Raw genomic sequence first — 72,089 nt, forward strand, 5'->3', positions numbered from 1 at the left:
TAAAGAAAGAAATTAAGGATTTTCTAGAATTCAATGAAAATGAAAACACAACATACCCAAACCTATGGGATGCAATGAAAGCAGTATTGAGAGGAAAACTCATAGCCCTAAGTGCTTTCGAAAAGAAACTGGAGAGATCTCACTTCAGCAACCTGACAGCACAGCTAAAAGCCCTAGAACAAAAGGAAGCAGATATACCCAAAAAGAGTAGACGGCAAGAAATAATCAAAATTAGGGCAGAAATAGACCAAATAGAAACAAAAAGAACCATTGAAAAAATCAACAAAACCAAGAGTTGGTTCTTTGAGAAAATCAACAAGATTGATAAACCCCTAGCCAGACTAACTAGAGGGCAAAGAGAGAGTATCCAAATTAACAAAATCAGAAAGGAAAGTGGGGACAGAACAACTGAAACTGAGGAAATTAAAGAAATCATCAGATCCTACTACAAAAACTTATACTCCACAAAATTGGAAAATCTGGAGGAAATGGATGAATTCCTAGACAGATACAAGATTCCAAAGTTAAACCAAGACCAAGTAAACCATCTAAATAACCCTATAACACCTAAAGAAATAGAAGAAGTCATCAAAAGCCTCCCAACCAAAAAAAGTCCAGGTCCAGACAGGTTCAGTGCAGAATTTTATCAGACATTTATTGAGAATATAACACCAATACTCGCCAAACTATTCCAAAAGATAGAATCAGATGGAATATTACCCAACTCATTTTTGAGGCTACGATAACCCTCGTACCTAAACCACACAAAGACCCTACAAGGAAAGAGAACTTCAGACCAATCTCATTTACGAACATTGATGCAAAAATACTCAACAAAATCCTTGCAAATCGAATCCAAGAACACATCAAAACAATCATTCATCATGACCAAGTAGGCTTCATCCCTGGGATGCAGGGATGGTTTAACATAAGGAAATCCATCAATGTAATCCACCATATAAACAAACTCAAAGACCAAAATCACATGGTCATCTCACTAGACACTGAGAAAGCATTCGACAAAATCCAATACCCCTTCATGTTAAAAGTCCTGGAAAGAACAGGAATCCAAGGCCCATACTTAAACATAATAAAAACAATATACAGCAAACCAACAGCCAACATCAAACTTAATGGCGAGAAACTTGAAGCAATCCCACTAAAATCAGGGACTCGACAAGGCTGCCCACTCTCCCCCTACCTATTCAACATAGTACTGGAAGTCCTGGCTGGAGCAATTAGACAGCAAAAGGAGATCAAGGGGATACAAATCGGAAAGGAAGAGATAAAAACATCACTCTTTGACGATGACATGATAGCTTACTTGAGTGACCCCAAAAATTCCACCAGAGAAATCCTACAGCTGATAAACAAGTTCAGCAAAGTGGCTGGATACAAAATTAATTCAAACAAATCAGTAGCCTTCCTGTACTCAAAGGACAAACATGTGGAGAAAGAAATTAGGGAAAATGTACCCTTCACAATCGTTACAAAAACTATGAAATACCTTGGTATGACTCAAACTAAGCAAGTGAAGGACCCTGTATGACAAGAACTTCAGACCTCTAAAGAAAGAAATTGAGGAGGATCTCATAAAATGGAAAGATCTCCCATGCTCATGGATTGGAAAAATCAACATGTTAAAAATGGCCATCCTACCAAATGCAATCTACAGATTCAATGCAATCCCCATCAAAATTCCAACCCAGCTCTTCATGGAATTGGAAAGATCAATGTGCAATTTCATATGGAATAACAAAAGACCTAGAATAGCTAAATCCATCCTCAACAACAAAAAAACATCTGCGGGAATCACTATCCCTGACCTCAAGCTATATTACAAGGCAATTGTGCTGAAAACTGCACGGTACTGGTACAGAAATAGGCATGTGGATCAATGGAATAGAATAGAAGATCCAGAAATGAGCCCTCATGTATATGGTCACCTGATTTTTGACAAAGGAGCAGTAAACATTCAATAGAAAAAGGAAAGCCTATTCCACAAATGGTGCTGGTCCAACTGGCACTCAGCATGCAAAAGAATGAAAATAGACCCTTTCTTATCTCCTTGTACAAAGCTCAAGTGTAAGTGGATCAAAGATCTCCACATTAAACCAGATACACTGAAACTATTAGATGAGAAAGTAGGGAAAACCTTAGAACACATAGGTACAGGAGAAAATTTCCTGAACAAAACAACAATGGCTCAAGCTCTAAGGTCAAAGATTAACAAATGTGACTTAATGAGATTGCAAAGTTTTTGTAAGGCTAAGGACATTGTCAGGAAAACAAAACGGCATCCAACAGAATGGGAAAAGATCTTTACCAACACCACATCAGATAGAGGCCTAATATCCAAGGTATACAAGGAACTCAAAAAGCTAGACATCAGAGAATCAAATAACCCTATTAAAAAGTGGGGTACAGAGCTAAACACAATGTTTTCAGTTGAGGAACACCGAATGGCCGAGAAACACCTGAGGAAGTGCTCGACATCTTTAGCCATCAGCGAAATGCAAATCAAAACAACCCTGAGATACCACATCACACCAGTCAGATTGGCCAAGATCCAAAACTCAGATGACAGCAGATTCTGGCGAGGCTGCGGAGAAAGAGGATCACTTCTCCACTGTTGGTGGGGTTGCAAGCTAATACAACCACTCTGGAAATCAGTATGGCGATACCTCAGCAAATTGGATATAGTACTACCTGAAGACCCAGCTATTCCACTTCTCGGCATATACCCAAGAGAAACTTTAATACACAACAAAGATATATGCACCACAATGTTCATAGCAGCTCTATTTATAATAGCCAGAAGCTGGAAGGAACCCAGATGTCCTTCAGAAGATGAATGGATACAAAAATTGTGGTACATATACACAATGGAATACTACTCAGCCACCAGAAACAATGACTTAACCAAATTCTTAAGAAAATGGCTGCATCTAGAGAATATCATCCTGAGTGAGATAACCCAGTCACAAAAGAACAGTCATAATATGTAGTCACTGATAGTGGGATGCTATTTCCAGAGGCTTGCACTCCCGCAGAAACAACTCACAGACTGTATGAAGTCCAAGAAATAAAGAAAACAAAAAAATATACACATATTTACAAAACCAGAAGACTTTGACTATTTCCATGTTGCATTTTGTTTTGCATGTACTTTACGCTTAATATAACTATTAGGTTTTCAATGCATACTGTCAAGCCCTTGAAAAAAATCAAGTACTGACTAAAAAAAATATATTCACATGGTTTTATGTAAAAATTATTTCAATGTCTGAAAAAACAGTACTGACAAAAATGTATAATTTTAAGCAAAAAAATATTTAAAATCTGTACATTTAGCTTTGTTTTGTAAAATAAAGTTTTTAAAAAAAAGATAAAAAAACTGACCAGAAAAAAAAAAATACTCAACAAAATCCTTGCAAACCGAATCCAAGAACACATCAAAACAATCATTCATCATGACCAAGTAGGTTTCATCCCTGGGATGCAGGGATGGTTTAACATAAGGAAATCCATCAACGTAATCCACCATATAAACAAACTCAAAGATCAAAATCACATGGTCATCTCACTAGACACTGAGAAAGCATTTGAGAAAATCTAACAGCCCTTCATGTTAAAAGTCCTGGAAAGAACAGGAATCGAATGTCCATACTTAAACATAATAAAAGCAATATACAGCAAACCAACCGCCAACATCAAACTTAATGGCAGGAAACTTGAAGCAATCCCACTAAAATCAGGGACTCCACAAGGCTGCCCACTCTCCGCCTACCTATTCAACATAGTACTGGAAGTCCTGGCTGGAGCAATTAGACAGCAAAAGGAGATCAAGGGGATACAAATCGGAAAGGAAGAGATAAAAACATCACTCTTTGACGATGACATGATAGTGTACTTGAGTGACCCCAAAAATTCCACCAGAGAACTCCTACAGCTGATAAACAAGTTCAGCAAAGTGGCTAGATACAAAATTAACTCAAACAAATCAGTAGCCTTCCTGTACTCAAAGGACAAACATGTGGAGAAAGAAATTAGGGAAAAGGTACCCTTCACAATCGTCACAAAAACTATGAAATACATTGGCGTAACTCTAACTAAGCAAGTGAAGGACCTGTATGACAAGAACTTCAGACCTCTAAAGAAAGAAATTGAGGAGGATCTCATAAAATGGAAAGATCTCCCATGCTTATGGATTGGAAAAATCAACATGTTAAAAACGGCCATTCTACCAAAAGCAATCTACAGATTCAATGCAATCCCCATCAAAATTCCAACCCAGTTCTTTATGGAAGTGGAAAGATCAATGTGCAATTTCATATGGAATAACAAAAGACCTAGAATAGCTAAATCCATCCTCAACAACAAAAAAACATCTGCGGGAATCACTATCCCTGACCTCAAGCTATATTACAAGGCAATTGTGCTGAAAACTGCATGGTACTGGTACAGAAATAGGGACGTGGATCAATGGAATAGAATAGAAGATCCAGAAATGAGCCCTCATGTATATGGTCATCTGATTATTGACAAAGGAGCAGTAAACCTTCAATGGGAAAAGGACAGCCTATTCAACAAATGGTACTGGTCCAACTGGTACTCAGCATGCAAAAGAATGAAAATAGACCCTTTCTTATCTCCTTGTACAAAGTTCTAGTGCAAGTGGATGAAAGATCTCCACATTAAACAAGATACACTGAAACTATTAGATGAGAAAATAGGGAAAACCTTAGAACACATAGGCACAGGAGAAAATTTCCTGAACAAAACACCAATGGCTCAAGCTCTAAGGTCAAAGATTAACAAATGTGACTTAATGAGATTGCAAAGTTTTTGTAAGGCTAAGGACATTGTCAGGAAAACAAAACGGCATCCAACAGAATGGGAAAAGATCTTTACCAACACCACATCAGATAGAGGCCTAATATCCAAGTTATACAAGGAACTCAAAAAGCTAGACACCAGAGAATCAAATAACCCTATTAAAAAGTGGGGTAAAGAGCTAAACAAAACGTTTTCAGTTGAGGAACACCAAATGGACGAGAAGCATCTCAGGAGTTGCTCGACATCCTTAGCCATCAGGGAAATGCAAATCAAAACAACCCTGAGATTCCATCTCACACCAGTCAGATTGGCCAAGATCCAAAACTCAGATGACAGCAGATGCTGTTGAGTCTGAGAATAAAGAGGAACACTTCTCCACTGTTGGTCGGGTTTCAAGCTAATACAACCACTCTGGAAATCAGTCTGGCGATACCTCAGCAAATTGGATATAGTACTACCTGAAGACCCAGCTATTCCACTTCTGGATATATACCCCAGAGACACTTTAATACACAACAAAGATATATGCACCACAATGTTCATAGTGGCTCTATTTATAATAGCCAGAAGCTGGAAGGAACCCAGATGTTCTTCAGAAGATTAATGGATACAAAAATTGTGGTACATATACACAATGGAATACTACTCAGCCACCAGACACAATGACTTAACCAAATTCTTAAGAAAATGGCTGCATCTAGAGAATATCATCCTGAGTGAGATAACCCAGTCACAAAAGAACAGACATAATATGCTGTCACTGATAGTGGAATGCTAACCCCAGAGGCTTGCACTCCCCCAGAAACAACTCACAGACTCTATGAAGTCCAATAAATAAAGAAAACAAAACAAAACAAAAAATTATTTACAAAAGAAGAAAACTTTAACTATTTCCATGTTACACTTTGTTTTACATGTACTTTATGCTCATTGTAACTATTACATTTTCAAGGCATACAATCAAACCTTGAAAAAAACCAAGTACTGACTAAAAAATATATTCATATAGTTTTATGTAAAAATTATGTTAAAATCTGAAAAAAATACTGACAAAAATGTATAATTTTAAGCAAAAAATATTTAAAATCTGTACATTTATCTTTGTTTTGTGAAATAAAGTTGTTAAAAGAAGAACTAGTATTCTATTGAAATCATGCTAGTTTTATTTAATCACAAAGAAATATTGTTATAGGAACAAATAAAGTAAAATGGTAAATACGTATGAAAATGCCATGCATATACAATTAAAAAACTATGTATATCTTTACAATAAAAAAAGAGAAAAATAATGCCCAAACAAATTAATGTGAAACAAGAAGAAAAAAAAAAGAAATACTTCCTGACACATAATAGTCAAAGAAAACAAATATTCAAAAAAGGAAAAAAAATACTAAAAGCAGTAAGGGAAAAAGGATATATAACATATAAAGGCAGACCAATCAGAATTACACCAGACTTTTCAACAGAGGCTATGAAAGCTAGAAGATCTTGGACAAACACCATACAGACAATAAGAGAATACAAATGCCAGCCCAGATTACTATATCCAGCAAAACTTTCAATTGCCATAGATGGAGAGACCAAGATATTCTAAGACAAACCCAATTTAATACAATATATGACCACAAATCCAGCTCTTCAAAGAAGAAAAGATGGAAAATCCAAAATAAGGAGAAAAAATAAACCCTAGAAAAAGCAAGAAAATAACTAGGCCAAACAGAGAGAGAGAGAGAGAGAGAGAGAGAGAGAGAGAGAGAGAGAGAGAGAGAGAGAGAGAGAGAGAGAGAAGTAGAAGAAGAAAGACACAAAATTAATTCTACCTTTAACAATGAAAATAACAGGAAACAACAATCACTATTCCTTAATAAAGAGACAGAAACTGTCATACTGGATGTGTAAACCAGATCCAGCATTTTGCTACATACAGGAAACTTCTCTCAGAAAGACAGGCAATACTCCAGAGTATACTTCCAAGAAAATGGGCCCAAGAAACAAGCTGGGGTAACCATTCCAATATGGAACAAAACAGATTTTCAACCAAAATTTATCCAAAAAAACAAACAAACAAAAAAACAAAAACAAAAAACAAACAAACAAACAAACAAACAAACAAACAAAACAAGGAAGGACACTTTTTACTCATCACAGAAAAAAGCTATGCAGATGAACTCTCAATGTTGAACATCTATTCTCCAAATACAAGGGCACCACATTTATAAAAGAAATCCTACTAAAGCTCAAAGCATGTATTGCACCACACACAATAATAGTGGGACACTTCAGCACCTGATTCTCATCAATGGACAGATTATGGAAGCAGAAACTGAAAAGAGACACAGCAAAACTAGCAGAGGTTATGAACCAATTGGAATTAACAGACATCTACACAACATTTCATCCTAAAACAAAAAAAAAATATATATATATATATATATACCTTCTCAGTACATCACAGTATCCTCTCCAAAACTGACAATATAGTTGGTTATGAAACAAGCCTCAACAGATATAAGAAGATTGAAACACTCCCATGAATACAATCAGATCACCATGTTTTAAGGCCTGTCTTTAATAACAACAAAGACAACAGAAACCCCACATACACCTGGAAATTGAACAATGTGCTAGTCAATGATAACATGGTCAAGGAAGAAATTAAGAAAGAAATTAAGGATTTTTTAGATTTTAATGAAAATGAAAGCACAACATACCAAAACCTATGGGATGCAATGAAAGCAGAAGAGGAAAACTCATAACTCTGAGTGCCTCCAAAAAGAAATTAGAGAGAGCATACACTAGCAGCTTGACAGCACAGCTGAAAGCTCTAGAACAAAAAGGATTAGATACACCCAAGAGGAGTAGAGAGCAGGAAATAATCAAACTCAGAGCCAAAATAAACCAAGTACAAACAAAAAGAACTATACAAAGAATCAACAAAACCAGGAGTTGGTTCTTAGAGAAAAATCAACAAGATCAATAAACCCTTAGCCAAACTAACTAGAGGGCACAGAGTATCCAAATTAACAAATTAGGAATGAGTTGGGAGACATAAAACAGAAACTGAGGAAATTCAAGAAATCATCAGATCCTACTAAAAAAGCCTATATTCAACAAAACTGGAAAATCTGGAGGAAATGCACAAATATCTAGACAGATACCAGACATCAAAGTTAAATCAGGATCAGATAAACCTTCTACACAGTCTCATAACCCCTAAAGTAATAGAAGCAGTCATCAAAAGCCTTTGAAACAACAACAACAACAACAACAACAACAAAAGCCCTTGAACAGATGGGTTTAGTGCAGAATTCGATCAGATTTTCACAGAAGCCCTAAAACCAGTACTCTCCAAACAATTCCACAAAATAGAGATAGCCCAACTTGTCCTTCGAAGCAACAATTACATGCATACCTAAACCACACAAGAACCCTAGAAACAAAGAAAACTTCAGACCAGTTTTTCTCATGAACATTGATGCAAAAATACTCAATATAATTTTTGCAAACTGAATCCAAGAACACATCAAAACGATCATTCGCCATGATTAAGCAAGCTTCCTCCTAGGGATGCAGATATGGTTTAATGTAAGGAAATCCATTAACATAAACCATTATATAAATAAACTCAAAGAAAAAAAACTCATGGTCATTTCAGTAGATGCAGAGAAAGCATTTAAAAAGATTCAATACCTCTTCATGTTAAAAGTCTTGAAAAGAACAGGAATCCAAGACCCATCCCTGAACATATTAAAAGCAATATACAACAAACCAGTAACCAAGATCAAGCTAAATGCTGCAAAACTTAAAGCAATCCTACTAAAATCAGGGACTAGACAAGGCTGTACCCTCTCCCCATACCTATTCAACATAGTACTGGAAGTCCTGGCCATAGCAATTAGACAACAAAAGGAAGACAAAGGGATACAAATTGGAAAGGAAGAAATCAAAACATCACTATTTGCCTATGACATGATAGTATACTTAAGTGACTCCAAAAATTCCACCAGGGAATTTTTATAACCGATAAACAACTTGAGCAAAGCAAATGGGTATGATAGTAACTCAAATAAATCAGTAGGCTTACTTTATTTATTTGAGTTACTATTATTTTATTATTACTTTATTCAAAGAATAAAGAGGGTAAGAAAGAAATTAAGGGAAAATTACTTTTCATAATAGTCACAAACAATATGAAATACCGTGATGTGACCATAACTCAGCAAGTGAAAGATCTGTATGACAAGAACTTTTAATCTCTGAAGAAGGAAATTGAATATCTCAGAAGATGGAAAGGCCTCCCATGTTCATGGATTGAAAGGATCTTACCAAAAGCAATCTACAGATTCAATGCAATCCCCATCAAAATTCAAACTCAAATCTTCATAGAGTTGGAAAGAGCAATTTGCAAAGTCATCTGGAATAACAAAAAAACCTAGAATAGCAAACTTATTTTCAACAACAAGAAAACTTTTGCAACAATCACTATTCCTGACCTCAAGCTACATTACAATGCAATTGTGTTAAAAAAAAAATATGGTATTGGTACAGAGATAGGCAGATCAATGTAACAGAATTGAAGACAAAGAAATGTACCCTCACACCTATGGTCACTGATCTTTGACAAAGGAGCTAACTAAAAACATTCAATGGCAAAAAGACAGTCTCTTCAAGAAACTATGCTGGTTCAACTGGCAGCCAGCATGCAAAAGAATGCAAATCATTTTTTTCCTATATTCTTGTACAAAGCTCAAGTGCAAGTGAATCAAAGATCTCAACATAAAACCAGGTACACGGATACTATTAGAAGAGAAAATGACAAAAACTTAGAACACATTGGCACAGGGGAAAGTTTCTTGAACAGAACACCAATGGCTTATGTTCTATGATCAAGAATCAATAAACGGGACCTCATAAAATTGCAAAGTTTCTGTAAGGCTAAAGACACTGTCAAGAAAACAAAATGGCGGAGTGGAGCCTGGCCTACCTGCCACAATGAGAAGACCGAACTTAAGGATAATAGGAATAGAAGAGGGAGAAGAGTATCAACTAAGAGGCACAGTAAATATCTTTAACAAAATCATAAAAGAAACCCCACTAAAGCTCAAAAAATACATTTCACCCTACACAATAATTGTGGGAGACTTTAACACCCCACTCTCACCAATGGACAGATCAGGGAAACAAACTGAACAAGGACACTGCAAAACTAGCAGAGACTTTGAACCAACTAGAATTAATAGATATATACAGAACATACTATCCCAAAGTAAAAGAATACACCTTCTTCTCACCACCCCATGGCACCTTCTCGAAAATTGACCACATAATTGGACACAGAATGAGCCTCCATCGATATAAGAAGATTGAAATACTCCCATGCATCCTCTCAGATCACCATGGTCTACGGCTGGTCTTTAACAACAACAAAGACAACAAAAAGCCCACATACACATGGAAACTAAACAATGCTCTGTTAAAGGATAGCAGGGTCAAAGAAGAAATAAAGAAAGAAATTAAGGATTTTCTAGAATTCAACGAAAATGAAAACACAACATACCCAAACCTATGGGATGCAATGAAAGCAGTATTGAGAGGAAAACTCATAGCCCTAAGTGCTTCCAAAAAGAAACTGGAGAGAGCTCACATCAGCAACCTGACAGCACAGCTAAAAGCCCTAGAACAAAAGGAAGCAGATATACCCAAAAAGAGTAGACGGCAAGAAATAATCAAAATTAGGGCAGAAATAGACCAAATAGAAACAAAAAGAACCATTGAAAAAATCAACAAAACCAAGAGTTGGTTCTTTGAGAAAATCAACAAGATTGATAAACCCCTAGCCAGACTAACTAGAGGGCAAAAAGAGAGTATCCAAATTAACAAAATCAGAAAGGAAAGTGGGGACATAACAACTGAAACTGAGGAAATTCAAGAAATCATCAGATCCTACTACAAAAATTTATACTCCACAAAATTGGAAAATCTGGAGGAAATGGATGAATTCCTAGACAGATACATGGTCCCAAAGTTAAACCAGGACCAAGTAAACCATCTAAATAACCCTATAACACCTAAAGAAATAGAAGAAGTCATCAAAAGCCTCCCAACCAAAAAAAGCCCAGGTCCAGAGGGGTTCAGTGCAGAATTTTACCAGACTTTTATTGAGGATATAACACCAATACTCGCCAAACTATTCCAAAAGATAGAATCAGATGGAATATTACCCAACTCATTTTTTGAGGCTACAATAACCCTCGTACCTAAACTACACAAAGACCCTACAAGGAAAGAGAACTTCAGACCAATCTCACTACCATTTTGTCTGTTTAATTTTGGGAAATTCTCTACAATTAAGATAATTTATTAAAAATGGCTTTTCCTAAAAAAAAAAAAAAGAAAAAAAAAGAAAAAAGAAAACAAAATGGCAACCAACAGACTGGGAAAGTATCTTTACCAACCCCGCATGTGATAGAGGTCTAATATCTAATATATTCAAAGAACTCAAGAAGTTAGACTCCAGAGAATCAAATAATCCTATTAATAAATTGACTACAAAGCTAAACAAGAATTCTCCCCTGAAGCATACCGAATGGCTGAAAAGCACCTAAAGAAATGCTCAACATTTCTAGTCATCAGAGAAATGAAAATCAAAACAATCCTCGGATTCTACCCTTCACCAGTCAGATTGGCTAAGATAAAAAACTCAGGTGACAGAAGATGCTGGCATTAATGTGGAGAAAGAGGAAGAATCCTTCACTGTAGGTCGGTTTGTAAGCTGGTACAACCACTCTAGAAATCAGTCCAGCAGTTTCTCAAAAAATTGGACATCGTACTACCTGCAAACCCAGCAATTCCACTCCTGGGCATATACTACAAAGATGTTGCAACATATAATAAAGACACCTGCTCCACCATGTTCATAGCAGCCTTATTTATATTAGCCAGATGCTGAAAATAACCCAGATGGATACAACAAAGGAATGGATACAAAAAGAGTGGTACATTTACACAATGGAGTACTACTCAGCTATTTTAAACAATGGCTTTATGAAATTCCTAGGGAAATGAAAGAAACTTGAGAATATCACCCTGAATGAGGTAACCCAGTCACAAAGAACGTACATGATATGCAGTCACTGATATTTGGATGCTAGCCCCAGAAAGCTCTGAATACCCAAGAAACAACTCACAGACCTTATGAAGATCAAAAAGAAGGAAGGCTAAAATGTGGCAGCCTCAGCCCTTCTTAGAAAAAAAAAGCAAAAAGAAAAAAACATTGTGTATACATCATACATTATTATGTAACAAATTTTGTGAGCTGTAATAATATTTTAAAACAAATAAATTAATAAAAATTTAAAAAGAGAAAGGTAGCCTAAGGAAAAACAAGAATAGGCAATGCACAGCCAAGCTAAACCTTCATGCCCAACAAACAAATGAAAAATTGTTCATTTTACCACTAGCCTAGGAAGAAAAATTGAATCCCAATGAGACCCATTTTACACTGTGATGGCAAAATAAAAAAATTATATTATAACCTCATAATAGTAGAGGCGAGATTAGTCTTGGAAGTTCCACCTGCTTACGTGAGTGTCAATTGCTACCTAAGAAGAATGTCCTTGTATCTAGTTCAGGTGACGTGTGTACAGAACGGTGGCTTTCTACTTGCTTCCATGCAGCAGATTTTAGACCAGATACATAATTATGAGAAAATCTGTAGAGTCTTCACAGCTGCATTAGATCATAAATGTTCATATATAAAATGATCAGATTGGCTGTAATTTACACAGTACTACATTTTAATAATTTAAATTAGGATGTATCTGTTAATGCAATAATGATAAAGAATGGAACATTCTGTGAGACAATTTTCATTAAGCTGAAAACATATAGAGATATGTAGAATAAATTTTAAATGCATATTTTATCACACAAATAATTTTTAAATGTAGAAAATGATAAACACTAAATTCAGTGTATAAATAAATTTTGTTGGCTGTGGATAGTCATTGGTTATGTCCACGTTTTAGTCCATCAGTCAGGCAATATGGCACATTAGGGTCTTGTTGTTCTTGCTGTTTGCAAGAACCTGAGACTTAACAGGATAATATGTAAAATTACACCATCATTCATGTTGATTTACAAGTTCAGATAGCATTTACAAACACTATTTATTAATTTATTGTCAGGTATGGACTAATGGACATATTGAATCAAATGTACTGACTCCTGTATTTCCTATTTTAGAAACAAATGATCCCACTGATGATGAACTTGAAGTTAAGACGTTCTCTTTAGAAATTAGTAGTGCCCATGCATGTAATTGGAAAACAAGGCATACAATGCTTTTCAAACAGGAATTTAAATTAGTGTTTATGGAAAATTACTTAAAGGAAGAAGCACAAAAATAAACCATGAAAAGGGTAAAAGAAGAAATGTCAGTCTTGCAGCTGAAATAGAGAACAGTGTGACTGAAGTGGCCTCAGCCTGGCCTAATCGGGGTTTAGGTGCCACAGTCTTCAGACACATACACCATCAAGAGTATGGCGTGGTGTAGTATAGGCAGCTCTAAAAAGGCTCTGAGAAAAGAAATGAGGCATATTTCTCTTAGCCTTTCATTTTACACAAACACAATCTTGTCAATCCTTTAGAGAATGTGCCAGAAGACTGAAATGTGTTAGGTATACATTATTGCTTTGATTTTAGGTTGATTTGAATATAAGGCTGAAATATTCCCAAAATAATTTTAAAAATGAGAGAACATAAATGTGGTTATTTATCAGTTTTTTAAAACAACAGAGCCAAAAATTTAAATGTGTGCTAATCCTCTTCTAAAAGGTAATTTCACACCGTGAAATAATTTACAGGATATATTGGATAATATATGGTGGGAGAACAAGAGTCAGGTGATATTTTTGACAGGCTAGAAGAACAGTTAGGATCATGAACTGCAAGTTTGGACTAGGTTTTGATATCAGCCCTGGTATTTACTCATTTTTGACTTTTAATTAATGGCTTATTCTGCATCTTATTTTTATGTGTATAACAGGAAGTAAAAATAATCCTCAGATACAGTCTTCAAAATGGTTAGATATTGATGTAATTGCCAACATCTATATATACATTAAAATATATGAGCTATTATTTTCTAAATGTATACTCAGAGAGTATACTACAGTAGTTGATAAGCAACTTAGAAAAGACTTTATCAAATAACTTTATTAATTCATAAGTTCCGTTTTATTGACTATTGTGTTGTTTTTAGTTACTGGCTATTATAATTATTTTAATTGATATTTCACTAGTTTCAACATAAAATTAATTAGTTTTCTAAAATAGTTGCCTGAAATAGATCTACATAAAAATTCCCCAACATGTCCATTAAATTAGTGGCCTTTACTAATCGTAAATGTCTACCAATGTGTGCCCTTGAATCATGGCAAGTCTTTAGCTGTCAGGACATCCTATATAGCTTGAAATTCAGTCTGTGTTATTGAAATGCTTTTCTCTTGCCTGTCAACTGGATGTACCCATGATGGGCTTCTTAGGGATATTGCACATACCACGAACCCTGCCATGTCGACTCAATTGGCACTTAGGCTTTCTCACTATTGACATATAGCACTCTTATTGTACTCTATACCTCTGTGTCAAGGCACAGTTTTTAGTAGCTATTTTTTTTTTTTTTTTGGTAAGTAAGTGATTGGTTTTAAACAGTGAACAGGACAGGGCTTTAGTGTTTCTGACAGTCCTGTCACTTTGGGTCCATACTGCCTAATAGTAGAAAATCTTACTAGAGTCTGCTGGCTTTTTATGAAGATTTCCTAAGTTATCACACTGAAAACTCATAAGAACAGACAATGTTAACTGGAGTTATCAAATAAGTGAAACCTCATTTTCAGAAGTCAAGAGGGCACAGCAACTTTTCAGCAGAATAAAATATAATAGGTATTAAATTCTCGCTTATTATAAATTTTATACTTATATTTATGATTTACTGTGTATTTTTGAATGTCTCTAATTCAGTCATACATTTATTTCCTGTTTTGTGAGATTAAAAAATTTTAGTGTGAATATTTTTGTTCTCCCTCCTAAGAAGGACTGAAGCATCTGACTACAGGAGGAAATAAAAGACAAAGTTTAAAGCAGATACTGAAGGAAAGGCCATCCAGAGACTGTCCCACCTGGGGATCCAGCCCATATACAGCCACCAAACCCAGACAATATTGCAGATACCAAGAAGTACACCTGACAGGAACCTGCTGTAGCTGTCTCTTGAGGGGTTCCTGGAGCATGACAAATCCAGAGGCGGATGCTAACAGCCTATCATTGAACTGAGAGCGGGGGTCCCGGATGGAAGAGTTAGAGAAAGGATTGATAGAGCTGATGTTGGCAACCCGACAAGAACAACAATACCAACCAGCCAGAGCTTCCAGGAACTAAACCACCATCTAAAAAGCACACATGAACAGACCCATGACTCCAGTTGCACATGTAGCAGAGGGTGGCTTTGTTGGGCATCAGTGAGAGGAGAAGCCCTTAGTCCTGCTAAGGCCAGATGCCCTAGTGTAGGGGAATGTCAGGGCAGGAAGGTGGAAAGGGGTGGGTGGGTGAACATTCTCATAGAAGCAAGATAGGGGATGAAATGGGGGGGGTATGAAGAGAAAAGTGGGAAAGGGAATAAAATCAAAATGTAAATAAAAAATATCCAATAAATTTTTTAAAAATTTCCGTATGGAAATTAGCCCATGTTAGAGAGGCATTTTCTGTGTTTTAACCATGTGTTATAATGGTGAGTCTTTGCTTTGTGGGTTGGGCATTGCTGCTTTATTCATGATCATTTGCATTCTAAGTTCTATCAAAGTCACTACTGTCCCATCGTTTCAATTCCCAGAATAATAATTTCAATTTCAATAATAATAATCAATTTCAATCTCCAGATTAAAGAATAACCTCTGAATAGTAAAACAATCTCCCCAGTCAGTTGGAAATTCTGATAATGTGTAAAGCACAACACATGACTACAAAGTTGTTCATCAAATACAAACAACCGTACATAGGAAATACCTTCAAAGTCACTTGAAACATTTACCTTAGAAGCAAATTTATTTTATCAAATGAGGAAGAATGTAAACGAAAGGGCAGCTCACAGTTGATTGTCTTTCTCTCTTACATCTTCTCTTTGATGCCTCTGAGTGGTTGGAACAGGCTCCCGTGTCACTGCTCACCTCTTGATTTGCTGCCCTACTAAGAAAATTAATTGTTGCTTTTCCATTTTCTTTGAAAATAAGTTAGTTGGGGGCTGGAGAGATGGCTCAGTGGTTAAGAGATCCTGAGTTCAATTTTCAGGACCATGTTGCTCAGAACCATAATGGGATCCTATGCTCTCTTCTGGTGTGTCTGAAGACAGAGGCAGTGTATTCACATATATAAAATAAATCTTTTTTAGAAAAAGAAAGAAAATAAGTTATTTTCTCATACAATCTATCCTGATTACAGTTCATTATCCTCAACCGTTTCAGTGTTCTGCCCACTACCTCTTCACGTCCCATCCTGACCCAGTTACTATCTCTCATTAGAAAAGAACAGATTTCTCAGAGATAACAAGATATAAAAAAATAAAACACAATAAGGTAAAATAAAAAGCATCACACCAAAGCTTGACTAGACAAGCCAAAGGAAAGAAAAGAGCCTAAGAGAAGGCAGAAGAATCAGAGACCTACAGGTTTACAGTAGGAAGTCCCTAAAAATGCTAACCCACAGGCTATAATGTGCACACAGAGAAACTGCTGCAGAGCCACGCAGGCCCTGTTGTTGCTGCTCTTTTAGTCTCTCTGAGCTCATACAAGCTTTGCTCAGTTTCTGTAAAGGGACCTGTCTCCTGGTGTTTTCCTCCTCTTCTCGTTTAAGATAGAGATAAGAGCAGTGTGTTCCAAGGTCTCCCTCCATCTCTCTCTACCCAACCCCATAAAGTCTGGCTGTGGGTATCTTTATTTTTTCCTATCTGCTGTAGGAAGCTTCTCAGATGATGGCTGAATAAGGCACTGATCTATGAGTATAGCAGAATATCGTTAGGAATCGTTTTATCACCGCTTTAAAAATTTTTTAAAGAACAGTAATATTTGTTTTTACACTAGGTCTCTGGGCTATGTTATTCTGACCTCTTCCAAATGTCAGTAGACTTCAAACTAATCATAAAAACCCTCTCTGTCTCCTTTTCTATGATTTGTCTCTCTTCTGTTCTTGCAGGCAGTAGACTGTCTTCTCTGGGTCTTGAAAAGGTACTTCCTCTGTTATTCACTGGGTTTTGTAATTAAGCAGGAAAATGCTACTTTTTCAAGTCTTGTTTCTTCAATGCAGAGAAAAAGAAAGGATCAGTAAGGTATTCACCTAACATCAACTGTACAATAAAACACTAGAATTGCCAAACACATGCTTGTCTTGGTGATATTTTCCAACCACCCTTCTATCCATTCATCCAAAAAATACTTATATGTATTTATATATATATAATATATACTTATATATTATTTTATATGCATTATATATAATAATATTATATAAATATATTATATATTTAATATATACTATTAATATATTATATATTTACATATATAGTATATAAACACAGTGTCTACTATATATAAATGTAATGTCTACTATATATTATATATAATTTATATATAACATAATATGAATATATATTAATTATTGTAATTAATATTATATATTAATAATCAACACAATATATTATATTTACATATAATATAATATATATACATACAATGTCTACTATATTTTAGACACTCTTTGTACTGTTTTCAATAAAAACTATTGCCCATAGTATTTTTAAAAACTTACTCCCCAGTTGGTGGCACTATTTGGGAAGCTCTAGGAGTTGTGGCCTTCCTGAGAGTATATATCACTAGAGGTTGGATTTAAGGTTTTAATGCTTTATGACATTTTTAGTTCAGACTTAATGGGGATCAGGGATGAGAGAGAGAGAGAGAGAGAGAGAGAGAGAGAGAGAGAGAGAGAGAGAGAGAGAGAGAGAGAGAGAGACAGAGACAGAGAGAGAGAGAGAGAGAGAGACACAGACCTTGGAATGCACAGATCCTAATGAGATATCTCCATCAAATCCTTCCCTCAGAACTGGAAGAGGAGGCAGAAAGTGTATAAATACCAGAAGAGGAGAAGGATACCAGGAGGCAAATCCCTTTAAATAAATTGAGCAAAGCTCATATCAGCTCACAGAGACTGAAGCAGCAAGAACAGGGCCTGCATGGGTCTGTACCAGTTGCACTGTATATATATTTTGGTTTTCCATTTAGTATTTTTAGGGACTCCCTAGTGTGAATCTGCAGTTCTCTGGTTCTTGATGTAATCTCTGATGTTTCTGCTCCTGGTGCCATGTCTCTCTGACATGGTATGTCTTTGAAACTATAAGCCCTATTAACTCTCCCTTTTATATCTTGTCTTGGTTATGGTGTTTTTATCATAGCAATAGAAAAGTAAGTGGTATAGAAGCTTGTACCAGAGAAGAAGCTATTGCTCTCAATAATATGACTTCTGATTTTTGGAAGAAAGTTTAGAACTTTAGAAAAGTGGTTAAAGCTTATAAACGGTGAATAAAGGGCCATATTATTAAGAACCTGGCAGACTATAATTCTGAGAGCAATTTGGTTATGAAGGCTGAGCTCAAGAGTTTTCAGAACAATATTAGCAACTGAGCTGTGTGTGTGTATGTGTGTGTGTGTGTGTGTGTCTGTGTGTCTCTGTGCGTGCATGCACATGTATATGCTGTGACTCACATACAGAAGTCAGAAGATAACCTTGTGTTTGTTCTCCTTTTATCTTTGGACAGTTACTTTTTCTCTTTTCCACACACTCCAAACTAGCTGATTCACAAAGTTCATGGTAGTCTCTTGTTGTCTTTGTTTTCTTTCAATATTTCAGTATTAGATTCCTGGATTTATAGAAATGGTTACTATTGCATCCAGAGTTTTACATTGGTTCTGGGAATATGAAATTAGATTGTCTTTTGTGCAGCAAATACTTTATCCATTGAGCAATCTCACAGCCCTTAAAGTACAAGATTTTAGGAGTCAAAGTTATGCTAATCAAGTTAATACTGTCAAGTATTGGCATAAATATAAATTACTATGGCAAGGAAGGGCAAAGGGGAGCCTGAAAGTGTATGGTCACATACATAATGAAGGCCTACTCAACACAGAAAGAGCTTTATTTTAGGATGGAGTCTTTCTAATCAGTGATGTTAAAGAAAGTGCCCATTTCTGTTTTAAAATAAGGTATTAAATGTGAAGCCTTATCCACAGGTAAGCAGGTGTCCCTGTTGAAGACGGCCTGGGGTGATTCTAACCATAGGAAAGGCACACACTTCTTGCAAACCTTCAATACAATTGGGAGATTTGGTGACAGTAAATAAATTTGTTTGTTTATTTATTTATTTATTTATTTATTTATTGAGAGAGAGAACTACCTTGGGAACTCAAGAGGAAGAAGAATATCACAGGTCAGGGGTTTGGAGAAGACTCTGCCTAGTCTCCTTATGAGAGATTACCAAATGCTGTGTAGAGGGGATGCTCAGGTGTCAGGAGCTCAGGCTGTGATGGGTAGGGCATTCAGTGACCCCACCTCTTCGTTGAAGATAATTGTGGAGACTGATAGCTCTTGAGCCCAGTGGATTGTAGTGCCTCCAGGGTGCCTCCATGGTTTATGGATTGATACTGGCAGGATCGAGAGGCATGAAGCTCAGGTCCAGCAGGACACAACTTTGCAGCCTGATCCTTCTCACAGGGTGCTTTGACTGTAGATTGAAGGCTCTTAAGATCATATACCAGCACAGATATCACTGTCATTTCCCTTTCCCTGTTATCCAAAACACTCAGGGACAAGCTTTGGCTGAGGAAGAAGCCACTCCAGGGCATAGGGACTAGAGAGATTATGATGTGAGCAAAACCTTGTGCAGCCAATAACCTGCATAATAAGGGGAGTAGCAGAGGCTCTCGGAGCACACAGAAAGGGGAGAAGCCGTCCGACAACTGCCCCTATTTTCATTTCAACAGGAGAAAACATAAACTTCAGGGACGATAATAAATTTCAACTTTAATTGCCTTCCATATTTATATTTTAATATTCAATTTATTAGATTGGCTTGTAAAGTGTTCTCTAAGGAGTTCAAGAATAGTTGTCCACAGGGTAAACAGTCTGGAAACTCAGCAGCTGCTCAGATCATGTACTTGGATATCTCAGCAGTCCTAATCTTATTCTATAGATTTAGTGTGTGGCTTCATCTTATTTTTATTTTTGATATTATAATATCAAATTATATTATATTTACCCCATTCCTTTCCCTTCTTTAAGTCCTTCAATATACCCCTCTAAACTCTACTTCAAATCTATGGTCTCTTTCTTTTACAGTTATTGCATACATATACGTATATTTATATACGTATATAGTTTTGAGTATATATAATGTTTTCTTTATGTATATTGGCAGGGTTGATCATTTGACACTGGGCAGCCAATTGGTGTACTCTTCTCTTAGGAAGTCCACTTTCCTCAGCTGCCTATAGTTCTCTGTGAATATTCTTAGAGTCAGCATTTTTAAGTTAGAAATGGAATAACAAAGAAAATGGGCTTTAATACGAGGCTGATCTCATCACCTGCAGAAACAAGAGCAATGGAAAAAGAAGAGGTGGAGTGGAAGAGGAGGAGAAGGAAGAAGGAAAGGAGGAGGAAGAAGGTAAGGTGGGGGAGTCTGACAGAAGTCAAGGCAGTCAGGCAGCATTGCTTTTGCTTTGGACGTGTTAGTACCTAGGAAAGCCACCGACTGCAGGCATAGTTTGCTGTAAAGGTGAGTCTTCCTTTTTCAGTTAACCCTCTCTGAAAATTACCTCACAATAATGCACAGATATGTCTCTTCGGTAACACCAGCTCCTGTGAGATAGTTTAACTTAGTCTCACAAAAATTTTTCATCTCTTTTACCTGTTATAGACTATTTGTGCGTTATATTTTATAATAAAATATATTCACATATGCAATTGCAATATATTTAAAATAACATTTTATCAATGAAAATTATGAGTTATACATTCTAAGGTATTTATACTGACTTAAGGGATAGTGGTTGGCTCTTTATGTTCCTATATTTAATGAGCAGAAGCTGGCTAAATGTATGGGGCTAGGTTAGGAAATGAATGCCTAGAAATTTCTAGTTATCCCTGAAAATCCCACACATTGACTTCAGGACCTCAAGAGGTCCTCCTAGGAGATTCTGTTCAAAATTAACTCTAGGATATATGGAAACATCATGTATATTGTCAAAGACAAGGAGAAAAAGTGGAGAGTCTCACTAAACCTAATTGCTTATACTTTGTGAAGGTATGGGTCAATAAATCAGTATCTACCTTCTTATACATAGCAGCCACAAGAGAAAAACATCATTTCTTCCTTTGTTTTACAGAAGTGTATCTAACAGAAATCATAAGGATTGCACAGTATTTATGACTCTAGACATGCTTTAATATAAATTTGCATATATTATTCTTCAGGTAAGGCCCAGTGCAAAATACAAATGAGGAACATATATTTAAAAGTTATTAAGTTTTTCACTTTTTCCATCCTATCCTATTCCTCCCCACAATTTAACCCTTCCTTTTTCATTATTTCCCTTTTAGCCTTTCTGCTGCATTCACCTCACAAGGCCTCTTTTCATGGCATCTTACCAATTTCCTGGCCTCTCTGGAAATTCCAAGTTCAACACATATTGGAAAATTTAAGTCTAACATCCTTGGGGTCTATGGGGAGCTAAATAATGCTAAAGACCATTTGAAAAACTCATATGGAAATAGTATTGTAGAAGCGTGTGTGTGTGTGTGTGTGTGTGTGTGTGTGTGTGTGTGTGTGTGTGTGGTGTTTCCAGGTAGCAGTGCCCCTACTACAGACTGCAGGAAAACAAATAAAAATCACAGTGCGGAGAATGGGTTCATCTTGTTGAGTTGTTGGCTAGGAAGTTCCATAAACCACAAACATCAACTATTACAATACCATTTAGTTACCCCCAACAGTTGGCAGTAAGACTCTGTTGCTAAAGACACCACACACTTAAGTCATAAAGCAGTAAGTAAGTTGGTACTGACCTGTTAGCCTTGTCTCTTCTGCCAGATGTCACAGTTCCTGAAAGTGATGTACATGCTCCCAAGGGAAAAATGTAGTCATCAATCTTACAAGTGAACCCTGAGCAAGACAATAATGATTGTTTTAGGAAGGAACACCTGCATGGACATTATGGGAACAAACAATTACTTTCTCATTAGATTTAAGTCTACTCCCTAAGAATGAACCTGTAACTGCCAACATTATCAATCCAAGAACCTGTGGGTAGAAAACCACAGTCCCAAGGGGAGAAGTACCTACTACTATTTGGAAAAATAGACATAAGATTAAACTGATTCTTCATGGCTTGTTATTATACACATAGACTAAATCACATTTCAATCCCCATCTAAGAACTAGTATTAGGTGGCTAAAAGAGGCCAAGGACATATAATCAAAATGGAAATAAGAGAATATGAAATGCTCAACCTTCAATGGAGCACCTTTTTTTTTTAAAGCCATAGGAATCACCATGGAAAAGTAAATAGAAGGAATCAAAGTCAAAGACAATGAATGACCACAATTGTGTCTTCTCAATACACCAAGGAAGTTGTATATATGAAGTCATAGTGATTGTGTCCACATGTACAAGATTTGTGCAAACTAAAGCAAGACCAAATTTCAGAATGGAGAAAGGAGGTGAGAAAAAAGCCCCACCTCTGTCAGAGAAGCGATTAGCAACTGATGGCTGCAGGGAAAGAGATTCCATTTTTTTTCCTTTTCCCCTCTTTTTTATTAGATACATTTTATATTTACATGTGAGATATTACTTCTTTACCCTGCCCTGCTCCCATCCCTCTTTCCCTCCATTTGCCTTCACAAAGGTGCACTCCCTTCTGATCCCCCTCTCCACCCCATTGCCTTGGCATTCCCCTACATTGGGAAAACATGCCTTCTGTGGAACAAAAGCCTCTTCTCACATTGATGCCAGACACTGCTGTCTTCAGCTACATACGCAGCTGGATCAATAGGTCTCTCAAAGTGCATACAAAGTTTGTGTTTAACTCCATGGGAGTTTTGGAGGATTTGGTTGGTTAATATTGTTATCTTCCCATGAAGTTGCAACCCCTTTCAGCTCCTTAGGTCATTTCTTTAGCAACCTCATTGGGATCCTGGAGTTCAGACAGATGGTTAGCTACAAGCATGCTCAGCTGTATCTATATGACTCTAGCATAGTCCCTGAGGGGCATCTCTGTCTGGTTCTTGCCAGTAAGTACTTTTTGAGATCAGCTATAGTGCTTGGATTTGGGGACAGCATATGTGGTAGATCCCCAGGTGAGGCGGCTTCTGGGTGATCTTTTCTTCAATCCCTGCTCCTCTATTTGACCTTGCATTTCCTCCCATGAGAGTTTTGTTCCTTTTTCTAAGAAGGACCGAGACATCCCCATTTTGGCCTTCCTTCTTTTTGAGCTTCATAGTGTCTGTGAATTGTTTCTTGAATATTGGGTATTAAGAACTTTCTGGGACTAGTATCTGCTTATCAGTGAGTGCATACCATGAGTGATTTTTGGGACTGGGTTACCACACTCAGGATGATAGTCTTTAGTTCCATCTATTTGCCTATGAATTTCATGAAGCCTTTGTTTCTAATAGCTGAATAGTCCTCCATTATGTAAATATACCACACTTTCTGTATCCATTTATCTGTTGATGGACATCTGGGTTCTTTCCAGCTTCTGCCTACTAGAAATAAACATTGTGGAGCATGTCCTGGTTATATATTGGAGCATGTTTTGGGTATATACCCAGGAATGGAATAGCTGGGTTTTCAGGTAGTACTATATTCAGTTTCCTGAAGAACCGCCAAATTGATTCCCAGAGTAGTTGTACCAGCTAACAAACCTACCAACAGTGGAGGAGTGTTCCTCTTTCTCCACACCCTCACCAGCATTTGCTGTCACCTGAGTTTTATATCTTAGCCATTCTAACTGGTGTGAGGTGGAATCTCACGTTTATTTTTGATTTGCATTTCCTTGATGATTCTAAATGTTGAGCATTTCTTTAGGTGCTTCTGAGCCATTCCATGTTCCTTAGCTGAGAATTCTTTGCTTAGCTCTGCACCTCATTTTAATAGGTTTATTTAATTCTCTGTAGTCTAGCATAAGCCATTTGTATTCTGTTCAGGAATCTTTCCCTGTGTCTATGTGTTCTAAAATCCTCCCCACTTTTCTCTTCGAATAGTTTCAGTGTATCTGGTTTTATGTGGAGATCTTTGATCCACTTGGACTTGAGCTTTGTACAAGGAGATAAGAAAGGATCAATTTTCATTCTTATGCATGCTGACTGCCAGTTGAACCAGTACTAATTGTTGAAGAGGCTGTCTTTTTTCCATAGAATGTTTTTAGCTCCTTTGTCAAAGACCAAGTGACTGTAGGTGTGTAGATTCATTTCTGGGTCCTCAATTCTGTTCCATTGCTCTTCCTGGCTATCTCTCTACCAATAACATACAGTATTAAATCAAAATTTCTATGTAATATAGCTTGAGATAATAATTTCAAAAGTTGAACCATCTCTGCATTCCTGGGATAAAGTCTACATGGTCATGGTGGATGATTGTTTTGTTATGTTCTTGGATTTGTTTTACAAGAATTTTATTGAGTATTTTTGCATCGATGTTTATGAGAGAAAATGTTCTGAAGTTCTCTTTCTTTGTAATGTCTTTGTGTTGTTTAAGTATAACTGTGACTTTGAAGAATGAGTTGGGTAGTGTTCCTTCTGTTTCTCTTTTGTGGAATAGTTTGGAAAGTATACTTATTAGGTCTTCTACAAAAGTGTGATAGCATTCTTCACTAAACCCATCTGGTCCTGGGAAGATTTTGATGACTGCTTCTATTTCTTTAGGTGTTTCTAGACTGTTCAGATGGTTTATCTGATTCTGAGTTGACTTTGGTATTTGGTATTTGCCTAGAAATTCATCTATTTTCTCCAGATTTTTCAGTTTTGTTGATTATAGGCTTTTTATTAGGATCTGATGATTTCTTGAAATTTTCCAGATTCTGTTTTTATGTCTGCCCTTTCATTTCTGATTTTGTTAATTTGGATACTTTCTATGTACCCTCTAGTTATTCTGGAAAAGGGTTTTTCTATCTTGCTAATTTTCTCAAAAAAATAGCTCTTGGTTTCATTCTTTGTTTGGTTCTTTTTGTCTATTTTCTTGATTTCTGCTCTGAGTTTGATTATTCACTGCCATGTCTACACGTCTTGGGTATATCTGCTCCTTTTTGTTCTAGAGCTTTTAGCTCTGCTGTCCAGCTGCTAATGTATATTCTCTCCAGTCTCTTTTTGGAGGCACTCAGAATTATGAGTTTTCCCCTCAGTACTACTTTCATTGCATCCCATGAGTCTGGGTATGTAGTAGTGTCATTTTGTTAAATTCTAAAAAATCATTGATTTTTTTCTTTATTTCTTCTTTGACCATGTTATCACTGAGCAGAGCATTGTGCAGCTTCTATGTGTATGTGGGCTTTTTATTGTGTTTGTTGTTATTAAAGACAAGCCTTAGTCCAAGGTGATATGATAGAATGAATTGGAATATTTTGATTTTCTTGTATCTGTTGAGGCCTGTTTTATGACCGACAATATGGTCAAATTTGTAGAAGGTACCATGAGGTGCCGAGAAGAACTCATATTCTTTTGGTTTTGAATGAGATATCTTGTAGATGTCTGTTAATTCCATTTGGTTCATAACCCCTGTTAGCTTCACCTTGTCTCTGTTCAGTTTCTGTCTCTATGATCTGTCTATTGATGAGAGTGGACTGTTGAAGTCTCTCACTATTATTGTGTGTGGTGTAATATATGCTTTGAACTTTAGTAGGCTTTTTCTTATAAATGTGGGTGCCCTACCCTAGTATTTGGAGCATAGATGTTCAAGCTTGAGAGTTAATCTTGACAGATTTTTCCTCTGATGAGTAAAATGTATCCTTCCTCATCTTTTTTGATAACTTTTGGTTGAAATTTGATTTTATTTGATATTAGAATAGCTACTCCAGTTTGTTTCCTGGGCCCATTTGCTTAGAAGGTTTTTTCCTAGTCTTTTACTCTGAGGTAGTATCTTTGTCTCTGAGATGAGATTTCTGTAGGCAGCAAAATGCTAGATCCTGTTTATGTATCCAGTTTGATAGTCTATGTCTTTTTATTGGGGAAATGACTCCATTGATTATAAGAGAAATTATGGAATAATGATTTTTTGTTTCCTGTTATTTTTGTTTTTAGAGGCAGAATTATGTTTGTGTGTTTTTCTTCTTTCGGTTTTCTTTTGTGATTATTTTTTTCCTTTCCCTTGGTTATAGGTTCCTTCATTGTGTTGGGTTTTTCCATTTATCATTCATGGTAGGGCTGAATTTGTGGACATATATTGTGTAAATTTGGTTTTGTCCTGGAATATCGTGGTTTCTCTATGGTGATTGAGAGTTTTGTTGGATATAGTAACTTGGCCTGGCATTTGTGTTATCTTAGGGTCTGTATGATATCTTTCCAGGATCTCCTAGCTTTCATAATCTATTTTGCAGAATCTAGTGTAATTCTGATTGGTATGACTTTATATGTTATTTGTCGTTTTTCCCTTACAGATTTTAGGATTTTTTCTTTGTTTTGAATATTCGGTGTTTTACTATTAAGTGTCTGGAAGAGTTTTTTCTGGTCCAATTTATTTAGAGTTTTGTAGGCTTCCTGTATATTCATAGTAATCATCTTCTTAAGGGTAGGGAAGTTTTTTTCTATGATTTTGTTGAAGATATTTACTGTGCCTTTTAGCTGATATTCTTTACCATCTTCTACACCTATTATCCTTAGGTTGGTTTGGTCTTCTCATTGTGTCCTGAATCTCCTGGACATTTTGGGTTAGGAGCATTTTGGTTTTTGCATCTTCTCTGACTGTTCTGTCTATGTCTCCTATGTCGTCTTTGGCCCCTGAGATCCTCTCTTTTATCTCTTGAAGTCTCTTGGTGATGCTTGTATTTGTGACTCCTGATTTTTTTTTTTTTTTTTTGTTTTTTATCTTCAGGGTTGTCTCTTTTTGTGTTATCTTTATTGTTTCTATTTCCATTTTCAATTTCTTTGTCTCTTTGTTTAAGGGAATTATGTGCTTCTCCAAGATTTTCATCATTATCATGAAGTATAATTTCAAGTCTAAGACTTGTTTTTCTGGTGTTCAAAACAAACAAAGAATACTAAAAGTAGTAAGGGGAAAAGGACAAGTAACATATAAAGGCAGACTGATCAGAATTACTCCAGATTTCACAACAGAGACCATGAAAGCTAGAAGGTCCTGGACAGACGTCATACAGACCCTAAGAGAACACAAATACCAGTATAGGTTATTACATCCAGCAAAATTCACAATTACCACAGATAAATAAACCAAGATATTCTAGGACAAAATCAAATTTACACAATATCTGTTCACAAACATAGGGATAGATAGGATAATAATAGATGGGAAACTCCAACATGAGGAGGAAAACTACACTGTAGAAAAAGCAAGAAAATAATCTTCTTGCAACAAAACAAAAAGAAGAAAAGCAAACAAACATAAGTCTACCTCTAACAACAAAAATAACAGGAAAGAACAATTTCTATTCCTTAGTATTTGTTAACATCAATGGACTCAGTTCCCCAATAAAAAGACATAGGCTATCACACTGGATACATAAACAGGACCCAACATTTTGCTGCATAAAGTAACTCATATCAGTGACAAAGACAAAAACTACCTCAGAGAAAAACTTTTCAAGCAAATAGTTCTAAAAACAAGTTGCCATAGCCATTCTAATAATGAATAAAATAAATTTTCAACCAAAAGTGATCAAAATAGATAAGGAAGGACACTGTGTGTTTTGTGAAACAGAAAGAAAGGAAACCATAAATTAGCTTATGTCTGGGTTTATCTTACCATTTGACATTTTAAAATTATTCATTATATAGAATTTAAGTAAAATATGGAGTGGCAGTGAATTTAGAGTTTAAAAAATAGCTTGAATCATCCAAAAATTAAATTATAAGTCTTTCTATGAAGAAATATTTAATTGTGGCTAGAAAATATGTAAAATATTATTATATTTGCATATTAATATTTTCCTGCCAGACCATAAAGCCATTTGATAATTGTGGAAAATATTGATTTTAATGGATATTCAACTGTGTAGTTTAAAATTTGTTAGGTATTATTTAGGAATCTCTCTCCCACATGCACAGATATATACATACTTTATTTTTCAATGATAGTGGATGAGATCTATTTCCTTTTCATTCCTAAGTTTTCTTTAAATTTCTTGCTATCTATCTATCTATCATCTATCTATCTATCTATCTATCTATCTATCTATCTATCTATCTAATCTATCTATCTCTATCTCCTGCCTTTGTCCTTTTCTCTTTTCTCTCTCATCACTTGTTCTTCCCAAATCCAAATTAAGTATGTCACAAAACTTCCTAGATTTAAATATTTTCAGCACAAAAATAAAAAGTTCTGGAGATATGTTGATTAGCTCCATTTAGCCATTTTACAATAAATATCTCAAAACTAATATCTGCAGATATTTTCAATAAGGTTTAAATTAGAAAAGAAAGCAAAGTGACAAGGGCTTCTCTAATTCTGAATTTCTAAGATTTCACACTGTATCTCTCAGTTTCGTTGATCCACTAAGAAGTTGTTAATTGCCTTTGCTTCTTCTGTCTCACTCTCTAATCTTCATCCTTCTGAAGGTGTCTCTGACTCTGTAGTACAGATCTCAGTTCTTATTTCTAAATTCTTCTTTATAAAAACCAGATGTCTTTACATTATATATATTTAAGAAAGCTTAAAATGAAAATGATACCAATTTATTAGTGGAGTGGAGAAAATCAGAGAATGGCACTACCGAGGGAAGATATTGGAAAGATGATAGATATTAAAGAAAAACTCAATGTGGTGACCTCCTGGTGAAGAGGAGGAGACCTCCAAAGGAAGGCAAAATAGTACACAGTGTTATTAAGAGACTGGGGAACGAGGAGCATAAAATGGGGAAGTGGATAGAAGAGAGTAAAAAAGAGAATAAGGGAAAGACAACTAATGCTAAAGACTTGTTTGAAAAGCTGTGTGGAACTACTTCTGTAGCAGCTTCCTAAGATACATGCAACTACGAAACCAAATTCAATGGAGGCACCATACAATGAGATAGGTAAAGCCAGAACTAAGCATCATATGATACTAACTCTTACCTCCAGTGACAGGAACAGGCTACATCTTGCTTAGTTTTGGCCAAAGGGGTTCCCAAATTTTCCCCAACATCACAGACTGTTTTCAACACTATCTATTGTTCTTCACAAAATAATGATAGTCCCACCCCCATGGCTAAGAACAGCATTTACTTATCTCATTGAGTATGAAGAAGTAGTGTTAGCACCCATCTAGAAGCTTAAGCCCTAATAACTATTGTTCATGGTGATGGAAGGTACTTTGCATGATACTAGATTAGCGTGGTCATCATCAATATAACTTAACCCCACTGCTGAAAACACCATTCTGCCTGCAGGAATTCTGAGAAAATTGTTGTATAAATATGAAAGTGTCAAACCACTTTTAGATAGACTTAAAGCCTACTCCATGAGATGGAACAAACAGCTGGCACTGATAATGTGGCTGAAGACTAGATAGGTCAAGAGCAGAGGAGAAAACCTACTACTAAAGGAACAGAGCAATAAAAGTGATCCTAATAACACACAGCTATAGTCGTAGACCAAAATAGTAGTTAACCCTCAGAGAAAGTTGTTTTGCAGTAGACAAGAATCAACAAGGTGATCTACAACTGAACAATATGCAGAGAATGACTTTGGAACACTTGGTCCTTTGTGGGATGTCTTCATGCCCCATCCCTTAAGAATCAGGGGACTATAAGTGAAAAAAGGTAGGAATATTATGAGAACCAGAAGTGGCAGATGACTTGAAGGAAACAGTATCTTCCATATACAAGAGGTCTAATGCACATATGGATTCCTAGAGATTGTAACATCACACATAAAACCCGCACAGGTTAAAGTCAGAAGTGGTCCAAGTACTGAGAGAGGTAAGTAGACTTGCAGTTACACCCATAAACAAAGAGCTACTTGCAGTTGATACCTATTGGTAAAAGGTAAGTCAGTTTTTTCCAAAGGCATCTCAATGGGCATATCAACTATACTCCAGGTAAGGTTCCATGGGCAAGAGGAGTTGGCTAATACAAAATGAGCTCCATGTTTGTGAAAACTGAAGCAGAGACCAGGAAAAATGCAAATTACTGGTTTAGTCTTCATGGCTGGCTCAGCCTGCTTTCTTATAAAACTCAGGACCAACTCTCTTAGGTTGGCACTACTCACAGTGCGTTGGTTCCTCTCATATCAGTCATTAATCAAGAAAATGCTCTTTAGACATTCCCATAGGCCACTCTTATGGAGGTAGTTCCTTAACTGATAGTCTTTCTTCCCAAATAACTCTAGCTTATGTCAGTTTGACATGAAACAAACTAACACAGATGCTGAAGTTCTGCTTGTAGTTATTTGAGTTTGTCCTTTATAAATGCTTGAGAAAAGATATGAGACAACGATGAGTATGAAAGTGGCTGAACTTAAGATGCTTATGAAAGATACAACTAGGAATATTGACCTTCCATGTAGAAAGGTGAGATCTTGTCAAAAGAAGAACTTAAGTGCAAAATGATAGCACACTGTAATAGTAGGTGTGAAGGCATCACCCTGTGACAAAAGTATCATTATTTGGAAGAAATCAGTAGGTAGAATGTGAGGCACACAGACATCTAGAGTATGAGTTGGGAATAAACTCAACAAAAGTGTTTCAAGAGAGAAAGCAAAAAATGGTGGCAGAAAAAGTAAAACCCATGTCTACTTTGAGAACAGGGATATAATGAAAGACTTTTCCTTTTATTCCCAAGAGGCAGAATTGCAAGCACAAGATTCCTGGTGAAGAGCAGGTTCCTGGTCCATCTACCAGCAGAGAAGGACTTCCATTACCATGCAAGGTGCTTTAGATCATTGCCTTGGAGACCTGTACCTATAAAAAAACAAAGTGCAAAACAAAACAAAAATGAACAACCTCCACACAATTACAATGCATGTTTCATTTCATTAGTATTCCTCATTCTTAAAGCTATTTTGTTTTCATAACAAGTCACATGAAATATGATAAAAATTTAATAGACATTTTGTTGATGAGGAAGTTGAGGTTCAGTGGGTGAAGCAGTTATACCAAAGTTACTCCACTAATTAACACTTCTGCAGCTATGATCTTTTGACTCCTATTTCAGTTTGCTATCTGAAATAAATTACTCAAGCATTTTAAATTTATGTTCACAATGCTTTTCTTCACAAAGAGAAATTTTATACAGCAAATTTATTCAGCAGACAAAGCATGCCAGGGAAGTCTCATTATTTGCATATTCTATTTAACCATCCATGGATTTATCAGTTTACTCAAGAATCCAATAAACAAGTTTGGGGTACCCTTTTTATGTGCCTGACACCATGCTATAAGGCCAGACATAGAAAATAGACAATGACGTGGCTTCTGCGTGGTCATGGCTAAGAAGTGTTTGCACACTTTTACTTGTTATACAACAATGCCAGTTCACTGCATGTCTTGACTTTTAGTACACGTAAAAAACTATTTTCACATTTAATCACTGAATTCTCACATTTCCAGTGTAAGTAGTAACATCTTCTTCAGAGAGGCTATCATTTTATTTCTTCATTTGAAAGTGCATTGTATAGGTTAATATAATGTTAGATCTTGCACATCATTAATCCAATGTTCCTGCTTTATGTCTTGGAAATTAAAGCCCAGAAAAGAGAAAAATGATGTGACAAAGCCTCAGCTAATATACAGCATTGATGTTGAACAATCTAATCTTTCTGGAAACATTTCTCGTAATCTTGAGTTTGGGGCTGAGATTGATTCTTATTTACCAGATGTTTCTAAGAAATTTATTATGGAAATTTTATGATATTTGCACTTGAGAATTAATTTTCTCTAAGTAGATGACATTGTTGGCACCGATGAAGTGTCATCACCTAAATTTTGAAATCAGGATTGGAACTGGAATTTTGTTATAGGACAAAGATGACTCTATTTGAGCCCTTATTCTTGTATCTTTATGTTTAAGAGACAAAGAAACAAGTCTTTAGGTAGCAGCATCTGTCTTCCTGAGTGAAGCTTGAGCATGAAGCTTTCCAATACTATACAAATCTTATTAATCATATCAATACTCTTTTAGTCACCATTATATTCTATGAAGAGACACCATGATCAAGGCAACTCTTATTAGATAAAGAATTTCATTGGGGGACATGCTTACAGTTCCAAAGATATATCTATTATCATTATGGTGGGGAATATCATTGCATTCAAGCAAGCTTGATGTTAGAGATATAACTGAGATCTCCATTGTAATCCACAAACAATGAGAGAGAACCTAGGCTTGGCAGGGGCTTTTGAAATCTGAAAGCCAACCCCAGTGACTCTATTCCTCCAAGGAGTCCATCCTCATTCCAACAAGGCCACACCTTCTCATCCATCTGGTCTTTTCAAATAGTGTAACTTTCTGGTGCCTACACATTCAAATATATGAGCCTATGGGACCATTCTTACTCAAATCACTACAGATACTAAATACCAATGAGAATCTGGCAGTTATATATTTTGAGGTTTACTGTGGTAATCTCAGTGTCTTAATTAAACAACAAAAGTTTATTTCGTACTGGAAAATATCTTGTATAGGTCTGGGTTTTTTCCAAGGTATAAATTTTGCCTTTTATGACCCAGAATTGTAACCATGCTCCCACAAGCTGTTCTTTTGGAAGGAACTAAATTTTAAATCAACTGAACCTAAATACAATGTTGACTGCAATGAAACATTTGGTATCTTTCTCATCCATCCATGACCATTGTGGCCTGGAACATATTCTATAGCATCTCTAGATCAGCTACTACCTTGATAATGGAGACATAATATCAACAGCAGTGTCTTCCCATATGGAAGAGCTTTCATTACTATTGCTCCCATCTCATTGGTTAAAGAAAGCCACAAAACCAAAGCCAGAACTTGAAGGAATCAACAGCATCATGTAGCATAGTTAGGGCTATTTAAAGGAGAGTGAAATGTTTTAAAGCAATAATTGATTAAAACTTCTTTTTCATATTACATGCTATAAGAAACTTAATTCAAAACACAAACACAAAATCAAAGGCACCTAGTTAGCTTATAACAAGCTAGGTTCTTGTCCTATGCTAAGCATTGTACAAAGGGTCTTTCAGATTATTTTATCTATGATAGCTTCTGCAACGGATAAAAAGTTTGGTATTATTGTTGCCATTAAAAAACCCAACACATTGAGGTTATAACTAGGTTACCAATGGGTCTTTTTGCTCATGAGGCCTCACCCCTACAAAAAGAATTACAAGAGGCCAAGGAAAACTAAGAGCAGGAGAAATAATTTTTACCTAGGTAGAGCAGGCACACCAATTAAATTGGTTGTCCATTACCAAATAGTCAGTTAGTTGTAAAAACACATACACAAGTAACATATAGACTGAGCAGGTTATAATCTGGACTATATATGTGTGTTATTATAGTTAATATATTTGTTTTTAAACATGTAAATATATGTTATTATACTTAATATATGTGATATATATATATATATATATATATATATATATATATATGTTATTATAGTTAATGAGAAAAACAGGCCATGAATTTGAAAATGAGCAAGGGTTTTTGGGAAAGCTGTGAGGGACGAAAGAGAAAGGAAAATAATTATAACCTCAAAAATTCAAATGTATAAAGCAAAATAAATATCAAAGAAAACCTTAATCCATACACAAATACAAACATAAAACACAAATTCTTAATAATTCCTATAATGTCACTTTTATAAATATAACTTGTTAGAAAATGCTGTAACAATAATAGAGAAAGAAAAAGCAAAGTAGGTTTTTACCTGAAAGTTTATCCCATTTTAAATAACCTTCTAAAATGACTAAGAATGCTCAAACTACTCTGTTCTCAGAATTTTTATAGCTTTATTGCTGTTCTTTTTTATGTTTATAAAAAATAAGTTTTTTATTGCCCTTATATATGTCTCCCATTGTTACCTTAAATTGTTATTTATATAGGAATCATGTCTCTTATCCTGTTTTCCCATCAATAATGAATGAAGCACTTGGCAACCAGAAACTATCTCACAAAATTATTGTTTTAGGAATTTCTATTGCAACTTGGAGGGAACAAACATATAGAAATATATTGTGAAGATATTAAAATGACTGATTTGACACATCTGAGATTCTCCATTTGTTTTTGTAGTACTTCCTAGAATTGTAAATGTTCTTTCACAGAATATTTTTTATCATAAATATTTAATCATAAAGCAAACACACACACACACACACACACACACACACACACACACACACACACAGGGGAGAACAACAAAGGAGTTGAGGAAATTATTAACTAAGAAATACTCACCTTGTGCTACATGGTACCTAATTTTTCAGCACAGTGGAATATGAAATCATCAGTTTGTGGTAATATTTACATTGGTGTTAGGCATGTTAGACAATCTGGCATAAATAACATGACACATTGGCATTTTTCAAATAAGATTCAGCTGTTTTAAAATTTTGTTAGAGAGTACCAAAAATACCACAAAACCCAAGTGCTTAGAATGTCTTCCAAAAAATATGAATAGAAATGACAATTTCCTTGATGGTCACAACCTAATAAAGATGCAGTATTTGAAAAATGTTGATAACCTGCTTTTCCTGTGGCAGGTCTTAAAGGGTTTCTAGTATATGCTTAATCTTGCTCTTCAGAATGCCACTTGCTTTGTGACATTTCTAAGAATGTGTTTCTACCTTAAAAGAGTTGTTTCTTCTCTCTAGTTGATGTAGACCATGAAAATCCATGTAAAGATGGAAAAAGATCCTGGAGCAGCAAGCCCCAGAGTAAGTCAGAGGTTAACAGAACCACTTACTATACCTGGTGAGAGGAATCTGTCCCAATTGCCCTCATTCCTACTACCTGCTCATCTACTAGGTTCCAGAATATCTTGACATACCCATGGTTTCTACTCTCCTCTGACCAGTGCTTCCTAGGTAAAATGAGTGTATCTTCTCTTTGGCTCATTAAGTTCTTGGATTAGTGAAACTTCACCCAATCCTAAGAATACTTTCTTCTCTAAATCCCGCAAAACTCTTGATATTGAAGAACAGTGTAATTTACATTATTATTTTATTTAATTATACCAAGGCACAGATGACTGATAAAAATTAGTACACAGTTTCCATCAATGGGAAAAAGGGGGGGTCAGTCTTAATGAACTTAGTGGCTGTATTTGCTAAAAGCACTTATACTTCACTCATATTGACAAACCTGGAATCTTCCTTCATCTTGCACTGTTGCCTTCATTCTGAGTCCTTTTGTCTGCAGTATCCTTGGAGTTCAACAATATGTGTAGTAAATGAGCATCTTTCAATAAGAGCATAATTTTCACTACTCCTGCAACAAGGATTCTTTTATCATTGACTGACTACTCCTGAGGCAATGATCAGCCAAAAATGTTGTGCTACATAAGTGTTTTTGTGGGACTCCAAAAAGAGAGGTGGTGTTGCACTAAATTTTAAAAAGTAGATTACTTATCTCTTTATTGGCCTCTTGGTCTCACTTTATCTGCATGACTGCCTTTGTCCCAGGTGTAATTACCGCCCTGCCCAGCACAAACATGACTCTAAGGCCCAATAGCTTTTCATACAGGTTTATATATTCAATTCTCAGTCCACAAACCCTCTATGCAAAATGATTACATCTGATAGACAAATATACAAACTTCCCTTCCATATAAGATAATAGACCTATAAAATCCTTAAAATATTCATAGCTACTTATCACTAATTAAGTCCTGCTGGATCCAGCTCAACCTTCTTGAGCTCCCTCTTGATTTCCTTCTCTGTCCCCCTCTTTATACCTCTCCTCAGACCTTCTCTCTCCACCTTCCCTTCCCCTGCCTTCACCAGCTCTCACCTTTATTTTACTAATTAAAATGGGAAGAAGCGTCTAATGCAGTCACCTGAGTATGTGACTAGGCAGTTCTTTTTGACGAAGTGGAATTAACATCAAAATACAAATGGCTGCAGGACAATATACAACAGTGGTGGGAGATTTTTCTGGCTCTTTTGTTTATTCTAGGGACCCTTTGCTTCAACCGAATTGTCCCATACCAGCCTTGTTGTTTGTACCTAGTCTTATTGTAACTTGTTCTGCTTTGTTGGGCTGATATCCCTGGAAGGAGTGGATCTGGGGAAGAGGGAAGGTGAGAGGGGTGCTGAGTAAAGTGGAAGGAGGAATACTGTGGTTGGGATACAAGTTATGAAAGAAGAATAAAAGAAAATTATTGATAAGCTATATATGTTTTCTGCAGTTCTCTTCTGGCTTTCCCTTATCTGGAAGCTCATGCTGGTATCTTTGAATTTGAGCTTCTGTTGGTACCCCTAGAGTTAGGCTGATATATATGAGCTCTGATTGAAGTCCTTTCTAGACTTTCATCAATAATTTTATCTTTCTGGTAGGTAAATAGACATGATGGGTTATTACCACTATAATTAAGCCCCTGGTTTGGGTTTCCAGTAATAGAGCAAAAATATTCAAGTCAAATGCAATGATAGCACTTGGATTTTCCATACTAAAATGTATTGCAAAATCCACATGTCATTCACCCAGATGGCTATCATTATGGACACAGGTCTAAGACGAGAATTGAAAGGCCAGTTTAAGCCAGCTTAAGAGTTAAAAGGGTTGGTTCAAGAATATAACAAAAAAAATCTAACATGAAATAAATTGTCTGCTTAGCAAAGGATATTGGGATAACTGGCTATCCATATGTAAAGGATAAAGTTAGAACTCCTACTTCAAATTATCTCAAAATAGATCTGGAACTTAGATCTAAAAGTTAGTAAAACTCACAAAGAAAACAGAAAAGTAGAACTTCATAATCTTGGGTTAGTCAATGCCTTTTTCTATCAGACACAAAGAATGGCAACAACAACAACAATAACAACAACAACAAAAAACACAGGGTAAATTAGACATTGAATGTCAAATTGTTCTATTGAGAAGACAATAAACACTAACCTAGAAAGGCAGCAAAGTGTGTAAAGTGTTTCTTGGAAGGCCTGAGGACCAGAGCTCAGATTTCAGAAAGTACACAAAAGCCAGTAGGCATAGCAGTTTGCCTCAACCTCATCTCTTGGGAGGGAGACAGAGGTAGGATTCCTGGAGCAGACTGGCTGGATAGACTAGACAGTCTTCAAGTCCTAATTTAGTGAGAGACTCTACCTTATCAAGAAAAGGGGAGAGAGATGGAAGAAGGCATCTGACATCAATGACCTCTGGCTTCCACATCCAATTCTGCATATACAAGCACATGCCCATACATATGTGATCATACAAGTAGACCAAACACACACACACACACACACACACACACACAGAGAGAGAGAGAGAGAGAGAGAGAGAGAGAGAGAGAGAGAGAGAGAGAGAGAGAGAATAACCTAGTTATATATAAAAAGAAACTGAATTAACAACTTACAAAGGGAGAGAAGTATTTGCAAAAACCTTTGTGCTAAAATAATAAGGATTTTCTTCTTAATTACCTTCTTTAATTCTCTTAGGAATGTGGAGCTCTGAAAGAGAAACCTTCCCAGGGGTCAAGGAGGACTAGGACCACCTACCATCTGAGCTAAATTCACCAATACCAGAGGGAAGCAAAAGGTGGAGTGATCATAAAAAAATAGGGCAGTTGGTGCTGTGATCCAGTAAATTCAGTGTCTGAGGTTTGAATTAGTTCTTCTGAATCTCAAAAAAATCTTCCTGTGAGAGCTACAGCAGTTGGTCGACTGCTCAATGAGCTTCAGCTTATAAGTGACCCCTGGCTGCTGTTGTACACACTTTACCTGTGTGATATCACTTGCCCAGGAAATTGACTGCAGCAGTTACATGTACTGGATCTTCATAGCAGCTGTGTTTATTAGAAGGGACCCTGAACAAGTGTTCACTCATGACCAAGCTTGCTCAGCCTTGGCTCTATAGATATTTGGGATGATGGGTTGTGGAGGTTGTTTTATGTTCTGCAGGTTTTAACAACAGTTGTTTCACTCCAGTTATCCAGATAGGATCAAATGTTCCTTGAGAACCTTGGTTGATTACTGTTGCTTTATCTATTGTTTCTTCTCAAGGTCAGCTAGGACAAAATCTATAGGTTTATAGGGGGTTCTAGGACTGTATATGAGGCAGGTTCTATTTATAGAGGAAAAATGAAGGTTGGAAGATCAAAGAACATAAATACAAATATCTAATTAGAAAACATTTGGAAAGTACCAAAACAGCATACAGAGCCTCTTCATAGACTCAGAAATAATGAATGATGCTTTGGGTAAGGTGGAAATGAAAGAACGTAGAAGGGAACATGAGATTTCTTTTGGACCAAGAAGGATGGATGGTGAAGGAAAGTAAAGGCATTGTTAGTTTGGAGAAATGCATGAGCTTTGGGTGGAAGAATAGGCATTAGACACAGGTAGTAGGGGACCAGATAAAGAGGGAGGTGGCAAGCCACATAGCTGATTATTTTCAGTCTCTTTTTAATTCTGTCTTGCACATCACTTGAAATTTATTCTAGGCTTTACTTAATTTCACTTAGCTTCCTAGGGTAGAAAAAAAGAAAAACTGGAAGGGACCCTTAACTCCATTTTATAAAATCAAGAAGGATCTTGGGAAGGAGCTCAGCATAAGAAGGGGATTTTCCCCTTTGAATTTCTGCCAGAGAACAGAAAGGTTTTTTTCTGCTTTAATTTTCTCTTCTTATCCCCTGATAAATTTTGAATCCTTTGTAGTAAGAGCTTACTGGTGCCTAGGAAAAAGTAATTTTAATTGGTCTTTTCCATCTGCGTTCGTTGGGATGGATGTGAATGACAGCCATACATTTAAGTCTGATATTTTAAACTGGGTAATTAAATGAATGAGGAGAAGTGCATGAAATTCTCTGGTTTTTTCTTATAAACAAATACATCTGAAGTTGTCCCAGCATAAAATGTGTAATAAAGGACTCAGAAAAATGATCAGTTTGCCTAAATGAAGGCAACGCCTCATTTTAGTTGGTGAAATCAGGCTTGGCCCTTCCAATAGGAGCCATAGGTATTGTAGCTACTGTGTAAAATTGTATGTGCTGCCAATTGTGATCTCTGCATTTCACCTGTGAGTAATATTTTTGAATGCATACTAAGTATAATGAAATATATATCTCATGCATTGTAGAAAACAAGACGGATTTTGGACAATATTTAATTTCTGTATTATAATGCTATACATAAAATAATAACATCGATTCTCAAATAAAAGTACAACATACTATATTGACTTGTATTTAGTGAGAAGAATGAGTCAGTGTAGAGTTTAAAATCACAGATGCCCAGCATAGCCGAAAATTTACCTAAGTTTCTTGATTGATTATAGTTAAAGCAGAGAGAAAGATTTACTCAAACTTGCTGAACATCAGAGCCCACATTGTAAAATGTGAGTATTTTAATATTTATCTCAAAGAACTGTCACTAGGACAAGTTGATCTTATTCAACCAAAGCACTCAAGTGAATATAGTCTTGTAGACCTTCAATACTTAGCAAAACAACTGAAGTTAAAGGCATTGCTGTCTAACTTTATGATAATCAGTTTCTGTGAAATTCCTGTTTTCTGAATAAAACAAATACAAGAGTTATGTGAGAATGTGACAGAAATCTCTACTCTTTATGTCTTTATGATGGCACCAACTCCTTCTGTCTCTCCACGGACATGATATTGTTCTTGATTTATATTTTCCTAGGTGATGTGCATTTGGCATTTTTCATGATAGTATTCTCCTGTGGCAGGTCAGAACACCAATGATTGTAGAATCTGCTAGATGCTTGATATGTCTATTCAAGTTATCTATTTGGAAACTTGGAATATAATCACAGGATGAGTTTAAGGACCTGCATTCTTTGTGAGTTAGATCTGAGCTATGGCTCTACCATAAGCATCTATTCTGACAGGAAGACCACAGTGACATTTTGAATCAAAATCAATATCCAGTAAGTCTCAAAGTTCTCATTAATGCCTTTCCTAAAATGCACACTTACCCCAGGAAAAGGCTGTGGACTCCTATGAAAAAATGCTAAAAGAAAGTGCATTTATATTATGTACCCAGATAATAAAACTTCCGTTTATTTACCAAAGCTCCCCTTCATTTAAGAGGTTACTGACTTGAAAACTGGCTCAAGTTTGGAATTTATAAGGGTTCTTAATTCTGATCTGTAATTTAAATTGGCCTTTTCTTTTGCCTCATCAAGAGCTTTCTACATATGTACTCAGGTAAGAATTTAGTAAGTCTTCTTCCCAGTTTCTGATCTGGAACATATGATTACATGGAGAGTGTCGATAGAACTGTGTGAACCAAACAATTAAGACTTTATTTTGATTCTTATGTACACCACATGAATTTCATCCACCCTGCCTTTGATAGTTAGAAAGCTATTACAGCACTTATTAGGCTGACACACATCTCTAATTCTCCATTGTGTTTGCAAATTCCAATTGTCTTGCTATAGTTATTCTTGTAAATATAGTCTGTACAAAACAGAATTGTGAACTTTAAAGGTGCTAGTATTTATTTAAAATATTAATGAAAGTCTCACTTTATGGACTCTCCTATCATGGATAAATGTTCCTTAATTGACACAGATTTATGTCTCCTAAACCTTTAAACCATTCCTTTATATTTTAAAACAGTAGAGGTTGGCCATTTCCAATTTGCTCCAGGTGGACTATCTAAGGAGCCATGTTAAAATTGTTATAGGCCATTTTACCTCCTCTAACATCAGTAATAAATCTAAAATCTGTGCTTATGTAGCCATGTAAAGAAATTAAAACTCTCAATCGAAACCCTTAACTACCAGTTTTCTCCTTACTAAGTACCTACTTGTATAGAATATAAAGCTCAAGAGCTTCTGTAGGGATGGAGGCTCATGCACTGTGCTTTGTGCCATATCCTTGGCAATCTGTTTCTGGGTTGAAAGTTAATGATGCAGGTTTTACCCAAACAAAACCATGAGAGAATTTCAATTTAATCATCAAGTTAAAATAGGTAATTCAAAACAAAGTTTAGCTATTAAATCATTAGTTCTTCTGGCCCCTGATGGGACCAGACATGGATATATTAAACAGCTAGCCATGCAGGCAAAACACACATACACAGAAGATAATAATTAGAAGAACTATCAGCCATAAAAACATCACATTCAGTTTTGTACTGAAATAGTTAGTTCAAAAGCAATATAGTTGAAGAGGAAAAACACAACAAGGCTGGTTACTTTACAAGTTCTTCAAAAAGTAATGACTTATTTTTTTGGCAGTGGAAGGAAATATTTTAATTCATAATATTGAAGTAAAATTAGGTGTGAATGAGTGAGAAAACACATGAAGATTCCTCACCATTAAAACCTGGTCTTCAGACATGAATTCTTTCCTAGTTAAGGAATATAGTAAATAGAGCAGTTTCTTTTAACACACACACACACACACACACACACACACACACACACACACACACACACACTACTTTGCTATCATATATCCCCCTCTCTCAACTCCCTCAAAGTCCTTCCCACCTCCCTACACTTTCAAAGCTGTGAGTTAGACAGTTCATGATTCTATTATGGGGTAACTAACTAGAGTATAGACTCAGCTTCTTTGGTAAGAGAATTGCAAATATAGAAGGTCCTTAATGTCTTTGTTTATTCGTGCCAGGCAGCATATACAGTGATTATATATATGTACTGAGAGTAGTCACTCAATATGGAGACACAACTATGTCCTTTGAAAACTGTGAGCAGAGCACTGTAGAGTCAAGAGTTAGGGATTTCTAAGTCTGCCCCAAATTTCTTGCTTTAAATTTACAGTTAATACAATTGTTTGGGAAGGATTAGGAGATGAGGCCTTGTTGGAGGAGGTAAATCACTGGCTGTGGATTTTGAGGTTTCAAAGGCACAGGCCAACCCAAGGCTCACTTAATCTCTCCCTCCTCTCTTTCTCCCTCTCTCTATTACTTTTTCCTCTCCTCTCCTCTCCTCCCCTTCCCCTCTCTCTTCCTACCTACAAAGAAATCAAGAGAAAACTTTTAACTACTGCTTCCTTCTTTGATGAGCATCAACTATCCCTCTTAACCTGTAAACAAGCCTCTAGTTGCATGTTTTTTTAATAAGAGGTGCCTTTGTCATTGTGTCTCTTCATTGCAATAGAACAATAATTAAGACAGGTAATTTCCTTTTGTTCCTATAAATGAATACCTGAAACCTCCTAAGGGAGAGGCTAAACATTTGGCTCCTGTATCAGAGGCCTTATTCCCTTTTCACTTGGCTTAAAGTTTCTGGGCCTGTTTTGAGTAAGACCGTGAGAACAGAATGAGTGTTTTACCGATAGAGGCTCTTTATGATAAACAGAAAGAAGTGAATGGCAGTATCAAAAAGGAACTAGTACCAATAAGCTCTGCCTCCTACCTTTTACATCCCCATGATGACATTATGAATCTATGAAGAGAGTAATCTATTAATTAGGGAATATCTTTTAAGTCCTAGTTATCTTGGAAATGCTACCACAGATACACAGAGGTCTGTCTTTTCCCTAATCTTCCTGGAATTTCTTTCTTTTTTCCCTTTTCTTTTTATTATTATTAATTTTAGGGATAGTGGTTGTTTTTGAGACAGAGCTTCTCTGTATAGCACTGACTGTTCTGGAACTCACTCTGTAGAACAGGCTGGCCTCAAACTCACAGAAATTCACCTGCATCTGTCTCCCATATATTGGGATTAAAGGCATATACCACTACGCCTTCCAGAAATTTCTTAACAATCAAGTTGACAATCAAAATAAATCATCACACAAACTGGTGCTACATCTAATCTATCTTTCCCCATGCATACATTGGTCCTACATAAGACTACAAACTTGAAGCCAGGTAAATAAAAATTATACACTCTTTTGTGTCTGTGCTGGCTCCTCTGTAGAGGAATATGTTTGGCAGTTGTTTGCCAGTTTCGATATATTTGAATACAAATCTCATTCAGATTTCAAATGCTTCACACATAAGTATTCTCATTTTTTTTTTTAACAAAACCTTAATCACAATCTTCAAAATGCTAATACAAAATCTCTCTACTTCCTCTGATCCCTTGGAAGCTTGTGCAAATGTTATGCTAACGTTCTCTGGTACAGCTGAGATAGTGCTTCAAATTTGCTAGTGAGGCACATTATTGATAGAGCTCTGGGAATTCAACCCCATGAGTCTCTCAGAAGTTAGAAAGCAGAGCAAAGCAGAGAAAGAATAAGTCCTATGACTGCAGCCTTTACTTTTAATTATAATGTCTTAAAAGTTACCATTCCATTCTGCCATCTCACCAGGTGCTCAAAAAGCGAGATTGCTGCATCTTGCTTTTAAAGAGCATGTCTGCATCAAAACACAATATGTCTTTACCTCCTGTGGAACCACAGAGTAATTCAAAGGCATATTTCATCCAAGTTGTCTAGACTGTCATTGCCATTGGAAAATTAAATACAAAAAATGTTCAGCTCTCACTGTGCTGTATAAGGAAAGGATGAGAAACCTCAGAGAGCTCATGGTTTTAAAAGCACAGGCTACCATTCCACTCTGGAAACAAAATAAGCCCAGGAGTGTTTGTTATGACTTCACAAAGCAGCCTTTAAAGATTTGGAGTTAAAATAAAGCATCTTTTCTAAAACTTGAGGTGTGAGATGCACAACCATTGTATGTATTGTGTATCTTGTCTTCTAGAGAGAGCTGTACAGTAGGAAAGGTCACATAAACTCCCACTGGATTCAACTTCTTGGTTTATCCAAATTGTTTAGTTGTAATCAGCTTTGAAGACAATTATTGTACTGCTAGAAATCATATTTGAAAACTGTTGGGGCCAGAGACAAAATGGAACTTACCAATCTTCTCTGTGGTCGAATCAGAAGGAAAAGGACCTAGAGACCAATCTATTCTAGGAAATGGTGTGTCTAGCCAAATTGAAAATGACTCCAGTTTGAAATTAAAAGAACCATGGTTCATATTTTAGCCCTGACAGTTCTAATAAGTAATGTAAACTGTCTGGGCCTTAGTGTGCTCATTGGGTAAAATGGTTATGTGCTAAAGCTTGAGACACATAGCACATTTAAAGCCATTGTCTTAATAGCAGACACATAGCAGTGGCACATAATACTAGTTATTCATTGACTCAAGAATATAACATTTTAAAACTTATTTCAATTATGTGTATGTCTGTGTGGAGTCCATGCCTGTGAAAGCATGTATCTGTGCATCCCAGAGCTATTGAATTCTTCTAGAGTTGCAGGCTGTTGTGGTCCACCTGATGTGGGTACTGAGAACAGAGCCCAGACAAGAGCAATAGAGGATTTTAACCACTGAGCAATATTGTCTCTATAGCCTGCCAAGCATAGTCCTGCTCAGCTGTGATTCTTCTTTAGCTTCGTATTAGAAAGTAATGATGCTAACTTTAAAAGTATGAGTTTAAGTTTTGAGAATCATGTTCCTAGAAAATAGATTTTTAAAAATGAGGAAAGTTAGAAAGTCATCCTGACTACAAATTCGTTATATCCAGTTGTGCTAGTAACTAATAATTCTATGACTTTTGTCAATTCTGGGGGTTCGGACATTAGAAAGATTTTAAAATCTTTTTATTTTAACATATTTGCTTCTGTAGAGCCTGATATTTATCGTGGGGCATGGGTGCCGAGTAAGTCATCACACAAATCATTATACAAAACTGTGATGAATGCCATGTGCATTTAACCAACAGTGTAACTTTCTGCTCTGCTCCCTGAAGAGACTCTTCCCCAATAGAAATACTTTAGAGTTTTGTTACAACATGTTTTCCCAGCCATCTGTTCTTCCCCAGCTAAGGGAACTTCTTCCTTACAGACCTTTGTCAATGACTGTAAAATTCATCTGTATAGTCTCTGCACTTTATATAAGTTTTGCTATATAACTATTTGGATATATAGAAAGCATAGGGAATTTGTATGTAAATAATGATTGTCTACTTCTTCATTTTACCCTATAATTCAACCATCACACTGATCATTTATCTCTAACCAGAAAGTCTTATATTAATTTCTCAGCCAATGGAAAAGATTCTTTTTCAATATATTTTGGTTCATTCTACTGAATGCTCACATATTGGATAGCAGTACACATTTTTTGTTATTATTAAAAAAATGTTATTCTCTCATACAATGCATAGTTTCCCTTCCTCCACTACTTCCAGATTCCCCCTCTCTCCCAGATCTACTCATCCTGTTTCTCTTCAGAAAAGAGCAGGCCTCCAAGAAGACATGCCAAGTAGGCCAAAACTAGATACAATAAGACAAGGCAAAGGCCTTCATACCAGGCTGGATAAGGCAAACCAAAAGTAGGCAAAAGAGTTAGAGATATACCCAATCCCACTGGTAAGAGTCACATAAGAATCCCAAAAGAACTGCTATTACCGGAGGACCTGTACACCGAGGACCTGTACACCGGGTGACACCGGAGGACCTGTACACTGGAGGACCTGTACAATGGAGGGCCTGTACACCGGAGGACCTGTACAATGGAGGACCCATACATCGGAGGACCTGTACACCGGAGGACCTGTACACCGGAGGACCTGTACAATGGAGGACCCGTACTTCAGAGGACCTGTACACCGGAAGACCTGTACACCGGAGGACCTGTACACCAGGTGACACCGGATGACCTGTACACTGGAGGACCTGTACAATGGAGGGCCTGTACACCGAAGGACCTGTACACCGGAGGACCTGTACACCCGAGGACCTGTACACCCGAGGACTTGTACACCGGAGGACCTGTACACCGGAAGACCTGTACACTGGAGGACCTGTACACCGGAAGACATGGTACAGAGCCATGCAGGCCCTGCACTGCTGTTCAAGGCCTTAGTCCGCACTAGTTGACTCAGTTGGCCTTGTTCTCCTGATGTCTCCAACTCCTGTTGACACCTAGAATCTTTTCTCCACCACTTCCACAGAACTTCTCAAACTCTTAAGGGGAGAAACCTGATGGAGACCTCTAATTCAGATTCCCTCTCTGAATGATGTCTGGCTGTGAGTCTCTGCACCCACTCCTATCTGCTGCCAGAGGAAGCCTCTCTGATGATGACTGGGCAAGACACCGATCTATGAGTACAGAAGAATAAAATAATGTGTGTGGTGTGGGGGCTTCCCCAGCAGTGGGCTGCGAACAGGGTGGCCAGCAGAGAAGAGAAGGAAGAGAGGCAGGAGTGAGTCAGGCCATGGTCAAGGGACTCTCAAAGCACAGAGCACTTCTGCAGCTCTGACTGACTAGAAAACAGGCACTACTTTATGCAAGTTTTACAGGACAAAAACATACTAATGATTTTTCAAGAAGTAAACCTAACATAGTTCATTATTTGTTACATGTTGAGGGCTATGAGTTCAGTCACAATTAAAAAACAAAAACAGATTTTTATTATCTGCCCAGTAACTCCACTGTAAAGAATCTAAAGAAAGTCTCCTTCAAAGCAAACACATTTATTGTATGACAGCCTGCATTTAGGCTAGCAGGGTTTACAGTTTTAAAGGACTTCAGACAAACAAAATATATCTGAACCAGTCTTTTCATGAACAGCAAATATTAATACCTAACACCTTTTGCTATGTTTCATTATCTATGCTATAAAGTTAAAAAATGTTTATTTTGGTGAATCTATTTCAATAACTGTGTTCTATTCCTCCTGGGGTGAATCTAGTAAGACTCTCCCTTATCTTCAAATTATATCATCAGAGAGCTCTAAGCCTATCATAAAAAGAGAACTTGAATCTGTAACTTGTTCTCCTTGGCAGTCAGAATTTATCATTTGCCTCCATATACCCTGAACCAATTATAATGTTTCATTTTCTCAGGGGCAGATTCCCCCAAGAAGATTCCTGGGACAATGACATCATCTAGCTATGTGCTTGTCTGTGCTTAATGATCTCCAGAGCATAAAGAAGACTTCCAAATAGTGGCCAGATAAAGCTATGTTTAGAATTTTCCCAGAAAGGACTCAGACATAATTTTCTCTTGAAATACATAAAATGAATCACAATGCAGAAAGTCCCCAAGAATATAGCATGCAGACACCAAAACCGAAAATTTAGAGACAGAAGGACCTTGATTGCAACTTTGCTGGAACTGTGCCAAGCAGCTGTGCTGACGTCATGACTCTTTCCATTTGCAGTGTATATGGTTTGCCCAATTAGGAATCATATCACCGATTATGTGTATTTATGTATATAATAATTATGTAATTTTGGCAGTTGTGTTTGGTTCTACTCTAAGTCTATGAGCCCATCCAGTCTTCTAGATCCTGAACATACAGGCTGCATGGGACATGGGCCTCAAGTTAAGCTGGAATTTAGTTGGCCAATCCCACTATTCTGTGCCAACATGGGCCCTGCATATCCTGCAAGAAGGATGGACTGACTGTACACATTTCTTATTAGTGCAGTAAGCATGTATGTGCATCTTCTAAATCTGCCAAACTGAATGCTCCATGGTCAATTTAGGACATTCATTTATCTAGGGCTGCTAAACTAGAAGAGGTTAACTGCTCACTGTGGGATAAAAGAAAAGAGAGAATGTTGTTCCTAAGTTTGAACTGAGACTTCTTATTTAATATTGCATTGACGAAAACTTTAACATCATAAATGAATCATAGCATGTTGCCATTGCGAAGAAACTTGACATTTTATCAATTATGGCAAGTGACAGAAATTGTAATTCAAGTTGGATTAAGCCCAATAAAGTGTTGTATAGACTGAATCAATAAGTGTTTGTTGTTGATTTTTAAGAGAGAGATCCTGCTTAGTAATATATAATGTGGGGGTTAGAGATGTAATTCAGTGGTAAAGGAATTGCCTAATATGTACAAGGTCATGGGTTCAATTTCAAGCACTGTGAGAAGTAACATAATCTGTAACTTGAGTAGATGTATAACATCTAGTTTTTCTCTATTTTTCACACTGGACAATAAAAAATACTATAGACTGATTCTGTTAACACAATTCCTTCTAGAATGTGTTCTACAGTTTGGAAAACAAAATCAGAAAGTGCATTTCTGGTTTTTCATGTAGTTCTGGAGACAGATGATTTAAGTTGTGCTAATTTGTTACATTTTCAGGAATCTTAGATTTCGGATTATCTTGAAATGTTGGTTTGTGTATTGGATGCTATTCACAGAGGTCTGCTGTCCCAGCTGCAGGGCTGGTGTTCTGAGACTCTGTGCTGGCTGTGCTGAGTGAAACCAGTGAAGGACTGGCTAGGTACAGGGGAGCAGTTAGCTCTGAAAGCTCCAAGAGAGTGTTATCTTCCCAGGATGTGCTATAGCTCTTAAATAAGAGATGCTCTTAGGTGATGGAGTAATTCTCATACCTTTATTCCTTCTAGATAGGAACTTATATACAGTTTTGGGGTGGGTTGGGGTTTGACAGCAGGTACTTCCTGTTGGCTTGGTCTAAGATGTTAGGGATGCCTCATCTACAGGTAGAGGAGCTTGGGGATGCTGCCCTTATGTGACTGATAGCCAGAAGTCTCTCATTTGGGGGAATCTGTGGCTACATGACAGGTGCTTAGTGTCAGGAGCACATTAACCTTCTTCGATCCTTTTGGGTCCCAGGGTTTCCAACCAAGCTCATCCTTACCAGCTTTAACTTTCTCTTCTACTTCCCCATAACGCCTCAGAATAACTGTTTCCTGTGCTGGGAACAGTTTGATATTGAACCAGTACCTGATTGATAGTGATCTTTGCAACCCTACTTTACTGCTGCTTTAGGAACTGAATGAAGCAAGGTGCCAAAAGAAGCAAGGCTCCAGTGGCTAGAAGGGGGTCAAGGAATGGAAGAGCCAAGCTACAAAGGGGTTGGAGTATCAAGGGGTAGGGGTGTTGGGAGCATGCCAGGAGGTTTCCCCAGAGCTCTTTGACCATTTGTATATCTTGTCAAACCAGCCCATATTCATTGACATAGAAGCAACATTCCTTACCAAGCAAAACACAAGTTCCTCCCTGTCCAGTCACTAATCCAGGACCCTCTGATGTTGGAGAGTAACTCCTGTTAAGGAGGTTATTGGGCATTGAAGAGATTCAAGGCTGTCTGCAATGGAGGTCATTACCTGGTCAAGCTCACCTGGAAGTCACTGGCCAGATGTGTTTGGACAAGGGAAGCTCCAGTGATTCCTGTCACACAAACCTTGATTATACAGAGAATTTTGGTATACAGAGAAATCAAGCAGGATCTGAAATGAACATATATTTAGTTTTTTTCAGATTTATTTTCTTAGTCCTAGATCAAATTTTTAGTTTTTAAATTTTTTAAGTAGGAAAGTTTATTGCATTTAAGATTTTCTATTTTATGCTCCTTTATCTTCTATTTAAGGAAATGGACAATTTCAATAGATTACTCTTATGCTGGGGATGTATTTCAGGGCAAAGCACTTTCTAGAATATGCAAAGTCCTGAGTTAATTCCTGCCACTGCAAAATAAACAGATGCCATGAAAGGAAATGGCTAAAAAGATTTCAACTAGGAACTGGGGAGAAAAGCTGACAATGGGGGGAAGAGAAAAGTTTATACATAACAATAAGGATGTGAAGATGTTTGAATAACCAATGGGTAAGGTATTAATTTATCTTTACTTAAAACACATATACACTACATGTGAATTCATGAACATACAAACACACACAGAGAGTTTAGAAAAGGTTATATCATATATAATGACAATGTTCTCAAAACCTCAGAGTAATAAAATACAAGGGTTGGGCATGGGAAACTTCCATTACATTGTTGGTCTGAGGAGCACAAGAGATGCTCTAGAAAACACAGGATGTTGATGTTTCTCTTGGTTGCCTCCAGAACATGGGGTAACAGGTGAGATTCGATTGCTGAAGCCACTGCACATTTTGGATAGAGGACGTGTAGGAATTGACCTGAAACTGACTTGGAAGTTTCCTCTCTGAAGGCTAGTTCTCAGAATCCGAACTGAACTATGCAAACTGCAAAGGGAGAAAATAATCAGTAATCATACCAAGCCCTACTACCTATAGAAGACCACAGTGAACAGCAATCTAAGATAACCCTAAGCATGCAATAGTGGAGCTTGTTGCTTATCTAATTGGGGTACTGGAAAGTCTGGTGAAAACATGACTGTTAGAGGATAAGTTAATACTGAAGTTTTCTTCAATTAGTATAAAGTCTCACCTTATTCTAAGTACCTATTCTTGCATTCCTTGAAAATTGCAACTCTTATTCCTTATCAAAGAAGTCTCTTTACACCATACCGAGAATACCATTATAGAAATTCACAGTTGGTGAAAACACAGAGGACACGAATATGAAATCCCATCCCCAACTGACACATATGCAATACACTTTCTACACCTCGGGGTGCACCATGGAAGAGGGAACATAAAGATCATGAGAAATAGAGCACACTGGGGTCTGATATATATGAGATGTGTGCTATAAGTGAAAATACTTCTATGTATGTACATCCATGAAATTTTTAAAAAGAAATAACTTAAACAAGACCTGCTAATGACAATAAGTTGACATAATAATGGATCATTAGGGAAAATCTCACAGGGCTCAACTCCTAAATAAAGAGCTACAGGGCAAAATGTGTGTGTGTGTGTGTGTGTGTGTGTGTTTGTTTGTATAGCAATAATAATTAAAGTGCTAATGGATTTTAAATGAAGTGGAAAGGACATGGAAATGGTAAGACTTGAGACAGAGAGAGAAGCCCACACTCGTGAGAACCTAAGCAAAGCTTATTGAATTTAGCATTTTTTCTATTCACTTGTGAAGATGGAAGAGAGATGGGAAGCATGTTGAGTATGGAGAAATGGAGGGAATAGGGGTGTGGGCTTGAATGAACAAGATATTAAATGTTCAAAAAAATTAGAAGTTCAAAAGAATAAAAACTCTTGAAGTAAGTAAAAATTTTAAGTGAACCATCTGTCAGAGAGAAAGCCTAGAAGCAGATTGTATGCCAAGAGCCCTGAGAGAGATCTATTGGTATATCTTTATTAAGAGCCATGTCACTTCAAGAAAATGGCTTCTTTTTATAATTTAGTTTCTTCCCACTAAAGATTAATCCAAATAACACCTACAAACTTTTTTCTGGGAAATTCTAACTAGTTTATGATCAATTTTAATATTAGTCCTTAAAGAAAACATAATGAATTGAATACTGGCCTTTCTTTTAGAAACCTAAAGTAGTCATGAAAAAGAGATGTCTGATATAATAGTAATGAGCAGTTAAGGAACAAGTAATGTTCTTTAGTCATTACAAGTTTTCCTTAAAAATTATTATATCACATACTTAAGTAATTGTAATATACTGGGCACTTCCCTTACACATGTGTCTCAGGAGGGAAGAGTTAGATAGATGAGCAGAAGCTTACAGAAAAATACAGAATTTGAAATACAGAGTAGTTAATGCATAATCAAGCTGGAATTTGAACCTACCATTGTTGTTAATTAACAGTGTTCACACTGTCATAAAGTTTTATTGTGTTTTCAAGTACATCTCTTTGAAATGTTAATACTTTAAGGTGCAACTGAAGGTAAGAAAGGCAATAAACTTGCTGATGTTTTCCACCAAATACCTTCCTCCTCTTAACTGCACACAGGCCTCATCTCTCTGAAAAGGGCTGTAGATAACCAAAAACTATACCTACACCTTAATGTCTACTGATGATGGACAAGTAAAGTCTTCAGTTTGTTATGCTGAGCCCCAGTTATCTGAAAAAGTAATTAAGAGGGCCCTGAGGAAGATTAATAAACATTCTACTCCTCAGTGCTGTTACTTTTTTCTTTCTGATACCAATGCTATTAAATTAGAATAAGAATATTACTTTTTATACTTAAAACTGACCATTTTTTATTGGTAATATGTGCTGGACTTCAGACCCCCAAATAGGTTACACTTACTCTTGAGAAATATCTTCATGCTGAACTATCATTTCTCTATCCTATGAAGAGTATATTGTGTCTGACTCATGTAAAAACAACTTCATAATGCATTTTAACTGTAGAGAGTTAGTTACATAAGCAGGCTTTTACATTTCCATATCATTCACCAATTAAATAGCCATTGCATATATGGGCAAAAGACAAAACTATATTTTAACCTAAAAAATGCATGTTTTGTTAGGCAAGGTGACATCTGTCTGTAATCCTTACACATAAGAGGCTAAAGCTGAAAGAAGGTTTACAAGTTTGAGTCCAGCCTGGGCTGCATATGGAGTTCTAGAACAGGCATACAAAGTAAGGTTCTAGCATTTAAATTTACATGTTGTAGAAAAGGAAATACATACCCCAATGGTATAACAATATTTACAACATAGATATATATAGGCACATAGAAAAATGAAAAGCTTGGATTAAAATTTTATTACATATAAAGTCATATAAAGCAGTGACTATCAGCATAATTTGACCCACAAACATACTATTTCCTTTTTTCTTTTTGATTCTACACATAAGAGAAAACATTTAGTGCTTGCCTTTGTGAATCTACTTTCCATTGCTTAACCCAAACGGTCTCCATTTTTGTGCAAATCTTATTTTACGTTAAATAACAGTTCTATTAATTCTTTCAGAATTTTATAAAAAATATGTTTATCATATTTAAATTTTCCATCTTAACTCCTTGTAGATCTTTCTCTTCCCAACTTCCAACTTTATTGTTTCTTTTCCTTTAATAGCCTATTATCTGCAATATTTGGTATGAGGTCATCTATTGAAGTTGAGTTGATCCATCAGGAGCCACACCATTAAAAGAAACCTGACTATCTTCATCTTAGAAGCCATTAACGCTGAGGCTGAGCAACTGGTGGGTGGGAGACCTGGGCTGCCAGGGAGCAGAGAGATCTCTGTGGAGTGCACACCGAAAGTGTACCCCCTGCCTTGCCCTGCCCTGCTCTGCCTGATCCAGCGACCAGGAACAGAACTTTGAAAATTCTGTTACCACCTGGCGGTGACTTCAGGATGCAGAGCGGAACCTGGCCTATCTGACACCCGGAACGGCAACTCGTAAAGGCTGAACAACCGTTGAGTGGGAGACCTAGGCTGCTGGGGAGCGGAGGTATCTCTGCGGAGTGCACACGGAAAGTGAACACCCTGCCTTGACCTGCCCTGCCCTGCCTGATCCAGTGACCGGGAACAGAACTTTGGAACTTGTGTTACCACCCGGCGGCGACTTCAGGAGGCAGAGCAGAGCCTGGCCCATCTGCCACCCGGAATGGCAGCTCATAGAGGCTGAGCAACTGGTGGGTGGGAGACCTGGGCTGCCAGGGAGCAGAGAGCTCTCTGAGGAGTGCACACGGAAAGTACACCCCCTGCCTTGCCCTGCCCTGCCCTGCCTGATCCAGCAACCAGGAACAAAACTTTGAAACTTCTGTTCCCACCCAGCGACACTGAGGCATAGAACAGGGCTCGACCCATCTGCCACAAGGACCAGTGAAGATCCAGGGACACAGACCAGATACAAGGGAAAAGCAAGAACATATCATTGACAAAAAAATGGCAAGAGAAAAGCGAAAGAGTATATCCCAAGGAAATCAAGACAACCTGGCGACACCAGAACCCAGCTCTCCCATAACAGCAAACATCGGAATTCCAAACACTCCAGAAAAGGAAGACACAGACCTGAAATCATACCTCAAGATGCTGATAGAGAAAATTAAACAAGAACGGGAGGAAAAGAAAAAAGATTCAGAAGCTTTTAAAGAGGAAACAAAAAAATTCAAAGAACTACAGGAAAACACAACCAAAGAGATGAAGGAACAGAAGAGAGAACTTAAAACGAAAATTGACACAATAAAGAAAACACTAAAAGAGATAACCCTAGAGATAGAACACCTAAAAAAGAAATCAGGAGTCACAGAAGCAAGCATTTCTAATAGATTACAAGAAATGGAAGAGAGAATCTAGGGGGCAGAAGACAACATTGTAAACATAGACAAAACAGCCAGAGAAGATGCAAAAAACAAAAAGCTCCTAAACCAAAATGTCCAGGAAATCCAAGACACAATGAGAAGACCAAACCTAAGGATAATAGGAATAGAAGAGGGAGAAGAGTATCAACTAAGATGCACAGTAAATATCTTCAACAAAATCGTAGAAGAAAACTTCCCTACCCTCAAGAATGAGATGACCATGAGCATAAAAGAAGCCTTCAGAACTCCAAATAGGTTGGACCAGAAAAGAAATACCTCCCGACACATAATAGTAAAAACATCAAGTGCCCAAAGCAAAGAAAGAATACTAAAAGCAGTAAGGGATTTTACCACACACAATCATAGTGGGAGACTTTAATACTCCATCCTCACCAATGGACAGATCATGGAAACAGAAACTGAACAAGGACACTGCAAAACTAGCAGAGACTTTGAACCAACTAGAATTAATAGATATATACAGAACATACTATCCTATAGTAAAAGAAGACACCTTCTTCTCACCACCCCATGGCACCTTCTCGAAAATTGACCACATAATTGGACACAGATCTAGCCTCAATCGATATAAGAAGATTGAAATACTCCCATGCATCCTCTCAGATCACCATGGTCTACGGCTGGTCTTTATCAACAACAAAGACAACAAAAAGCCCACATACACATGGAAACTAAACAACGCTCTGATAACCGATAGCAGGGTCAAAGAAGAAATAAAAAAAGGAATTAAGAATTTTCTTGAATTCAATGAAAACGAAAACACAACATACCCAAACCTATGGGATGCAATGAAAGCAGTACTGAGATGAAAACTCATAGCCCTAAGTGCTTCCAAAAAGAAACTGGAGAGAGCTTACATCAGCAACCTGACAGCACATCTAAAAGCACTAGAACAAAAAGAAGAAGATATACTCAAAAAGAGTAGACGGCAAGAAATAATCAAAATTAGGGCAGAAATAGACCAAATAGAATCAAAAAGAACCATTGAAAAACTCAACAAAACCAAGAGTTGGTTCTTTGAGAAAATCAACAAGATTGATAAACCTCTAGCCAGACTAACTAGAGGGCAAAGAGAGAGTATGCAAATAAACAAAATCAGAAAGGAAAGTGGAGACATAACAACTGAAATTGAGGAAATTCAAGAAATCATCAGATCCTACTACAAAAACTTATACTCCACAATATTGGAAAATCTGGAGGAAATGGACAAATTCCTAGAGAGATACAAGATCCTAAGGTTAAACCAGGACCAAATAAACCATCTTAATAACCCTATAACACCTAAAGAAATAGAAGAAGGCATCAAAAGCCTCCCATCCAAAAAAAGCCCAGGTCCAGACGGGTTCAGTGCAGAATTTTATCAGACATTTATTGGGGATATAACACCAATACTCTCCAAACTATTCCAAAAGATAGAATCAGATGGAATACTACCTAACTAATTTTTTGAGGCTACAATAACCCTCGTACCTAAACCACACAAAGACCCTACAAGGAAAGAGAACTTCAGACCAATCTCACTTATGAACATTGATGCAAAAATACTCAACAAAATCCTTGCAAACCGAATCCAAGAACACATCAAAACAATCATTCATCATGACCAAGTAGGTTTCATCCCTGGGATGCAGAGATGGTTTAATATAAAGAAATCCAACAACATAATCCACCATATAAACAAACTCAAAGATCAAAATCACACGGTCATCTCACTAAATGCTGAGAAAGCATTTGACAAAATCCAACACCCCTTCATATTAAAAGTCCTGGAAAGAACATGAATCCAATGTCCATACTTAAACATAATAAAAGCAATATACAGCAAACCAACAGCCAACATCAAACTTAATGGCGAGAAACTTGAAGCAATCCCACTAAAATCAGGGACTCGACAAGGCTGCCCACTCTCTCCCTACCTATTCAACATAGTACAGGAAGTCCTGGCTGGAGCAATTAGACAGCAAAAGGAGATCAAGGGGATACAAATCGGAAAAAAAGAGATAAAAACATCACTCTTTGCCCATGACATGATAGTGTACTTGAGTGACCCCAAAAATTCCACCAGAGAACTCCTACAGCTGATAAACAAGTTCAGCAAATTGGCTGGATACAAAATTAACTCAAACAAATCAGTAGCCTTCCTATACTCAAAGGACAATCGTGTGGAGAAAGAAATTAAGGAAAAGGTACCCTTCACAATCATCACAAAAACTATGAAATACCTTGGTGTGACTCTAACTAAGGAAGTGAAGGACCTGTATGAGAAGAACTTCAAACCTCTAAAGAAAGAAATTGAGGAGGATCTCAGAAAATGGAAAGATCTCCCATGCTCATGGATTGGAAAGATCAACATCTGAAAAATGGCCATCCTACCAAAACCAATCTACAGATTTAATGCAACCCCCATCATAATTCCAACCCAGTTCTTCAAGGAACTGGAAAGATCAATGTGCAATTTCATATGGAATAACAAAAGACCTAGAATAGCGAAATCTATCCTCAACAACCAAAAACATCTGAGGGAATCACTATCCCCGACCTAAAGCTATATTACAAGGCAATTGTGCTGAAAACTGCATGGTACTTTTACAGAAATAGGCATGTGGATCAATGGAATAGAATAGAAGATCCAGAAATGAGCCCTTTTGTATATGGTCACCTGATTTTTGACAAAGGAGCCATAAACATTCAATGGAAAAAGGACAGCCTATTTAACAAATGGTGCTGGTCCAACTGGCACTCAGCATGCAAAAGAATGAAAATAGACCCTTTCTTATCTCCTTGTACAAAGCTCAAGTGTAAGTGGATCAAAGATCTCCACATTAAACCAGATACACTGAAACTATTAGATGAGAAAGTAGGGAAAACCTTAGAACACATAGGCACAGGAGAAAATTTCCTGAACAAAACACCAATTTGTCAAGCTCTAAGGTCAAAGATTAACAAATGGGACTTAATGTGATTGTAAAGTTTCTGTAAGCCTAAGGACATTGTCAAGAAAACAAAACGGCAACCAACAGAATGGGAAAAGATCTTTACCAACACCACATCAGATAGAGGCCTAATATCCAAGGTATACAAGGAACTCAAAAAGCTAGACACCAGAGAATCAAATAACCCTATTAAAAAGTGGGGTACAGAGCTAAACAAAACGTTCTCAGTTGAGGAACACCGAATGTCTGAGAAACATCTGAGGAAGTGCTCAACATCCTTAGCCATCAGGGAAATGCAAATCAAAACAACCCTGCAATTCTACATCACACCAGTCAGATTGGCCAAGATCCAAAACTCAAATGACAGCAGATCCTGGCGAGGCTGCGGAGAAAGAGGAACACTTCTCCACTGTTGGTTGGGTTGCAAACTAATATAACCACTCTGGAAATCAGTCTGGCTATACCTCAGAAAATTGGACATAATACTACCTGAAGAGCCAGCTATTCCACTTCTGGGCATATACCGCAGAGACACTTTAATACACTACAAAGATACATGCACCACAATGTTCATAGAAGCTCTATTAATAATAGCCAGTAGCTGGAAAGAACCCAGATGTCCTTCAGAAGATGAATGGATACAAAAATTGTGGTACATTTACACAATGGAATACTACTCAGCCACCAGAAACAATGACTTAACCAAATTCTTAAGAAAATGGCTGCATCTAGAGAATATCATCCTGAGTGAGATAACCCAGTCACAAAAGCACAGACATAATATGCAGTCACTGATAGTGAGATGCTAACTCCAGAGGCTTGCACTCCTCCAGAAACAACTCATAAACTGTATGAAGTCCAAGAAATAAAGAAAACAAGATAAAAAAAATATTTACAAAACAAGAAGACTTTGACTATTTCTTTGTTGTGTTTTGTTTTGCATGTACTTTACGCTCATTGTAACTATTAGGTTTTCAATGCATACTGTCAAGCCTTTGAAAAAATCAAGTACTGACTAAAAAATATATTCATATAGTTTTATGTAAAAATTATTTTAAAATCTGAAAAAACAGTACTGACAAAAATGTGTAATTTTAAGCAAAAAATGTTTAAAATCTGTACATTTATCTTTGTTTTGTAAAATAAAGTTGTTTTAAAAAAAATAAGCCATTAACTCTTCCAACTCATCAGCTAAGTGTGGAAGCTCAAAAGGTTCTCCAAACTTCATGCTGGAGTGTTGACCTTGTACAAGTCTTATGCTTGCAGACACAGGTGCTGTAAGTTCAGAAATGTAGGTGCCTATCATATCCAGAACACATGGTTTTGGTTCTGTTCCCCACAACCTTTGGCTCCTCTTGTCTTTCACTTCCTCTTCTATTATGTTTCGGGACCTTAAAGAAGTTGGGTGATATGGATGTCCCATCTGTGTCTGGGTACTACATAGTAAGTAGTCACTTAGTCTTTGTATTTTGACCAGTTATGATTTCTTGTGTTACGCATTGTCCTCTACAAAAAGGAAAGTTCTCTGATAATGTCTGAGATGAGAACTATATTAATCTACAGGTATAAAGATATGAGTTAATAAGGCATTTTGATATTACATCTATTTAGCAAAGTGATAGCTGTAAGTTCATTTCCCATCACTAAACAATATTCTACAATTTACTTTATCCATCCATCAATAAGCATTTAGACTGATTTCATGTCTTGCTTATGAATAATGCCTTAATAAATGTGCTACCTTTGATTTCTTCAGGTATGATACAAGGAGTGATATAATGTAGTTTTATTTTTTGTTTTGATACAGAGTATTCTAGCTTCATATCCTTTGCTATGATTAAACATGTAACAAAACACTACATAGGGGAAGAAATGATTTATTTGGCTGACAACACCAGATGAGAGTCCAGTATTGCAGGAAAGTCAAGGCAGGCATGTAAGCAGGTCACATAACACCAATATTCACTGTTAGGGTGCAATAAATGTACTAATGTTCCCAATGGCTGCTCCTCCTTACTCTTATAGAATTCAGGGCCTAATCTTGGGAATGATACCCTACAATGAAACATCCTTGGAACAGGTCCATTGGCCAACTTGATCTATAGAACTCCTCATTGAGATTCTTTCTGTATAATTCTAGGAAATCACAACCGTTAGGTTGACAGTTAAATTTACATTATATATGGAGTTTCACTATATAACAAAGACCTTATTTCCTTTGCTCCCAAATTTTGGAAATATAGGATGCATCATCCTTCTTGCTGGATCACAGTTTTCTACTCTTCACGTTATCACACTGGGCAAAAGCACTTCCTGTTAGATGATGCATTACAGCAACTCTGAATGTGAATAGGCCACTTTTTTGGTTGTTGTTTCCATAGCGAGTTAGCTGACATTACATTAGAGGAAGGGCTTCTACTCTATGTATTGCTACTGATATTTCTAGCAAATATGCCAATCAGACATTTTCTCCCTTGTATGTTATCTTTTATTATCAATACTTGGAGTTCTACTCTGGTCAGCATAGTTATTTATTGAGCAAAGAATGGGCTTCAGTTTCATTAACCAGTTGGATTCTGATCCTTGGGAGCGGTACATGGCTTAAAGGCTCATGTCACAGGTTAGAAGGTTTATGCACTTTTAATTATATTTGCTTGTGGAGTAGGAACATGAGGCCTCCCTAGATGTGTGGTCCCTTGAGATTGTAGCCTTGGGTATGAACATAATCTTCAGAAGTCTCAGAGATGACTGACTTCATTTTAAAGCCTATTTTGAAAAATCCTACCTCAATCAGAGAAGTTTATAGTTCAGTCTTTATTCAGAAGTAGGTTTAGCCCATTATGGAGCAGACATTTTTCTCTTGTGTTCATATATCTGTAATGGAAGGATTTCCAGTAGTATACCTATCCAGTAAGCTGCTTTGATTGCTTCTGAATTTTTCTGAAGACTAGTGAAAGTGTCTTATTTAAACCTCTAAATTTAACTGACCCAGCCAGATTTTCATGACCACTTCTTCCTGATTGTTTTTTCTACATTTTCTGTAGATAATTCACTTGTATCTTGGAGCTCCCAACCTTCTTTTAATTGTTTCCTACCAAGTGCTCCAGAGAATTCAGCAATATCTTTATCCCCACAATCTCTCAGGTCAGTCTTCAAATAATATCATGTTCCTCAGGCTCTAGTATTTTTTTTTTGTTGTTGTTTATTTGCTTGCTTGTTTTCATGGCTTGCCCTTTTCTGGCAGACCCTCACCACTGGAGGTGGAGATGAAAACTTGTGTTTTCTATCAAGTAGGAAGAGAAAGGCAGTTGTATGCTTCCTTATGTGCCCTGTCTGGTGAGGAGACATTTTTTACTGAAAACTTAGGTCTGGGAAACTTCATAGCCCTGGTATTGTCAGCTTACTTGGTGATTAAAGGAAAACATATTCTCTTGGCTGCATGTGCATGTATTAAAGTTCCTACCTTGTGGGGCTGAAGAGAGTGTAATTTTGTAGTGGCTTCTTTTTGTTCAACAAGACAATAGCTTCAGACTAGGAGAAGAAACTGACTCTCTTCAGTGAATCTGTCCAAGAGTGTTTACAGCCCTTCTGTGATGTGGAAAAGTAGTGGTCTCTGCACAGATGATACTAACTCTTACAGTTTTAGCTAAAATGTAATACATTTTCTTATATTTTTTATTAAGATCATTTTTTAAAGGAATTGACTGTTGGATGGCTATTTCTCACATAGATTTTTCTTATTAATGGTGGTTACATATTTATTTCACTTTCTAATCTATTATGCTAATAAGAGAATTTAGAAGCAAAGCATTCTCTTTTATTCTTTTTTAAAATTAGATACTCTATATTTACATTTGAGGTGTTATCGCTTTACCCCGCCCTGCTCCCATCTCTCCTCTCCCTTGAGTTGTCTTCACAAAGGTGTGCTCCCTTCTGATCCACCTCTCCACCCCATTGCCTTGTCATTCCCCTATACTGGGACAACATGCCCTCTCTGGAACAAAAGCCTCTTCTCACCTTGATGCCGGACACTGCTATCTTCTGCTACATATGTAACTGGATCAATTGGTCTCTCAAAGTGTGCACAGAAGTTTGTGTTTTATTCTATAGGAGTTCTGGAGGGTTTGGTTGGTTGATAATATTGTTATCTTCCCATGAGGTTGCAACCCCTTTCAGCTCCTTAGGTCCTTTCTTTAGCAACCTCATTGGGATCCCTGAGTTCAGAACAATGTTTAGCTGCAAAATGTTCATCTGTATCTATATAATTCTAGCATAGTCCCTGAGGGGGCATCACTGTCTGGTTCCTGCCAGTGAGTACTTTTTGGGACCAGCTACAGTACTTGGATTTGGTGACTGCATATGTGTTGGATCCCCAGGTGAGGTAGCTTCTGAGTGATCTTTTCTTCAAGTCTTGTTTCTCTATTTGACCTTGCATTTCCTTCCATGACAGTTTTGATCTCTTTTCAAGAAGGACTGAAGCATCCCCAGTTTGACCTTCCTTCATTTTGAGCTTCATAATGTCTGTGAATTGTTTCTTGGGTATTGGGTATTCCAAGGTTTCTGGGGCTAGTATCCACTTATTATCAGTGAGTGCATACCATGTGTGTTCTTTTGTGACTGGGTTACCTCACTCCGGATGATAGTCTCTAGTTCTATCCATTTGCCTACAAATTTCATAAACTCATTCTAATAGCTGAGTAGTACTCCATTGTGTAAATGTACCACACTTTCTGTATCCATTCACCTGTTGATGGACATCTGGGTCTTTCCAGCTCTGGCTATTATAAATAAGGCTGTAGAGTATACCTTCTTAAGGTTCTGCCAACTCACCCTACTAACATGGGTGATTTGCCATCTGCATGTGGAACCTCTGCATAACCTCAAACATGTACAGACCATAATACCTTGAATACCTTATCAAATCACACACAGAGCTTTGAAGCTCCTGTGATAATTGTGTTGGTCATTGAGCTGACTGTGTTGCTTACTTTTCCAATAAGGAGTGTGCAACCTGAAAATTTCACTAGGCTTTCTAAGTAGTTCCCAGTAGTTCCAACAGTTGTCTATTTAATTTTGGAGCAGTTAAACAATAATCTAATGAGATGACGAACCTTCATAGGCTAATAATGAGTCTTCAGTCTTGACCTTACAGTGATACCCCAAACCTCTGGAGAAAAGACTAGACAGCAAGTAAATTTTATCATGAAGGGGTGTTGTAGTTTGTTGAATGATTTCTCAGCATCTAGGGAGAAGATTGTGTGGTTTTTTGTTTTTTTTCTTTTTGAGTTTGTTTATTTGGTGGATTACGTTGATGGATTTTCATATGTTGAACCATCCTTTCATTCCTGGGATAATGCCTAATTGATCATGGTGGATGATTGTTTTTATGTGTTCTTGCATTTGGTTTGCAAGAATTTTATTGACTATTTTTGCATCAATGTGCATGAGAGAAATTGGTCTGAAGTTCTTTTTCTTTGTAGTGTATTTGTGTGGTTAAAGTATAAGAGTAATTGTGGCTTTGAAGAAAGAGTTGGGTAGTGTTCCTTCCTGTTTTTGTTTTGTTTTGTTTTGTTTTTGTGTTTTGTGGAATAGTTTTGAGAGTATAGGTATTATTAGTTCTTCTATTAAAGTCTGATAGAATTCTCCACTAAACCCATCTGGTCCTGGGCTTTTTTTTGGTTGGGAGGCTTTTGATGACTGCTTCTATTTCTTTAGGTTTTAAGGAACTGTTCAGGTGGTTCATCTGATCTTCAATTAACTTTTGTATCTGATATCTGTCTAGAAATTTATCAATTTTTTCCAGATTTCCTAGTTACGTTGAATATAAGCTTTTGTAATAAGACCTGATGATTTCTTGCAATCCTCAGTTTCTGTTGTTATATCTCCCCCGTCATTTCTAATTTTGTTTATTTGTATACTTTCTTTTGCCCTCTAGTTAGTCTGACTCAGGGCTTATCAATCTTGTTGATTTTCTCAAAGAACCAGCTCCTCATTTTGTTGATTCTTTGTATAGTTCTTTTTGTCTCTATTTGGTTGATTTCTGCTCTGAGTTTGATTATTTCCTGCCATCTACTACTGTTGGGTGTATCTTCTTCTTTTTGTTCTAGAGCTTTCAGCTGTGCTGTCAAGCTGCTAATGTATGCTCTCTCCAGTTTCTCTTTGGAGGCACTTAGTGCTCTGAGTTTTTCTCTCAGTATTGCTTTCATTGTATCCCATAAGTCTGGGTATGTAGTAGTGTCATTCTCATTAAATTCTTAAAAATCCTTGGTTTCTTTCTTTATTTCTTCCTTGACCAAGCTATCATTGAGCAGAACATTGTTCAGCTTCCATGACTAGGTATGTGGGCTTTTTGTTATTTCTGTTGTTATTAAAGACAAGCCTTAGTCCATGGTTATCTGATAGGATACATGGTAGTCTTTAGATCTTCTTATATCTGTTCAGACTTGTTTTGTGACTGACTATATGGACAATTTTGGAGGAGGTACTGTGAGGTGCTGAGAAGAAAGTATATTTTGGTTTTGGGTGAAATGTCCTGTAGATGTTTGTTAATTCCAGCTGGTTCATAACCTCTACTAGTTTTGCCCTGTTAATATATGTTTTGATTTTTAGTAGTATATCTTTTATAAATGTGGGTGCCTTTGTATTTGGAAAATAGATGTTCAAGATTGAGAGTTCATCTTGATAAATTTTTCCTGTGATGAGTAAAAGGTGCTTTTCCTTATCGTTTTAGATAACATTTGTTTGAAAATCTATTTTATTTGTTATTAGAATAGCTATCTCAAGCATGTTTCCTGGGCCTGTTTTCTTGGAAGGTTCTTTTTTCTTTTTTTTTAACCGTCTTTTATTCTGAGTTAGTATCTGTCTTTGTCTCTGTGATGAATTTCCTGTAGGCAGCAAAATGCTGGATCCTGTTTAAATATCCAGTCTGATAGTCTATGTCTTTATTGGGAAATTGAGTCCATTGATGTTAACAGAAATTATGGAATTGTGATTTTTGTTTCCTATTATTTTTGTTGTAGAGGTAGATTTATGTTTGTGTGCTTTTCTTCTTATGTTTTCTTTTTTTGAGTGATTATTTTTTTGTTTTTTCTTGGGTGTAGTTTCATTCATTGTATTGTATTTTTTTTCATTTATCATCCTTTGTAGGGTTGGGTTTGTGGACAGATATTGTATGAATTTGGTTTTGTCCTGGAATATCTTGGTTTCTCCATCTATGGTAATTGAGCATGTTGCTGGATATAGTAACCTGGGCTGGCATTTGTGTTCTCTTAGGGTCATATGATGTCTGCCCAGGATCTTCTAGCTTTCATAGTCTCTGTTGAGAAGTCTGGTGTAATTCTGATTGGTCTGCCTTTATATGTTACTTGTCCTTTTTCACATCTTTTAGAATTCTTTCTTTGTTTTGAATATTCAGTGTTTGACTATTATGTGTCTTGACAAGTTTCTTTTCTGGTCCAATTTATTTAGAGTTCTGTAGGCTTCCTGTATGTTCATGGTCATCTTGTTCTTAAGAACAAGAAATTTTTCTTCTATGATTTTGTTGAAGATATTTACTGTGCTTTTTAATTGATATTTTTTACCCTCTTCTACACCTATTATCCTTAGGTTTGATCTTCTCATTGTGTCCTGGATCTCCTGGATATTTTGGGTTAGGGGCTTTTTGGGTTTTGCATCTTCTCTGACTGTTTTGTCTATGTCTTCTATGTCATATTATTTTTTTTCCATCTCCAGGGTTGTCTCTTTCTGTGTTTATTTATTGTTTCTATTTTTATTTTCAATTCCTTTATCTGTTTGTTTGTTTGTTTTTTCCTGTATTTCTTTGAGTGATTTCTCCTAGTTCTCATGTGATTATTTAAGAGAGTTATCTATGTGCTTCTCCAAATTCTCCATCATCATCATTATTTTTCTGGTGTTTTTGGGGATCTACTACTTGCTGTGGTGGGAGAGTTGGGTTCTGATGTTTCCAGGTTCTCTTGATTTTCTTTGCTTAGTTTCTTTTGCTTTCCTCTTGCCATCTTGTTATAGGTGACCTTGTTGTCTCTGTGTGCAGCCTGTCTCTCCTGTGGATCCTTTTGCTTAGGATGGAAAGCATTCTTGCCACTCTTCCAAGTTCCCAGGGGCCTGTGTGTTGGCGGGCTGCCCGACTAGATGCGGCTGAGCTGGGTCTGGCCTAGGGCTGGAAGTGTGCACCCCAGTTCAGTTCAGCTGTTTGAACTGCAGGAGTTCTATGCAGCTTTCCTGAGGTAGAGTGTTGGTAGAAGGTCGACTCACCTTTCTGCTTAGGACGGAAAGTGTTCCTGTTGTTCTTCTGAACTCCCAGAAAGATCATTTTCATAAACTTAAGATTGTTCCAACTTTTTGTTAAACATTGTTGCCAGTTAATTTGTTCTTAGATCAAATGTCTGGTTCACTGTTTTTTTTGTTTGTTTGTTTTTTTTTTTTTTTTTTTTTTTTTTTTTTCTGGCCTCCTTTTCAATGAGACTTGTTTTCTAGTCAGATTCTTAATCTGGAGTCTAAAGAGAGTTATTTATTTATTTATTTTTAGGAATCTTAAATCCTTAATAATAAGTAGTAAGATTTTGCAATTTAGACATGTAGATAATTTTTTGATATAAAAACAGAAAAAGAGACTATTTGATGGAAACAGACCAGAAAATGGGTGTGTGTGGGAAAAGGGTTGGGGAGAACAATGGAGCAAGATGAATAAGAAATATATATTACTTGGGTATAACATGTTACAATTAAGTTTATTGCTTGTGAGGTAATCTAAGCATTAATAATACAAAGAACCTATACTGAAACACTCCCTATTTATCCTGTTAGCAGACATTTCATCTAACCCCACTTTGTACTCTCCCAATAAGTGTGTACTGGATGTTCAAACTGTAGGTACTATGTTGTGTATTCTTTAGATGACACAAGTTTCTAGGTAACCCAGCAGAAAATTATTTGCAATATTTTTATATACCATTATGTCAACTTAAATAATACTTTACCTTAAATCTAAACTTTTTAAAAACTAAACTGGAGAAATATTTTCAAATGAACTGTACCAACAGTGTAGAGTAATAAGGACCTAAGGTCAAATCCATCTCCAGTTTAATTGACAGAATACAAGTTGTATTTACAGTGGGTGAAGGCTGAATTGTAATCCCCTTCAGAGCAACAGAGAAAAGTTAAAATTCTAATTTTTGTATCTAAGAATGAGACATATTTTTGGAAAGGGAGTCATTGCAGTTATAGTTAACCAAGATGAGGTCTACTGGAGGAAGGTAAGATCTCCTTTATTATGGTTGCTATGCTAAGATGAGGCACAAGGGGAATACTACATCAAGGGAATAAAAATAGGTATATGCCTCTACAAGCCAAACAATGGCAATGTTCTCAGCAGACTAATAGAATGGAATAAAAGTCAAGAAAGAATATGCCTGTAGCCCTATTGATAACATATTTTCAGATCTAGCATTCTGAACTCCTAAACAATAATTACCAGCTCTTTTAGGCTACTGTGCAGTGTTGTAGCCTTAGCATACTAATGTAACCTTCAAAGAATGATAGTCCAGTTTTAATGAGTGAAAAGACAGACAAATGAGACTGGGGCACTAGTGACTTTGCTACCGAGGCATCTAAGAGTGGGCACCATCAGAGAATAAATAAGAAATCTGGAAAGGATGGTATTGTTAGACACTGGAACATGTAAATTTACAATTTCAAAAGCAATCAGATCAAAGTCAAAATAGTGTTCAAAGGAACACTGCTGAAATATGTAACTGAAGTGTGCTGTAAGAAGAAACCAGGATATTTGAGATTATGATTGTTTTATGCACATGGTCACATATCTAAACATGAGGAACAGCTGGAAGGGAGCGGACAGTAAGCAGGAAAGGGAGAAGTATTCCTGAGTGAATCTTTAGTAACAATGTGCAATTATTTGGAAACAATGGTAAGAGGCAGAAAATGTGCTCTTTGAGTACCTTAAAATGTGGGAGAGCAGTAAGGATCTTCCACTGGAAAGGGCTTAAGCTACTTAAAACTTTTAAGAAAGGGCAGTCAAGTTAAGCAGAAAAAATCCAAGGGAAAGGTTTTCGTTGAGGATTTGTGGCTGTTTTTAATCCTCTATGAGAATTAAAGAAGAGCACAAATGTTGCTTAAGTTAGCTAGAGATGTCCTGACAAACCTACCACAAACCAAAATCATCTTTGGTGGAAGCATATTTGACATTCTCAATCTTCATCTGTAACTGAAAACACATTGCACTTGAAATAGTCAGTCATTTCTTCCTTGTGATCACGTGGTTGGCAGGGATGGCCATCCTGTTTCCCCTAGTCATCACTGTGAGATCTGACCATATCTCAGTTGTCCACACCAAGATCAAAATTCAGGATTCAGAGAAAGACCACTACTAAGTACATCTATCTTTTTACCATCACAGAGAAAATCTTAAATCACACAATGAAAAGATGGTGATCACACGGCCTGGAGACAATAGGATGGGACTGGGGTGAGGACAAGGGGAGGAACCACATGTACACATTCAGACAGACAGTGGCACAGAGTGCAAGCTCAGAGGCTGCTGGAGGATGGGAGGCATGGATGTAATGACTGGCCTTAGATTTAATGGAGTTATTCACCAGGGCTTAACTGATTATGTGGAAACTGAGTTCACAGTACCACTTTTCTCAACCATTACTTAGGAAATAATGGAAAAATATTCCATCATCCCCAGGACCCTGTTGCCCTTATTTGTACAAAGGAATGGCCTAAACATCTTGCTTGCTCTTAAATTATATTTTTCAACTTCCCTTGGCATCATATGGGTCATAACTAAGTACTAGATAGTGTAACTTCTGAAAAATTGTGCCTGGCTCCCACATAGGCTCTAGCATTCCTCCCACCTCACAGGTGACAGTAGCAATCATTACAAAGAATCTGGAAGCAGAAAGTTCTAAGTGCTTAAATCATCACCCTATCACTCAGGTAAAAATCACCACTCATTCAAATTATTGCATGTTCCCTTTGTTAATGCCAGCTACCCCCCTGATTATCACAATGGTGTTAATTATAGCACCTCTGAAGTAGAGCTACCACAGCTGCAGCAATAAAAATATGTGTAGTGTTCTGTTATAGGCAGGATTAAAGAGCTGTGAATGTCCTGGGTATTCTATTTCTTACTCTCAGCATGGTGTCTTTATTAGGGTATAATTTTTGTTTGTTTGCTTGTTCAGGTAAATAACCAAATTTGTATATCCAGTTTCAGAGCAGGGCAGGCAATCACATTCACAATAACAACAACCCATAAGGGTTAGTGAAACTAAAATTGCTAAAAACTCAAAACTTGTCAGTCCCATTTCTGGCAAATGTTGCTCTGTTCCATTTGTTTTATTTGTATTCCAATCAAATATTCATGGGAAAGTTCCTCATTATCTCACTGAAAGTCTTAATGATGAAAACTACTGTTTAATTCTCAAGAGATCAGGGGAGCCAGCACACTGATTTAGTGCTGACCTCATTAGGGCAGGACTGCAGAAGAATGTTAAGAGCAGGACACGCTGCATGGTTTAGTATCAATTGTAAGCCAATTAGATGTTCTTCAAGTGAAAAATGTATTATTTTCACATATCAGATACCAGATCTCAAGTTTTAGTGTTTTTTAATTCTAAAATACGTGATTAACCTCAATTGTACTCTTGTACATAATTTAAATTTTGTGCTAAAATGAAAATAATATGTGAACCCGAAATTGCATCTTGATGCCACAAGGGATTTTGCAGGCATGCCTGTGAGGACAAACATTTGGTGGTTAGAGCATGAGTTCTGCCATTCCCACTAGAGTGGGCAGAACACTTGGAAGCCAAGGCTATGCACCAGCTGTTTGAAAGGGTCACCTGGGTTAATGGCTCACATTCTACTTTAGTAAAAACTTTCTTTCAATGAGTCTTGTGTGCATTTAATTTGTTCATTCATTCAGTCTACAAGATTGTTCATTCTATAAGTCAGATTGAGCCATGGGCAGGTTAATACATATGAAAGAAATGTGTATTAAAATACGTATTAAAGAAATATGGAGAGAAATATGTCCTAGGTACACAGAGCATTTAGGCTGTAAAGAAGATACTCAGGAAATTATAGATAAAGTTTATCAAAAAATGAAAGGACGAATACAACTTTCAAAATATCATATTCCTGTTAAAACTAGAAACATTAAATATTCTTAGATCAGAAGATCTGTGAACAGGATGGAAACTGATAACCAGCAGCACAGCAAAAGCATCTTTAGTCCTAACTTCCTGAAAGCCACAACATGTAAGAAACAACAGCAAGAGCCTTTTCATCAAGACCATAGTGCCCCAGAGAAGAAAGTTCTCCAGCATTAAAAATTGAGTTGCTGTAAAGAGAGGTTATGTATAGTCCAAGGAATCAAAAGGAGGGACATGAACTGTTTGCTTGGCCTGGGAAAATACTAGCCAAGCACATCCATTCCTCTGAGATCAAGCAAGTGTATGAAAACATTATGATGAAAGGGCTGGAGAGGATGAGTGTACACAACAGTAAAATCCAACACAACAATGTAAAGTGATATTCATGTGAGTCCTCATAATCATGATGCTGATGGTATGCTATGAACTCAGGAGTACTGTTAACTCAATCACATGCAAACGTTGACAAAGAGAAAAACAAAAATGGCATCAGCATTGAGAAAAAAACTGAGAATACTTCCTGTAGCAACATGTGACTAAATAATCCATGGATGATGGAATTAAAAGCAAAGGGCAGCTCAGCACCCTACAGTGCTATTTGCTTTCGAAAGTGCTCTTAAAGTTAGCTCATTTAAAAGATACAGAACATATAATCCTCCTCTGTGGATTTAGTCATTCCCAGCTAATCCTCTCCTTGTATTAAGGTTTGAATTATAACTCTCCAGGTAATTGTGTGGGTCTTAAAAGTGACCTTTAATTTAAACTAAGTCAATCTAACAAAATTAAAATATTAGCACCACTTATTATTTCTGATCCTCAGCAAGTTATTTAGCTTCTTTCTTTTTTTTCCTTTATAGAATGAAAACAATGGTGGTTCCTATATCATAAATTTTATATAATGAATTAACTAATATTTTATAAAACATTTAAAATAACATACTGATGGCACAAAAAAAAATGTCCAGACAAAGACCATTATTAAAACTTCTATTGTTTACTTGTTATTATCTTCTTTTTTCACATAATCAATATTTTATTTATATATTTTTTATTGAACAACTTTAATTTAAAAAACAGATAAATGTAAAGATTTTAAGCAGTTTTGCATAAAAGTATACAAATACATTTTTGTCAGTACTTGGTTTTTTTAAAGGTTTGATAGTGTGCGTTAAGATCTTATTAGTTACAATGAGCATAAAGTACATGTAAAACAAGATGTAAGCTGGAATTAGTCAAAGTTTTCTTGGTGTGTAAAGACTAAGTATAATGGTTTTTCATTTTCTTTCTTTGTTTTCTTGAACTTCATATAGTCTGTGAGTTGTTTCTGGGGTGTTCAGAGGTTTTTGGGGTTAGTATCCAATTATCAGTGACTGAATATTATGTCTGTTTTTTTGTGACTGGGTTACCTCACTCAGGATGATGTTCTCTAGATGAACCCATTTTCTTAAGAATTTCATAAAGTCATGGTTTCTGATAACTGAATAGTACTCCATTGTGTATATGTACCACAATTTTGTATCCATTCATCTACTGAAGGGCATCTGTGTTCTTTCCAGCTTCTGGCTATTATAAATAGGGCTGCTATGAACATTGTGGTGCATGTGTCTTTGTTGTATGTTGGAGCTACTGCTGGGATTCTATGAACCCCACCCCCAGTTACCTAGCAACAGCCAGGTATACCCCACTCCTCAATTATCCAGCAGTAGCCAGGTATGCTCTGCCCAGTGACCTGACTCTATAAAAGGAGCTGCTTGACCCCTCCTCTCTCTCTTGCTCTTGTGCTTTTGCAGCCTTGCTCTCCCACTCCTACCCCTCCTCTTCCCCTTCCCTTCCCCCCTCTCTCCCACGTGCTCATGGCCAGCCTCTACTCCTCTACTTCTCTCCTCCCTCTCCTCTTCTCTCTCTCTCTCTCTCTCTCTCTCTCTCTCTCTCTCTCTCTCTGCCTCTACCACACTTTTAACTCTCCCATGACCTGAATAAACTCTATTCTCTACTATACTGTTGTGTGGCTGGTCCCTCAGGGGGAAGAGATTCCCAACATGGGTCCCTCAGAGGCATTTCCCTTGCTCTCAGGCCTGGCTGCACCTCCATGGTCCATATGCCCCCCCCCACTCTATTCATCCTTCCCCTAACATTGGAGCCTAAACACGGGAGGTAATCTTTTCACAATATCGGTGCCCCATGACTTTTCCTTTCATTGGTGCCCCGTAATCTTTTCCTTACAGCTAACCTTGGGTATATGCCCAGAAGTGGAATAACTGGGTCTTCAGGTAGTACTATGTCCAATTTTCTGAGGAATAATCAGACTGATTTCCAGAGTAGGTGTACCAGTTTACAACCCCACCAACAGTGGAGAAGTGTTTCTCTTTTTCCACATCCTTGCAAGCATTTGCTGTCATCTGAATTTTTGATCTTGGCCAATCCGACTAGAGTACGTTGGAATCTCAGGGTTGTTTTGGTTTGCATTCTTTGATGGCTAATAATGTCGAACACTTCCTTAGATGCTTCTCAGCCATTCGATATTCCTCAACTGAGAACTTTATGTTTAGCTCTGTGCCCCATTTTTAAATAGGGTTGTTTGATTCTCTGGTGTCTAGCTTCTTGAGTTCTTTGTAAAATACCTTGGATAATAGGCCTATATCTGATGTGGGGTTGGTAAAGATCTTTTCCTACGCTATTGGCTGCCATTTTGTTTTCCTGAGAGTGTCCTTAGCCTTACAGAAATTTTGCAGTCTTATTAAGTCTCTATTGTCCATATTTGACCTTAGAGCACAAGCCATTGGTGT

This window comes from Micromys minutus (assembly GCF_963924665.1).
Source record: "Micromys minutus genome assembly, chromosome: 27".
NCBI lineage: Eukaryota > Metazoa > Chordata > Mammalia > Rodentia > Muridae > Micromys > Micromys minutus.